The following is a 61784-nucleotide window of genomic DNA, read 5'->3' as shown; positions in this document are numbered from 1 at the left end:
GAGAGAGGGGGGAAAAGTTTTGGTTAAGGGGGAAAAACTGAAAATAAAATTTTTGGTTAAGGGGGAAAAACTGAAAATAAAATTTTCGACTTAAAGCATCGGCTACTTTATTTAGAACACCAGCTTTGTGCTTAATAGAAAAGATAAATGATTGAAGAAATTCAACCCATTTGGCATGTCGAGCACTTAGCTTCTATTGGAAGTTGATATACTTCAGCGCCTCATGATCAGAAAAGAGAACGAACTCTTTATGCAAGAGATAATGTTGCCAATAATCCAATGCTCTAACAATAGCATAAAATTCTTTGTCATAAGTTGAATAATTTTTACGACCATTATTCAGTTTTTCGCTGAAGTAAGCAGTAGGTTGTCCTTCTTGGCTAAGAGCATCACCAATTCCCACATTCGAGGCATCACAATCAACTTCAAAAATTTTATTAAAATCTGGTAAGGTAAGAATAGGAGCTTCAGATACCTTTTTCTTTAGGAGTTCAAAGCTATTTTGTGCATCTTCGGTCCAATGAAAGCTCGCTCCTTTCAGACATTCGGTGATTGGTGCAATAATAGTGCTGAAATTTTTTATGAATCTTCGATAAAATTATGCTAGGCCGTGAAAACTTCTTATCTTGAGGAGAGGCTGGTTTAGGCCAACTAGTTATTGCTTCGACCTTATTGTTATCCATCTTCAAACCATCAGCTGATACGACAAATCCAAGGAAAACAAGACTATTTGCAAACAAGTGGCACTTCTTCAGATTTGCATACAATTTTTGCTCTCTTAACACCTGAAAAATGGTACGAAGATGTTCTAAATGTTGTTTTTCATCACGACTATAGATGAGAATGTCGTCAAAATAAACAACCACAAATTTTCCAATGAATGGTTTAAATATGTCATTCATAAGCCTCATGAATGTTGATGGAGCATTAGACATTCCAAAAGGCATAACCATTCATTCGTACAATCCATCTCTTGTCTTGAAAGCAGTCCTCCATTCATCTCCTGGCCTTATACGAATCTGGTGGTATCCGCTGCGTAAATCAATTTTTCTATGCACTTTAGACCCAGAAAGTTGGTCAATTAGGTCATCAAAACGCGGAATAGGAAAACGTTACTTGATAGTAATTTTATTAACTGCTCTACTATCAACACACATTCTCCACGAACCGTCTTTCTTGGGTACAAGGAGTGCAGGGACTGCACAGGGGCTCTTACTCTCTTTCACCACTCCTTTATTCAAAAGATCATCAACTTACCGCTGCAATTCTTCATATTGTTGTGGACTCATTCTATAAGCTGCTTTGTTAGGCAATGAAGTTCCAGGAATAAGATCAATGCAATGTTGTATATCTCTCATTGGAGGCAGCCCAGGAGGTATTTCTTCAGGTACTACATATGAAAATTCCTGAAGTAGAGGCTGCACAAGTGCTGGAATATCAAATACTTCTTCATTTTCTTCTAAGACAACCAAAGCATAAGTTTCCTCGGACTCATGAACAGCCTTGCATATTTCTGCTCGTGATAGAAGATTGTTTCCTTTCTCTTTACTAGGTTCAGGAATGTTGCTTATTTTTGAAGGGCCTAAAATAACCTTAACGCCATCTTTAACAAAGTGTAAGTATTTTTAAAACCATCGTGTTGAGTCCTTCTATCATATTGCCAAGGTCTTCCAAGAAGTAAATGACATGCATCCATAGGAACAACATCACATAATACTTCATCTTTATACTTACTACCAATAGAGAATTGCACCAAATATTGTTTATCAACTTTTACCTCATTGCCTTTGCGATGAGAGCTTATAAGGACATGGATGCTTCTCCGTCTTCAAATTTAATTTTTGAACCATTTCATTAGACACTACATTCTCACAGCTTCCTCCATCTATAATGACGTTACACACCTTTCCTTGTGAAGTACATCTTGTGTGGAAGATGTTACTACGAAGCCAAGAATCTTCTTGAGCTTGCATACTATTTAAACTTCTTCGAATGACCAAAGATTCCCCCTGATCTTCATACGTAATCTCTTCATCCTCCTGTCCACTTCCTTCAGCATCCCATTGAGTCTTTTCTTCTATTTCTTCCTCAAAAATTGTGACGACTTTACGGTTCTTGATATGTCCAGAAAGGTTGCAGATTAACGACGTCACTGATGTCTTCCTTAAGTCCACCAATGAATCGAGCAATGGTTTGTTCCTCTGGTTATATCACCTCGCAGCGCATCATGAGGTTTTCAAATTCTGCCATGTAATCTTCCACGGACATATTTCCTTGTTTGAAATTATGAAATTTAAGAAAAGTATCTTGCCTATAATTGTCTGTCTGGCAAAAATTTTCTTCGAAGCTCTTTCTTCATTTTTTTCCCAAATGCGAATCTTAGCCTTTCCATCACGAACTCGCTGCTTCTTAAGGTGTTCCCACCATAAGGATGCATACTTTGTTAATTTTACAGCCACAAGTTTAACCTTTTGTCGATCCTGAACATCATTTTATTCAAAAACTCTCTCCACTGTATTAAGCCAATCAATAAATTGATCGGGATGGTTTCTTCCTTCAAAATCTGGAATGGTGATTTTAGAATTGTAAGAACCTTGAAAATTGTTGTTTCCGCGATAAGGTCGTCTAGGAGCAGATGCACGACTGGAGTTACCATCTGATTCTTCATGGAACGGATTTTAGTCCTCATCATCTTCGGTTGAAGAGTTATTTTCTGAGTTATGGTTGTCTGCGTTTTGTCTTCTGCCTTCTCCTTGATTGAGTTGTTCCTGCAGTTGCTTTACTTGTCTTCTCAACTCCTCTAACTCAATATCACGCACACTTTTCCGACATGGAGGCATAGCTCTGATACCAACTTGAAACCAGAAGCAATGGATAAAGATAGACTTGGGTTAAACACTCGCCACTCTAAGGAATTCACCCTAAAGATGAGAGCAATCTCGCCGCCCAAAGGAACCCAACCTAAGGGATAAGAGTATAAAGATTAATATTCTTTTTAACACAAAGAAATATTTGATTGTGTATTATATCATCAGAATGATCTTTACATATTTGGGGAAAGTCTTTATATAGACTTGGCCAGAAACATCCTTCTGCCATAGGTAGATGAAAAGTAATTGAAATAAATGAAGATCTTTGACCTTCTAGACTTGGGAAACTGAAAGATTAAAATTAATATCATTCTTAGGGACTTGATAATACATGAACTAGTCCAGGACTGCTAAGAAGGAAATATCCCAAATGCAAGAATTTAGATCAGACATGTACCATTCTGGACAGCTTGACCACCTCTGACTAAAAATGGGATAACTTTATGTAGGAAATATATTATTTTAATCCGTAAAATTTGCTGAGAACTAGATTCCGATACCTTCCCAATGATATATAATGCTGCACCGACAACCTTCCACATCAAAGCAGTTTATTCAGCCAAGTTAACTGAAAAAAAAAACATTCTCAGAGTTCTGATTTTTTTGCATCATAAAGCCAAGTCCATGGAGCTGCAGACTGCAGTGCTGCACTTTTAAGCAGCTGCAGCAATTAACGTATAGAATCTGCATTCTGAATATGACAAACTTGTGCTTGATTATGTGGATTACCAAGTCCAAATGAAGTTGTAGCTGCTATTTTATTTTCGTTTCTTTTTATATCACGCTTTTAATGTTATTTATTTTGTTTTTCTGTTGTAACTTTCATTAGACCTGGCCTGGACTCTTATGTTGTGTTTGATTATAGTTAATGGAATGGAAGGGAAATGAATGAGATTTGAAGTATGAAATGTAGTTCAACAAAATTATGAGTATGTAAATTGCAATTAATTTATCTGTTCATTTTCAACTTCAAAAAAGAAACTGCAGTAGAAGAACTTTATATACATCACTGAATTAGATGATGAGGAACAGTTATCTTAATGGCCCTTCACAATATATTGAATGTTAAATTTTGTATATATTGTTGAATCAAGATGGCATGTTTTCCCACTCTATGAGAAAAGACTTGTCTTCCAATGGCCTCCATTCTCAAAAATATCGAAACAAACCTCTCCATTTTCGTTATCTACTGCACATACATTTCCCAGATTCAGCTCAAACCATTCTCCTTTGGGCTTTTTCAAGAGACTAACACATCGTAGTTGCTCAGTCTTGCCCGGAACTGCAAGTTTTAATATCATCGGGAGCTCCCACCCTGATGAGCTTGTTGTCAACTTGACAACATAAGAGATGTTGTAGGTGATTCCAGGAGTCAGATCAGACATTTTGAACTTCCCCCTCACATCCAACCAGCAAACAGTTATCAGCTTGACAACTTCAAGGTCATCATCACTGCATCTCGAGTGAAAAAATCAACAATTTGTGGTTTGCAGGCTAAATTAGATTGTATCGGAAAGAACACGCACGCATACCTTGTTTCCTTGAAGCATTTCCAGTCCCAGTACCTGTCATCCATGTTGGTTATAAAGGAGTGATCTCGGAAACAACATGAAGCAATATTCACCGGAAAATTTGTCCAGCCATTTTTTCTACAATGAGAGAACAAACATAATGTAGTTGCCTATATCCATTTTTACTAGCAACATAAGATTTGCTGCGATAAATCAGAAATTGCGCGAAATAGAAAGAGAATCCTGTAAAACCTTCCAGGAAAACTTCAGTACTCCTGCCTTTTTCTGCCTTCTTGTTTTTCATTTCAGAAGATGCTTTGGGAGTTTCTTGTTAAAAAACTGTTATCTTGATGATTTAGTTTTAATTTGCAAGCAAATTATGCTATGTATTGAAACTTGAAAGATCATATTAACCTTCTGATATGGACTTGGCTTGGGTGCCTGCATGCATGTACTTGTGGATTTACTTTGAAAGTGTCATTGCGTGTGGTGTGGGTTCCGCTCAAAATTTGAGCCTACACTACACGGTTTTAAGTTTTAAGTTACATCACCATGATTATATTTTACATAGGCTAATTTTAGATATATGCGACTATTTTTATAGTTTTACTTATATAAGTTACGATAAGCATGTATTATTATTCAATTCTTCATACTTTATTTAAAAAACAAATAAGTTAAATGTATTTTCGAAATTGTCTACAAGGCAGTTATTAACTCAATTTTCTACAAAATGAAACTAACTAGTTGTCAACAGGTGCAACATCTAACAACCGAAAAGAATTTTTTTAACAGAAAGTGCCTGATCTCAATATATTAGCGCGCACCTGTCACAGGTAGATATTTGGAAATGTTCTAATTCAAAACTTCTTCGTTTCTATACAAGATTCTATAATTCTGACCAAAAGGAAGATGTAAAACAAAAGGCTGAAGAAAGAAACGAATTACATCCACTGTGCCTCAAGAATTAGGGGTTGGTGGATCTAACTGCGCATATATTTTTTGATTTACATTAGGAAGTCACCCAATAATATACTGCTGCAAATTTTTTGTTCTCCTCTTGTTCTTCAACTTTCTAAACGCGCACAATTCAATCTGTCGTATTCTCTCTCTGCTTACCCCCATGAGCTCCCCAATCTCTTGCAATGTCTTCATCCTCCCATCATCCAGTCCAAATCGCCATCTAACCACCTGTTTCTCTCTCGGCTTCAATGTATCCAGTACCTTGTTCAGGTCCTGTCTCATCAATTCTTTAATAAGTAACTCTTCTGAAGTTTCTGCGTCAGGGTCTGCAGTTACTTCCTGCCAAATGAGACAGGAAAACAGGTTAGCCTTAAATATTGGAATAAGAATATTGTTCAAGTCTTAGAGAAAATGGACCACACCGAAGGTTTATAATTCAGGTCGAATCCGGTCTTCTGGTCAAGAGATCGTGGAGCTTTAGGAGCTAGTAAGACATTAGACAGTCTAACCATAGTGAGCCCTGTTGCCTCTGCAAGTTCTTCATTAGTAGCTTGTCTTCCATTTTCGTTGTACAGATTTCTTCTTGCTTCCTTCACCCTGTAGGATGCCTCAACCATGTATAACTATTGATCCAAGAAAAAGAAATTAATTGGTCAAAAGCATGTTAATTACAGCAGAAAATTGACGAGTTACATCTGTCGTTTTTAAAATGTTAATCAAATTTCCAAAAGTAACTGCAATATAGAAACACACATTTTCTGAGAACTAGTATTGTCTTGTGGCATCTTGGAAAGTGGCCATCTAAACCATAAATGTTTATAGCAACCATGACCAAGGACAAAGTCATAAAGCACACACATTCACACATATGCGGCGCTTGTATTCAAATATTTCAGGATATCTATCTTATCTGTAAAAGGCTTACGGGTAAACGTATGGTTCTAGACTGATCAGAGAGAAACTTTCGAACTGCTTGTTTTATCCACCAGTGAGCATAGGTTGAAAATTTGAATCCCTTCGAAGCATCAAACTTCTCAGCTCCTCTAACGAGCCCTCGACACCCTTCCTGAGAGTTCAAAAGTATAAACCATCAGAGGCATAAATGTCAAGAAAAGGAAATTTAAAAAGCAATAAAACTACTCAGTTCATATCATTTCTTTAGACAAAAAGCGTAGAAGGTACAAACTGTATGATATGAAATGAAAACAATAACTGTGTAATTAATATTGGGTTGGCACCTGAACAAGATCTTGAAGATTCATGCCAGCTTTTAGATAATTTTTGGCAATTGAAATAACAAGCCGCACATTACTCTTAATCATTTTGTCTTTGCAGAAGGTCCCATAATTAATTTGTCTCCTCAAAGTAGTTTGATCAACACCAGCTGCAGCAGCCCACTGGATAAAACTAGGCTCACCTCCATAACGTTGACTAAGTTCCTTGTAAATTGTTTCCAATCTTACTAGAACCTGCATTGCATGGACAAGATCTTTGTCATATATATCAGAAAGATGAGATAAATTCTTCTTTCTACAAAAATTTAGAGCACTTTTAGTACATAAATTACTTCGGTAAATATGATGCAAGTAGGCATGCTGAATAGAAAAGATTTGCACTTACACAAGTTAGTTTTCCGGTCAGTTCATTCTGATAAGTTTACAGAATTAAGGAAATAATGCAAATCAGCCTATGTAAAACATACATGTACTTGGACAGTAATTTGCTCAAGTACTAGCAGTTTATCATATTAATCTTGATATAGAAGACAAGGCAGTACATTGACTCCGCACCAAGGTGTATTAGTAATCGCATAAAATATGAGGTGATACTAAATTCTTACCAAAGCTGGCATAGAAGTTCCTTTTCATATTTAAACGCATATAAAATAATATCTATTATATTTATATTACTTTTATGAGTTTCTCTTTATACAGATCGGAAATATATCAATTAAAAAAAAACAAAAACAATTACAAAGTAAAACAATCTTTTAATGTACAAAAGGCTAAAAACTACATATTTTTTTTATCATAACTAAGATATTTGAGGAGCCCATTAAGAGGTCTATATTTGAATTAAATATGATAAAAATAACAAGAAATCAGGTAATAAAAAAATCAAACAACTTGGCAACATTTTGGACCTATACTCTAGTTCCATAAAGAACAAGTGTGCCATTCACTGCCATATTGTAACATTCATAGTCACATTGTAATAAGGACAGGTTAATATTCCGAAGATGTACAGTTGTAAGTTTTAAAAAGTTAAAGAACCTGTATCCCTTCTGACAACTCTTGTTCTTCAGCTGCAGTAAGAAGTCTGGAAGAACTTGTGGTTTGCCTCAAGTACCGCAGTGGGTCAGAGTGGTCTATTTCTTGTGAACCGCGCTTTTTCTTGCTCGTAGAACCAGATTTAACAGAAACTACAGTGGCTGAAGCCTTCTCAGCTGCTCTTGCTCGTCTGGCTTTTCGCTCTGGTTGACGACACGATCTCACAGCAATACTTTTTGAAAGTTCTTCCTGCAGAAGTTGAAGTTCTTCAACTGTTGGCTCATCAACATCAGATCTCCACTCGGATTGATCTACTTGGGACCCTCCTAATACACCCATTTGTACTGTTTCTCGCTGTTGAGTCAGCTGAGTCCTCTCGGATAAAGAATCTTCAGCTTCATATGTGAGTGCTGTAGGTTTTATATCTGATTTTGTTGAGTTCTTATTGCTAATCATCATTGCAGCATCCTTTGCAGATTTTGCAGCTGCCCTCGCTAGAGCAATTGCTTCCGAAGCTGCAGCAGCTATTACAGCCTCTTCACTTGTAAGAAGATTTTCCATAGGCAAAGTTGCCTGGTAATAAATAGCAGCAACTCCAGTAAGTATTTGGAGAACTAATTAAATACTAAACCAAAATTGACCAAGTGACCAAATTATCTGTTTCTTTCTCAAGTGTTCGATCAAGTAAGACCACGTAGTTGATTAGCTATAGACCTTAAGTGCTTCATCTAAGGAGTGATCTTATATATAAAGGCAGCTTGCCATGATTAAGACCTGTCAATACAGTATGAGGATCAAATTGTGTCATGAAACCTTTTGTATGTTCGATTGAAAGACACTCACAAGTCCAGATTCAAGATAAATCCTTCTTCCTAAATGCATCTGAACCAATTAGAATATGCATCAAGATCTCAACAAATGACTTATATCCCGTCCTAATAGGAAAGGAAAGTGGTGTGACAGCATATTCTACAATTAGTGGAACAATCAATATGTTTACAGACAGAAAAACTGTGGCCTAAAACTATTCATGATACTTCTCTGCTCCGACCCTTAGACCTGCTTCAGACAAACTATATTCACCTTGTCACAAAAGGAGAAATAATCGAAAAGGGGAGCTGAATGTCGGAAAAAATTACATCTGTACACTGTGAAGCCTAAGCTAACTTTAAAGGATATACCAAACTTCTTTGTGTACATTAAAACAGAAGTTACATGCTCACAAACAATACACGTGTATGTTTATTAATTATTTACAGACTAATTTTTTGCCAGAATACAATATTTAAAATGTCAAAAACATACCACTGGTCAAGCAAACTTTATATTTTCAGGAATACGGATGTAACAAAATTTTCTTACTTAACAAGACTACTTTTATTTATTTGCATGGTATTGACTATTGACTAGAATGTAAACTTTAAAGTGATTAAAAATGTTTATGACGTCGAATAAATCAAAATTTTGATGTAGTCAAAAAAGGCAGAATTATTTACCAACATATTCTTTAATATAACCCATAAAGTAATATGTCTATAACAGCCTTCTGGCTATTGGGATGAACTAATAGATTGAGTAATTGACGATGATGATGAAAGAGAGAGGTTTATTCAATAATCAAGTTCTAGAATTAGCATTCAAAATACATGAAACTATAGTTTTAATGACCAAAGTTAGTTGAAAGCCTATCTATTTTTTATTGAAAGTAATAGTCATAAGACAATAATTCACAATACAGTTAAATATCTATATTACAGAGTAATGGAATCCAACACATGGATTTTATGAACTCCCAGTACAGTATAAGAACAACACAAATTTCACGACAAATTTTGGGCAAAGAACCCAGGGTCCCTCAGAACCTTTTCTTCTCCGCCCCGCCTGAATCTAATTATATAATGTTTTTGTAAATTAAGCCTACAAGATGACTGACCTCAGATGGAGGGTCCATGTCACTGATATATGTCCATGGTCTGTCTGTAGCAGCAGAATTAGAATGAACTTCTAAAGATGCTAAATGTAGCTTCTCCAGATCGAGCACTGCATTTGATGTTGATTCTGACCATGATCTGTTGGCAGCAACTGAATTTGAATGAGCTTCCAAAGATGGTGTATCAAGCACGGTTGTCACTGTTGCCGAGCATTGCACTCGAGAGTAGATAGGCTCTCTATATTTTACTGTAATTTAACCAGTCATCAAATAAGATCTCTGTAGACCATGGATAAAATTGACAAACACAAACTTCAATATAGATCTTAACTAAGACGTATGTGGCAAGGGATTAGGTCATTTTTATATGAACTTAAGCACAAAAAATTTTAAAATGTACACTAAAGCAGAGGTCCACACTAGTTTCTCTTTTTTTTAGAAAGACAGGTCCCGATAAATAAATTATTTGAACAAGCTTTCAAGATTATAGCTCAATCGAACTTGTTATGATGAATTATACGCAACTTACTATCTGGAAAAATATTAATCCTTATCGACTATCTGGGCCCCTGAGAAAAGAAAAACTTCTATGTTCCTCAGCAAATTTTCTTATAATCCCCTCTAACTTGGATGACAAGTAGAAATTGATCTGAGGTTCGTTATATTCTCTTCCAAAGTTTTCTATCCCATTCCTCTCCATTGAAGTTTCTTCAATGTGGGTTATGCCTAAATATCTTCTTTCTTCAAATTTAGATACACTACAAATACATACTTAAAGATGTTGCATCCTCAAGCTTAAAAAAGAGAGATCAAATGTAATAATATTATTTTAAATTATGTACCAGCTAAAAGGTACAATCTCTAGTCTCTAGCATATACTAATTTATCCAACCAGATAACTCAATCCAATATCATCTGCTCATTCCATGGAAAAATGGTCGCAGTAGCGCAAAATAGCGGAAAAGTGCCCTAAATACTGCATCTGGAAGATTTGACCAGTTTAGCAGCAGAAGTTTAAATGTTCATTTTAACCTCGTCATTTAATAGGCTAAAAACATTTTTACGTGTTCTAGGCGCAACCAAATGTTGTATTCCATTTATCAGATTAAAGAAACTTTCCTATTTCACTTGTCCCGAAATGTTTGACCCTTTTTTTACGAAAAAATGAATATTTTGAATCCTTCCTTACCCTTAAAGTTTCAAATTGATAAACTGCACTCCTACTAAATTTGCTTTTGATTAAGGGTAAGCAAGAAAACAAACGCATACTTTAGTAACTACTAACATAATCAATGTAACTGAATAAGTCGTAAATTTGTGTCTGCATCCCGAATAAATAATGGAAGGAGTACATGATTAGCACGTGTCAGGATCCCTTATGCCTTAGTCAATATACACCAACTTTCTAAACATGCCATTTTCTCATTACAATCTATATTTTCATTCCATCAAAAAATATATAGAGCAATCAAATATAAACACAATAAAATTCAATTGTATGGTTCTATAATTCTATCAACTTTCATCACATATCACCAATGCAACATAATTCTATATCCAAATTCTCAAACATCGAATAAACCCGTAAATCATTTCAATCCAAAATTCAAACATTACAGTGCCAATAGCCACACACACATAAAAAAAGCAAAAAAAAAGCATAAGTTAAATGCAAATAAAATAAAGATAGAGATACTTACAAGGCTGGGAAGGGAAAGAGTGGAGATGGGTTTTGAAATGAATAGAGAAAGAATCAGGCAAACACTTGAACTGTGGCAGCAGACAAGACATATCTATCTATTTATTGTTTCTTACATACATATACATACATAAGTCTTTGTGTCTGTTTCAGACAACAACTAAATAAACATACCTATGTGTATGTATACGTGGTAATAAAAAAAAGAGTGAATCTTTGAATAAGAGAAAGAATCTAGATAGGGAGGATGGAGGAGGATTGAACAGTGAGAGATGGATAAGAGAGGGAGAGAGGTTTGCTCGAGGTTGAGAGGTTCACAGTCAGGCCTTTCCTTGTCCTCCTTTGGATTATGGGCCATATTACGCTACTTGGGCCTTCTTATGCTCTCTATTGGGCTACCTTGCCCCATTTAAGATATGTTTATTCCAATCACCGTAATAAAACATTCACACATATTATATTTTAATAATTCAAATTAGTTGGTGATAAAATAGATTGATAATAAACTCTAAATTACTAAATTTCTATTTCATGTGTTAAAAAATTAATATATATATATACATTAAAAAAATATTAATAAAATATGTACTTAATTTAAATTTGTATTGACGTACAAATTAATTAAAAAGAATGTATATAAACTTGAAATAAAAATCAAAATTAAATTATATAAAATCAAAATTTTATAAGCATTAATTAAAATCTGTCCAAACGGCTCTGGTTCAGGTCCCAATACCAAATAAAGTCCATCCCAAACTGAGTTCTTAATTTTAATAAACTTTAATTTTTGCGACTTTTGAACTTGAAAATCCGATCTACCTAAAATATTTTAAAGCAACATGTTATTACAATTTTGATGTCCACGTGGGGAAGAAACAGGGCATTTTATATACAGTCAACAGGTTTATCAATAATTTAAGACCCTTGCGGAGAACATGGGGAAAAATGAAATACTCTATACTTAACTTGTTAGAGTTTAAATTCATTTTGTCAACTTTGCATCAAGTTGAATTACCTCTTTCTATGCTTATGGAGTCATATGCATCTGGAGTAAACAAAGTTTAAACACATTTGCATTCTCAGATAATATTTAGAGCTTTTATTCATGGGTTTTTTTAGATCTGCAGAGGAAACAAAGTGTAATTCATACAAAAACAGGCTCATTCTTCAAAGGCTGGCTGTCTTCTGGTCTGTTAACACTGGTTCTTGTGTCTCTTCTTACAGCTTTGGCTCTTTGGCAAGTCTTCTCTACAAACTTCTCTCGAGGATCACTTTCCAGGCGACATACTAGTTTGGTGGTCATGAATTCAACGATAAAATGCATCGAGGATGTGCAGGGTTATGCTAACTGGCGCCATGACTCGCTTAATGACACGTTTTACGATGATCCGAAACTCAACTTTTCTATTAGAAGTCCTGTACAAAATTGGGATGAGAAGAGAATGACTTGGAATAAGCTTCATCCTTCGTATGCCATCGGAGCAGTGGATCGAGTACTTATGTTGACGGGATCACAGCAATCTCCATGTCACAATCCTATCGGTGATTTCTTCCTCTTGCGGTTTTTTAAAAACAAGGTTGACTACTGCAGAATTCATGGATATGATATCTTTTACAACAATGCATTCTTACATCCTAAGATGGATTCTTATTGGGCTAAAACACCTATAATACGAGCTGCCATGCTGGCTCATCCAGAAGTAGAATGGATTTGGTGGGTTGATTCGGATGCTGTGATCACAGACATGGACTTCAAGCTTCCCTTGGATAAGTACAAGAACTACAACCTTATTTTGGATGGATGGCCAGAAATGATGTACGAGTTTCGGAGTTGGTACGGGCTTAATGCTGGAGTCTTGCTATTTCGAAACTGTCAATGGTCAATGGACTTCATCGATGAATGGGCGAGTATGGGCCCTGCATATCCAGATTATGAAAAATGGGGTCACATCTTACAAACAACATTCAAAGATAAAGAGGTTCCAATATCAGATGATCAATCAGCATTAGCTTATATGCTACTCCAACACAAAGAAAAATGGGCTAACAAAGTTTATATCGAGAATGAGTATTGTTTCCAATGTTATTGGGATTACATGGTACGAAGCTTTGAAAACGTGACGGAAAAGTACATAGACTTGGAGAAAGGCGCAAGCATCTTAAGGAGGAGACATGCAGAGGTAGTAAGTGAAAGTCATGGTGAGGTGTGGGAGCAGTACCTGAAAGATGCTGGATACGGTAAAAATACAGGAAGAAGGCCATTCATAACGCATTTTACAGGGTGTTCACCGTGCAGTGGGAATCACAACACAATGTATGCCGGTGATTCTTGCAAGGAAGGAATGGAAAAGGCTCTGAACTTTGCTGATAATCAGGTTCTTCGCAATTTTGGATATACGCGTCCTAACTTAATGGATTCCTCCTATGTATTGCCTTGGTAGTTCGATGTGGCAGCCGGCAGGAACTTGAGATTAGAGTCATTGTCCAATTGTACATTTAACAGTTATGATCACTGTACACATGTAATCGTTATTCATGGAAAATTAACATTTGAAACCTTTTCCAGCCTTGATGTTCATAAACTAAACAAGGCAGGTTGCAAACATAAAATTAAGCCTATCATTTTTAGTTGATCTGACACTTCACACATCCATAAAAAAGAATGTGAACTCTTCTTAAATCATCCATTTCAGCAAAACTTTCCCTTGTGCTTGAGGGGAGCAAACCTTTTATTCAATCATAAAGATATGTTAAAAGGGAAAAATGTTTTGAGATTAGTGAAACTTAATATACGTGGATTTTAGTATAAAATATTAGTGAGATTTTTGTAAATGTAAGTAATTTTCTGTGATAACAATAAACCCTTATGTATATGGGGTGTAGGCCCAATATGTCATTTTGCACCAAAAAAATCGTCTAAAATGTCACTTCTGAAAAAAATGATCTAAAATGTCATCTCATCACGACACTTCGCTCATCATTTTAATTTAACGCTACTTTGTCCACCGTTTGAATGTTTTTTATTTTTATTTTATTATTTTACATGCAAAACGCTAGACTGTAAACCGTTTATAGTGTAAACGCAACATAGTACCACGTTCTATTTACTTTTTTCAATATTTAAAAAAACACTAGACGAAGATACGCATGGGTCTGAAACGTGACATAAAAAAATATTTTACCTAATTTTCTAAAAATTTAAAAAACGATAAAATACTAGACGAAGGTACGTCGTGGTCTAAACACGACATAAAAATGTTTTACTTCAGTTTTTAAAATTTTAAAAAAGATAAAATGCTAGATAAAGACTGGTTATCACTCAAAACACTGATGCATGTAGCGTTTTTCCACTTGAATTACACTGGCTGGCTACTGTTCTTTTCTCAGCTACTGTAAAATTTTAAATTTTTTCTAAAATACAAAAAGACTCTACGAAATTTTGATAATTACCAAAATTAAACATTATAATGAAATTAACAATAGTAAAACACACATATACATAAAAATGATTAATAAAAATATCCACTTTCAAAAACGTTTCTAGCCAACATTAATACTAAACAAGTCTCAGTAGTAAATGTCTACGAATACAATATAACGTTAATTAAACAACTCATGTTTCCCCTTCGCTGCTTGGAAATCCAACACATTCTTGTACATCGTGGACTTTCTTCTTCCATTATTTTTCTCAACGTCTTTATCATGGGGGAAAGTTAATTACTCGTCGGCCAACGCGCATCTCCTTTGCTCGGAATGGGTTCGAACACACCATTGTAAACCATCGATATATTTTCTGATTTATAGATTTCACTAACCAACGGCTTGTGGCTTACTTCAAATGTGTGCAACAAGCAATCACATGAGAACAAGTGATACGATAAGTTTGTCATTTCTCACAAAGAACACAAATACTCGTGAATCCTAATGGTATGCCTATTACCTCCTTTTTCGTCAACCTTCCATGTGACTACTTTAAACAACAACAAAATTCGATCAAAGACTTTAACACAATGTCCCCTAGCTTGCATAATCGACCGACTTAACATCTTGCTTGCATGATTAGTAAGCACTCGACCTTTAGATAATTCGGTAGCAATTTCCAACCACCATTCATCAAAATATTCAACGGTCTTCAAGAATAATGCTCTAACCAAGGAATTAATCAGCAGCTTTCTACCTTCAAGAAGCGCGTTGTTCCAACTGTTCGCATGATTGGTGATCATTATGCCAAAATGTTTTCCCCCATCATATGTTAAAGACCACTTACTAGTTTATCCTCAAATCATTCCGTCGCCCGGGGCTCCTCAATCAATAATTGATTCCATATAAAATCAAACTTCTTCGTTTGCACATGAGAAGCCAACTTAACTACCCTTTTCTTCAATCCCTTTCTCCTACGTGCACTAGCAAAATTTACAGCCAAGTGTCTAATGCAAAATCTATGGCGGTCAAGGGGCTCACACCATCTTGTCTGTTGTATAGCTGCCATAATCCCAACATGTCTGTCAGAGATGACACAAATCTCATGCCTCATATCTGCCATAAACCTCCTCAATCTATCCATAAATCACTCCCAACTAGACACGTTCTTGGCTTCGATAATAGCAAATGCCAATGGAAAAATATGACTGAAACCATCCACTGTCGTGGCACTCAATAGTACACCGGGATATGGATCATAAAGGTGATCCCCATCTATAAGCATGACAGGGATATAATGCTCAAATTCATCAATGCATAGCCTGGAAGCCCAGAAAAACCTCTTGAATGTTTCTTGATGTTACAAATATAGACACAAATTACTCATTACCTACAAAATATTACAAAAATATGAAAAATTATATAAACATGAATACAATACTTGTACCAAAAAAGTAATACCTCCAAGCTCCCATGATCTTTCATCACATCTTCCTTAAAAAAAGTGAACCAACCTTGGTTCACACATTAAAACATTGCAACATTTCCATCAAAAAGAGGGGTCTTCATATAAGCTTTCCCAAGATCCATGTTTTTGATCCATTGCTAGCTTTTTGGCATCTCTAAACTTATTTCTTCCGGTTGGTAACCAATAACACTTTTCATCATCGTCATCAATACTTTTTCCTTAATTATGGGATCGACTACAATTTGATCCTTAACTAGTTCAAATATATCATGAGATGTCAAATTAGGACGGTCTTGGGTAACAGTGGTGCGCAAACATGTGTATGGTTCCGAAGTTTTCATAATTTGGAATTTCCCAAGTGATTTTTGTAACCTAGCATTTAACTTCCACTCACAACCACTATCCTTATTCTTACAAACCATATTTTAATACACTGAACTTGATCCAATCATCAAAATCTCCAAATGATTTCGAACATGAAACTCTCTAGCCGTATGCATCAACACATCTTTTGAATCAAATATCATCCCATCCCTCAACTCAACTGGCTCCGATGTCTCCTCATGTGTAATCAAGCCGACTCAACGACATCATAAGCATCGAAACCTCTACTATTACTGGTGTCACTACCAATATACATACTACTAGTAGCTTTCCAATCAAAACCCCTACTACTACTGCTGTCGAAAACTCTCAAACTACCTTCCACAAATCTCGAACTAGTTTCAATCAATGGACAAGTTGAAATTTTTCTAAACAAATTTCAACAAAGAAAGGAGGTCCATTTGAAATAATAAGTCCAAACATATCTCAACATCATCATCATTAATACCAAATTTCATATCATTGAAAATTTTCCATCGATGACACAACTTAAAATTATATAAACTCCTATCAATTTTCAATTTAAAAAATAATGCATCACGCAAATTATTAAATTTTATACCAGAATCAAATTTTACTTGCTTAGAAACGAGTTTATCATATACGTAACCCTCTAACTGATTTTGTCGAAAATTACCATCTGTGTAAATCCACGCTATCACCATAACAGATTGTGCCCCCGAACCCAAAGTCATTCCGATTGTTAAAGCTTAAATCAACACCAACAATACGTATTTGAGCTGGTAATTAGGTTTTTAGGTTTAATATTTTCTTCAGCAATTGAGTTTGTATAGAGAAGCAATGTGCATGGTCTGTATATTTCATAGAAAGGTAAAAAATGGTGGTTAATGTAGTGTGATAACCATAATGTTATACGTATGACATTAACTGTATTAATTTAAAAATATAAACAAATACTAAAAAAATAAAAACGTTACTCTTTACATCATTTTGTTCAGTTTTTCTGAAAAATAAAAATGGAGTAAAACTGTAGATTTTTTTCCAACTCACAAATTAAGATCAATTTGCATTATTATAAGACTAGATTTATCAATTCCAACAAGTTCAAACCAAAATATCTTTTCCCATTCCACAAAATCTCTTTCAGGTCTTTAGCAAAACACATAATTATAAACCTAACAAGAAATGAAAATGACATGACATGATAAACCGATTGGTCACGATCATGCGAAATACTGAGCCACTTGCCAAAGTTATCAAATTTGGTGTCATATCAAATATCATAGTCTTGTACCAACCTATGCTAGCAGCCTTAATATTTGAAGCTTCCTCATGTAAAGGAGTAAGTAAACATAAAAACCAATAATCACTATAAAATTCATTCTTTATTTAACTTCCACAATACGAACTGTCGCTTTATTTACAAATTAGTATTCTTCAAAAAAATTGAGTACCCAAGTATGTCATTGTAAAAAGAAATAACACCTAAAAAGATTACTCTACAAAGATTAAATCACAGCTTTTATAATACGACTAATTGGATTGAATGGATGTAATATGTATTGTTAATTTTATTATGTATGTTTACAATTTAGTGTGTATGATTAATGGTTGTTGTGGTTTAAGGTGTTTATTAGAAACGAACTTAATTGCGAGATTGTAGAGGTAGTACATTACAACTGCTTTACTAGGAATCGACAGCAGAAAAGAGAATTACCGCGTATTCTAATTAGTTAAATTTTCACATAATAACATTTTTAAAGATTCCAAAATCTTATAAACATCTAAATGTTAGCATGTTCTATCTTTGCTTAATTTTTAAATCAATTATATTAGTTCATTATATGTAAACATCTTAATGTTAATTTAATTCTATATAACGTGCATATCTAACAGTAAAATAGCAAGGGACAATCAATTAGATAATCAATAGCAGAAATATACAAATCACACATAATTAAACACTTTAAGCTACACATATCTTCATTTCTTCGCGCACTTCTACCCATCAATCCCACGGTTAGGAGGATTACAAGTTCTCTTTTAACGTCGTTTACCTTGGGAAGGGTAGAAAGCTCCATATTTTCCCAGGACGGTCCTGGGAACTCTGAGAAGACACAACATTCATACCACCATCAGAATCACTGGGAGGTGTAGGTGTAACATGTAGATCAAATAATGCAATAAAAGGATTCCTAGCTAGGCGCTCAGTAGGCCAGTGAGAACGATACAGAGAAGGAGGTTGCTCACTAGAAGGCTGATTGGGAAGAGGTAGCATAATGGAAGGCACCTCGATATGAGGCTGCTCCATATGAGGCTCGGGAGTAGGTGTCAAACCAAGATCAAATGAGGGACCAAATGAATACCTATACACAATAACAGGAGCGTGCCAGACATGACTAGATGACCATGACACATGAATATAAACTGTATCAACGGGTCGTTCAACAGAAGCACGTGTAGGAGGATCTTGGTCCACTCCAAGATCTGTAGCCATAAGATCAGGATGAGCATAAGTAGATGACTTAGACACATCAGAAGGATCAGTATACAATGGTAGACGATCATCTTAAAGGTCTGTAGATATAGGATCATCCTCAACCTGATAACTAACTCGTCTAGCACCACCAGCTAGTGCACCGGCACGTCTACCACGATAGACCAGTTATTGCCTATCCTTCAACTGTTTAGCTCGATGAACATCCACTGGTAACTCATCAAAACCATGTAAGGTGTAATCTCTAACAAAATCACAACACTGGTCAGCAAACTGAGACACATCAGGAAGAACATCCTTTGTCCGTTTAGACATCTGCCTAAACATAAGCGCCTGAAAAATAAAAATAAAAGAAGGGAACACGTGTTACAAGGTTCATGTATGAAATAAATCTACTAAATATATATATATATAATTTATAATAAAATTATGCAAGCATGACAATCTATGCAGTAAACTGAATTAAAAAAAAAAACTTATAATCCGATGATTGAATGCACCCATACGAGATACGAATCTGACGGTCCTCTCAAGATACCAAGGATGGTACTCGGGCGCTGCACTCTCAGCAACAATTGACTCCATCACAAAGCTACGATCCAAACGAAATGCCCACATAGTTGTACTCGCTGCATGTTTTTGAATCCATCTGATCTTGTTATTGCCCCTCAAGTTTGTATTATACTCTATATCCGAGTACACAACATCGGCAGGAATAGTCTACACAAGACCAAACTTTCTAGCGAATCTATCAGGGCAATGAAGCTCCATAATAAAGATATATATCGAAGGCACGCAGTATCACCAAATACACTCACCCGAAAGCAGTAAGCTGGAAGATCGGCAATGACATCAACATAGTAAAGCTTCTATATGAACTGGGATGGTCCAAGCCCATCCAGGAGCGTCCGAGTAACAAGGAGGGTATGACCACTTGTAGTAGTGACCATAAAGCCACCTAGAATCACATCTATCTCATCAACGTCCTTCTTGCTTGCTTTACATAGCTCCCTATACAAATATGCAAGAACTGCAGCCCCCAAGCATAATCTCCACATATGTCTAGGTCACGAAGAAAATACAGAATTATTGGATGGAAGAGACCTCCAAAATGATCGGTAAACAATACACCAATCCTAATATCATTTGCTGATGTATCATGTGGTAGAGTATGTGAACCACATGAAGAAATAAAGGTCAAACACACTCTTGCTCCATTTACGTGGTCTTTCGGATGAGGAGTGCTGCTAAATATATCACCAACATAACTAGACCAACTCATACCAAGGCCTGGGGTGACATCACAAATAACAGCATCACCGTCCACATGAAACCCCAAAAGAACTGGTACATCCTGCAGAGTAATAGTGACCTCTCCCATAGGCAAGTGAAAGGTATGAGTCTTTGGCCACCATCTGCGAAAGCTGATATAAGACTCCAATCAAGCTATAAATATGCCGCCCGAGCTACACCATATAAACCAGTAGCCTGAAGTAAAGGAACCATACTAACATCCAACAAAGGAGGATCATATTGATTATTAGGATTTTTACACCGACAATGCAACATATCACCACCCCCTAACCTCCAAATATTTGAAGATCTATGTGAGTCCTCAAGATGAAGAAGGGTAGTGTTAACAGGTGCCGGATGCACGTCCTGCAAACATATAAATGTACAAGTTAAAATTAATGAATAATATGAAAATGCATTTGAATATTGGTGCATAAAATACGAAACAAGTTAAAAAAACCAAGTAAATAGTCAATGAATGTGCTATAATCTAGAAATTAAATGTTTGATTTTGTATACTATTAAGACATAATCTACATTCTAGTGCTTGTAATCATTTATCTATGGCTTACATTTTTGTGGGTTAGTTATTTTACTTTGCATAATTTAGTTCAGAAGCAATGATTTTGAATATTAAGTTCTGATATGTAATTAAATTAACTAAATCCAGATTTAAGTTTGGCACTCAATGGTCTAGGCTTTGTCTTGAAGTAGCGCATCAGTATCAGTTTATGGCGGTGGACAAATACTGTTATTCACTAACAATCAACTAGGTTAATTTGTAGAAAGGGGTTGAATATAAATTCAAATTTTCAAGTTAATTTGTGCATGGAAAAGAAAATATGAACACAGATGTTTATAAATTCAGGTGGGTTATTTTTTGACTTGCCACCTGAGATTTATTTCAAAGAAATAATATCTTATAATTACAAATGTAATCTCACGGCTTTAGTTTTCAGTGTTTCACTCAGAGGAGGATATCTCTATAAAGCTCTGAAAATGAAGAACCTATTTCTTAAGTGAAACACTACTACTACTTGGTTTATATATCACCAAATTATAAAGCTTGCTAGACTAAACATATTGTAGTCTTCGAGGTCCATTAAGGTTGCTTCTTCATTCTATTTCCCGTGATGCTTGACAAATGAATATAGATATTATCTTGATATACAGCATTGAATATCTCTCCAAATTGCCATGCACAGAAATGAAATGTTTCTTCTTCTTTAGAATCCAAGATCACATGCAAAGTTTGTATTGGCTACTCATCTTATTTTCTGAGATACCTATCGGCCCATATGTTGTGACAGTCCTAGGTTTTGACCACTGTCATGTCACTATCAGTAGCTATAATTTGCATTAGCCATTGATAGCTGTTAGCCGTAGAACTCCTTAGCCATTGGAGGTCATTCCGCTACAGCTTCCCCTAACCATTAATAGTCACTTGATTAGCAGTTGATATGCTGATGTATATAGTGGTTGATGCTTCTCTTCATTTAGCAGTCAAAGATTCACATCACTTAATCTGAATTACATGGCATTGAATATTTACACTTAGCCTTCCTATTTTAGATTATCCATTGAGTGCATGAAGTCTGAATGAATAATTGCATTACCACATGTTTATTGAAATCTGAGACAAGATGTTACAATGACCACATCATTTGATGGGCTACTCCTCCAATTGATATCCCTTAGGAAGGTTAGCAGTTGGAGGTTACATTTCGTCTTAACATAATTATGCAAATGTAGTTTTATTTATCATCAAAATTTAGGCTTAATTCTTAACAATCTCCCCCAATTTATTACTGATAGAATAACAACCATAAATTGTACCCTTTATGATAACAAAACACATCATGATAAATTAAGAATTAGGTGTGCATAATTGTGCTATGTTAAGCTGCTAAAAATGAAATGTACAAGGAAATAGTTTTGAGGAAAAATGTTATTCTTAAATTTGCTCCTTATATATGAGCATGTATGAACATGTTATCTTTCAAATTTATTTGCAATTTAATATTCCAAAATGTCCTTTTAAGAAAGATCCCTTCATCATTTACTTTGACACGTTAGCTTTCCAGTTAAAACTCTAAAGATCTAGACTTCTGGAAATGGAAGTACAATTTCCAATTTTTGTTAAGTCTAGGCATAGCTCCATGTCAAAGATTGCATATCCTTTATTGATGAACTGAGATGGATGTTGTAAGCTACTACTTTTTTTCTTGTGTTCATGCACTCTATAGAATCATTTCAGAGGTGAAATGTAACTTTCTCAACTTCCTAGATCTTGTTTGGATGAAGCTTGTCTTGGAAAATCAGTCATCTGTATTGGAAAAATATATGATTGAGTTATTTTCCTCAGTCTCCTTCTGTGAAATACAAGATTTGTAATTTTGAAGACTGATTTGTGTAGAGCTTTCTTGTTTCTGATGACCTTCATATCCCTTTTAGAAGATAAGCTTGAAGTACCTTTATTCTCAGGATTGATAGGCCATACATTGGACATAATTGGATCCTCATTGAGTTCAGTGGTAAATGAAACCTACATACTAAACTTTATTTCTTCCTTGCAGTTGTGCTTGTTCTTTTCCTTGGATTTTGTGACTACTTATTGGCTTGCAGTTGCTCTACTGACTTTGTGGCCAGTTTTAACTAGACACTGAATTGTTGATAATTCAATGTTTTTACATTTCTTCAACCTAAGCCGGTTCTTAGCTTTCAAGTGATGGAAAGATCTTCTCTTGATCCAATACTCCCCCTTTGTTGATACACTGTTATCCTTTTAGTGAATTCTCGATGTCCCTTATTTCTTCTTTTCAGAAGAGATTTTCATAAAAGACTTATATAGTTGTTTTTAGCTCCCCTCAGCTAGAGAATTCTTGCTCTCCCTTAGTTGAAAAAGTCACTACTAGAAATAGTGCCTACGACATCACCCCTTTAACATCGGTTAGAAATGTCACCGATGGTAAAAGCAGTTTTAACACCGGTCGCTTCAAAACTGATATTTAAGGTGTTGTAAGACATTAGTATCTTAACCAACCGACGTCTATAATCATTTTTTTAAAAAAATGCCCGCTTCCCCCCGTTAATACACCAAAAAATTCCCCCCTTTACCCAAAATTTTATTCTCAGTTTTCCCCCCTTAACCAAAACCATTCCCCCCCTCTCTCTCATTCTTTCTTCTCTCTCTATCATTCTCTCTTCTCTCTCATTGTCTCGTCTCTCTTCTCTATCACTGTCTCTCTTCTCACTCACTCTCTCTAACCTAAAACCCTATTTTGTACAAACCTATTTATATGAATTAAACTCGATTAATTCATAAATCAAGCTCGATTGGTGCTGAAGAGCCTTGAAAGAAGTCTAGACTACTCGATTAGTGTGAGAAAAGTATGTTTCTTTCGAATTTATTTTCAAATTTTATGTTTTGATTTTAATCGAGTTTGTTTACAGGTCAGTCTCTGGAGCTTTGTTAATCTTGAAGTTGGGTTTGCTCGATTAGGTAAGATTTTACTAAAATTGTACATGCATGTGTATGTTTTGTTACTTTAATAGATGCATGTGTATATATAAGTTGGGTTTGCTCTGTTTAATTATGAAACAAATTGTATATATTGCTTCTGCCTCTCTGTTTATTCCTCCCTGTTCTTGTTTAATTTTAGGAACCTTTTTTGTTTTTGAAGTATAATTGTAACAAATGTTTAATCATGTAAACTTGTGTATATATTAAACGAAACGTTTAATATATACATGTGCAAACTCATCTATTAAAATTTTAATCGTTTAATGTATATGTGTAAACATGTGTATATATACGAATGCCTCCGCTTCTCCATGGAATGTATGTGATGCATACGTTATGAGTATTGTATAAAAGTTGCAATGATATGTTAATTATAATCCTATATAAGTAAACAACTATGTGTTACTTCTTAATGTTTGAAATAACAAATAGTAGGTTGCTAGGTTTCTGTTTGTCTTACAAATATATGGATAAATCGTGGATTTTCAAAGACATGGATCCTTTAGGATATGAGATAGGGGTTGAAAGTTTCTTAATATTTGCAGAAGAAAACTCAAAGGAATCTAAGAACAACCTTTGTCCTTGTGGGCGTTGCATTAATATTAACGTAAAAGTAATACGGGGTCATTTACATGAAAAAGGTTTTAGTTTGGGGTATACTGATTGGGTTTGGCATGGAGAAAGTAGTTCTAAGAGTGTTAGGTCATCTGCCGGTAGTACATTTCTACCTAAGGAGCAAAATGCTCAATTCGAAATTGTTGATGTTTGTGAAGTTGCTTATAATTCGGATGATCATGATTCGTATGGCTTTAATTGGTTTGTAGCCGATGTTGAACAACCTTTGTATAAGGGTAGTGAATGTACAAAGTTAGAGTCAATGTTAAAGCTACATAATTGAAAAGTTAGGATTGGTATTAGCGATAGCTGTGACGGCCTCAACCCCGGGTCAGGAGTTGACGTCACCAAACACAACAAAGCAGAAATATAAACTACAAGATTATTATTATTATATTCTAACACGACCCCAAAGCCAAGATCCGCTCTAAGTTCAAGTATGACTAAAGTTACTCATTATTACAAACCCTTTTATTAAAAGTCTGACACACTAAACTTATTCAGCAACTCATCAGATCGCACATGGTCTGATACAAACCACCTCAGAGCCAGGTACAGAAGGGGTTGAGACTCGATTCTGCCAAGGTCTGAGAGGTCTTCTAGGAAAATGTGATATATATATATATATATATATGTGACAGGTTGCAAGGGTGAGCATATAATCGCTCAACAGTACCAACATATGAATATCAAGGTAAAAATAGTAAAGTAAACAGTTATAGGAACAGAACTATAAATCAACATGAAATCCGTAATCTACAAATCAACTTGAAAAATAGTAAATAAAAGAAACTGGATCTCACTGACTAGCATGCTCTTAATAAAACAACGTAGTTGTGTGCTGTGTAAATACCAGAGTCCAATTTTAGCATGTTATTCACATTTGTTATTCAACTGTATAAATCACTTATTTCCTTACGGAAATCACAAAGCCAAATCAGATACGTAATGGATATGTGAAGACAGCTGATCAGGCTATCAACACCAGACGGCTCCAACTGTCATCCCATACACATGTTCCGGAACTCAGAGACTAGCTAGGTCTCTGACCTGCTGGACTAATCGGTTATGTAATGCGCGCAACCGAGTTAGCCTCTTACGCAACCTCACTAGGCCACCCTGGCCCTATGTATCCCATATCTGATCGTTTTATCCAGTTTTCAAAATATTTGTACCTATCTCATTTTAAAACCATTCATTTAACAGCACACGTAAAACTGGTTCACAAATCATTTTTCATTCGAGATAGGTACCTTTTGAAATTACTTTTCCCCAAAACCGGTTGAAAATAATTATTTATAACTACAGGGGATATGTAACTTAAAACATTCTATTCCACTACGAGAATAAAACAACAGTATATTCATATATGCTGAACCATAAAAGAATGGTCAGGGGTACTTGCCTTGTAATGCTTTACGGTAACCCTAAGTAGTTTTTATGCTGACTTCAGTCCTCGCGAGACTCGACTGGGATCTACAGTAATAGAATACCCTAATTAGTTATTTGGACATGCTTGATATCCTCGAACCTAACAACCCAATCCGATACCCCGACTCGTATACTGTATATACACATAATCACGTAATCAATACTCATAGTAAGGGTAAAACGTTTTATATCTTAAAGTACGCTTCTCATATTTTAAAATAAATTTTAGAAAAAATTTACAGCGACTCATCTATTTATAAGCCTACCCGTCGAAACATAATCGACGTCCAAATTCACATCAATCACAATTCGCAATACAAATCCCAGTACGACTTTCAAAACGACAAATCATTTTCATTTCGAAAAATAGTTTTACGAATTGTTTTATTTATTTAATTAATTTGGGACTCAGGACGTATTATCACGGTCCACCGTTGACTCACCGAAGTTCATCATCAACGGCGTTAAAATTTACGGGTACCCGATAAATTTTGGGTTTCCAACATAAATTCTACCGATTTAATCTCATTATTTCCCACACGAAAAATATGTTTAATTCAAGAAATCAATCAATAAAAGTCCTGCATAAATAAAAAGAATCAGGAAAAATTCAACCACGGCCCAACAGGCCCAACAACAGGAACAGAACAAGCCCAACAGAGAACACAGGAACCACAACCAAACCAACACACGGCCACGTGCCGATGCACACCACACATACTTCACACACACAACATACACAGAGCACACACATACACATGTATATATACATGTATATAATAAGCAAAAACAGAACCCACCGGAATCAAGGCGGCACCACCAGAAAACGCAGCACCCGGCCAAGAAACAAGAAAGGGAAAAATATCGGGGAAGAAGGGAGAAGAACAGAGAGATGGTGAGGGAGAGAGAGAAGAGAGGATTGAGAGAAATCGAGAGAAAGAGAGCGAGAGAGAAGACATAGATCGAGGGAGAGAGACAGTGAACAGAGGTGGGGGTGTATTGTTTTTTTTTCTTTTAACTCTCCTGCAAACACGTGTTAAATAACCTGGATACGTGTCAAATTCTTTTATAAGAATTTGGCACGTGTCCCTGTAATCTCCGGGAGCCGAATTTTATCCCGCAATATGCATTTTATCGAGTAAAGTTGCGGTTAAAAATGAGCCGTAACATTATAAATAAAATGCCAAAATTATTGGAATGTTCAAAAGTTAATAAAATAAAAGTTTTGGAATTAAATACGAATTATTCAAACGCGCTCTATATCCGGATTTTTCAAATTAACGAATAAACGTGCGGGTGAAATTAATCCCAAAAATTTTCTAAATAATTTTAAAATTCTCATAATATTATAAACTTCATAAAATATGAGTTTCATAATTTTTGAAGAATTCTGGAATTAAAATAGATTTTACAATTAACTGCAAACATAAAATTATTTAAAGATAAATAATTAATGAAATATTGATTTCTAAATTTTATAAAATCCCAAAAATAATTATTAAAATTATAAAATCATAAAAACAATTTAAAAGACAATCCAAATATTTATGAAAATAAATCTGCAAGTGAAAACAAATCAATACAACTCAATAATTAATTACGCAAATATCCCATGCACACCAATAAATCACACATAAATAATAACTCCGCTTTACTCATAGTTGTGGGAGACCACGAGCCCCAGGATTCTCAAACAACACCCAGCTGCCAAAACCAATACACATACTTTATATATAATTATTCAACAATTACACTTTTAAATAATACAGAAATATATGAGTCGTTATTATAGCACCTTCACTGATCTTCTCACTTCTGTTGGTTCTTTTCTTCCTCAAGATCATGTGTTACCGGTTAATGCGTATGAAGCAAAGAAAACCTTATCTGACTTGGGCCTCGAGTACATTAAATTTCATGCATGTCCAAACAATTGTATACTCTACAGGGGTATAAATCTTAATGCATCTGAATGCCCTAAATGTCGTTTATCTCGCTGGAAGGTTGTGAAAGATGGTACACTTAAGGTAAATAGTCCATCCAAGGTTATATGGTATTTTCTTATCATTCATAGGTTTAAAAGAATGTTTAAATCTCCTGATACCGCTGTACAGTTGATTTGGCATTCCAACGGCGGTCAAATGATGGTCAGATGTGGCATCCGCGGACTCTCTTTTATGGAGGAATATTGATTATCGGTGGCCTTTATTTGCTAGTGATCTAAGAAACCTTTGATTAGCTTTAGGAGCAGATGGTATAAGCCCGTTTAATAATGGTCTAAGCAATGGGTACAGTTGCTGGCCGGTAGTATTCGTAGCTTATAATCTTCCTCCATGATTATGCATGAAGAGGAAGATTATAATGTTATCAATATTAATTCCTGGTCCACACGAGCCGGGAAATGATATTGACGTATACTTAGAGCCGTTGATTGATGATTTGAAGAAGCTTTGGGTAGAAGGTGAACCAAATGTCTATGACGCTTATAGTAAATCCTATTTTACTTTAAAAGCGGTTTTGATGTGGACCATAAATGACTTTCCAGGATATGCAAATTTGTTCGATTGTGTTAATAAGTGTAATATCCGGGACATAGCGTGTAATTATTTTATCGATAAATGATTATTATGTGATTATTATGTGATTTTTGGTGAATTAATTGACGATTGGTGTTTTTATGTGGATGTTGATATGTGGTAAAGTATAAGTATGTTAATTTTATTATGACCAGAATAAAATATAGATAATTAAGGTATTTTCTGGTAATTTTTGGACTGTTATATGATTTTATATTGATTTATGAATTGATTAATTATTTTCTGAATAATTACAAAATTATTTTATAAAGCCTGGAATTGTCCAACTTCAACCGTTTTTTGAGTTTTTACAACCGGAAACTCTTCCGAAAACTCCTTTCTAACCTAATCTGGTAATTCCGGACATTTTCCGTGTTTTGACTTTTTTGATCCGGATTAAGGTTTGACCCGTGCGCAGCCCGACGCAAGATTTTCGATACGATAATCATTTCGATAAAGCAACAAAACCCGTATTCTTAAAAGACGGGATAATATTACATTATTTTCGTATAAAGTGTTTTTTCAGAAGCCCGATTTGGATAATTATCCAATACGGGTATCAAGTCGGATCGTTTTCGCAGTTACTTAGCGGCTAAGTAACTAATTTATCGATCCAATACGATCCAACACGATCCAATATTCCATAAATATATATAACCCTTTTATTATTTCATTTTATTCGTATAATCATAATCAGTCAGTAAAATTTCGTAAAATACAGAGAAAACGTCGAATTCATGTCGCGTTCTTGATAATCAAACCTGCGAACGAGGGCGTTATCGAACTCCGATTCGGGCGTGCCATATATCTAATCGAAGCTCTCGAAAAGTACTTTCAAATTCAATCATCCGTTTTTATGCAGGAATCAAGGTATTTTGCTTATTTAATTAATTTATTTCGAATTAATTATAGATTAAATTATGAAAATTTGTTCTTGATGTTGTTGATATGATTTGATGTTTCCATCGTGTAGATAATATTTTTCTGGTCAACTTGGTATATTATATGTCAAAAACCGAGTTCAATAACATGTAGAAAAGGTGGTTTGATTCTTGAAAATAAAAATTAGGGTTCTTGATATGAATGTTCTAAATTGAAAATTGGGTATTTCTGGGTTAAGGGTTATTGTTTAAAATTGATTGCACAGACTTGTAGATCGTCCAAAGACGATTCGATTGATATATAGATGGTTAACAGACGATAGTTGATAGGGAATAAATAAATCCAGATTGCGTGGTTAATATTGTATTAATTACACATGATTTGGGCTACATGGCCCAATAAGAAGATGTATGATATTCAGACCAAAAAGGTTAACACATTGATCAGGCCTGATGGACCAGATCAGGCCTGATGGAACAAAGAAGGCCCAAAACCTTGATTATTAATTAATTTCGTAATTAATTAATAAGGGGAAAATCAGCTATTGAGAAGAGTCCCAATAAGGACATAAATCCTTGTAGATTGGCCTCCAAGGAACCTCATAAGATAAGGAATCAGCTTCCTACTTCCTAGAACTCCAAAGTCCATTCTAATTCTGAGACTTGACCACCAAGTCTCCTACACCAAGTCCAATTCAAGGACTCCAAACTTCTATATAAGGGGTCTCACCCCACAAATCAGAACTACGTTTTTTGGCTTGATTCTCTAATTCACAGAGATACGTAGGCATCTTGTAAAGGCAGAGTTAAGCTACGAAACACGGGAGCAGCCATTAAAGGCCTTGAGCTCCCGAAACTTAGTAATCAATACAGCAAATAATAATCTTAGTTTTATATCCATAACATTTGGCGCCATATGTGGGAAATACAATGACAACCATGGCAAAAACACGGAGAACAATTAGAGCTCTTGAGGAAGGAACACCATCGGGGACAACCCAAGTAATTTCGTCAACCGTGGAGATACCTCCTCATTCTACTTATGCAGCTACCCAAGGAGAAGCCCAGATAGGGGCAACTCAACCTCAGCCACAAGGGATGATTCCCTCGGCTATTCAAGGTACGAATCCCCAAGTTCAACAACTACATGCACCTGTGAATTCTCGACCCATCGGGTACGAATATTCAACTGTTGTAACTACTAACCCCCCTTATAGGATGCCCCTTTACCCCGAGGTTGGAGGAAGTGGACATGCTGGACGGAGTGAAGCGTGAGGGCGATCGCCCCCATACATACGAGGTTTGGCTCCTATCCCTGAGGATCAAGAATTTTCTGGTCCTTACACTGAGAGAGACTCCGAATCTTCGGATGATGAAGTAGCCCCGAGAAGGAGACGTGCTGGCAAAGAGCCGATGGCTGATGGTAGCTAACGTCCTCAAAGCACCCAATGGACGAATCCCCGAGAAGTGCAGGAAAGGATCAGGGCTCATGAGGCTGAGATTCAAAGGCTGAGGCGCGACTTGGAGGCGCACCAGACCACCAGACCCCCAGTACCTCCTAGGGGGAGGAATCCTCCTCCTATCATAGACCTGGATGGTTCAATACAAAGAAGGGTTGTTGTCCCAAGGGCTGATCCAAGCAATCTTCTTCCCCTTGGAGATCCTGATGATCCAACTCCACCATTCACTGAGGAGATAATGAATGTCCATATCTCAAGGAAGTTTAAGATGCCCTCTATCAAAGCTTATGATGGCACGGGAGATCCCGCTAATCATGTCAGGACATTCTCTAATGCACTGTTGTTGCAACCCGTGAATGACGCTATTAAGTGTCGGGCCTTTCCTCAAACCCTGTCGGGTATGGCTCAAAGATGGTATAGTCGTTTGCCCCCGAACTCTATCGGGTCATTCAGAGAGTTAAGTCAGGCTTTTATTAAGCAATTTATCAGCGGAAGAGTGCATGAGAAAAGTTCAGCATCTCTCATGAGCATTGTACAAGGAGCAAAGGAATCCTTGAGAGAATACCTGAATCGTTTCACAAAGGAGGCTTTGAAAGTCCCGGACCTTGATGACAAGGTAGCCATGATAGCACTGCAACAAGGAACTAGGGATGAATTCTTCAAGATGTCTTTAGCGAAGCGGCCCCCTGAAAGCATGTTGCAGCTCCAAGATAGAGCCGAGAAGTACATCAAGGTGGAAGAGAGCATAAGGAAGACTGTAGTGAGTAATGAGCCCAGTGGAGGCAAAAAGCGGAAAACTGACCTGGAATATATCGCTAAGGATAAGTATCCTAGAACCGAGTAAAACTCTGATTCAACCCCCAAGAAGGGAGGACCAGGGCAAAAGTTCACTGAATACGCTAAGCTGAATGCCCCTAGGAGCCAGATCTTGATGGAAATCGAGAAAGATCGAGATATACGTTGGCCTAAGCCTTTGAAGGCTGATCCTGCCAAACTAGATAAGAGCAAGTATTGAAGATTTCACAAAGATGTTGGCCATGACACCGATGAGTGTAGACAACTAAAAGATGAAATTGAGTTCCTCATTCGAAAAGGAAGATTGAACAAATACACTAGAGAAGGAGGGGATAGAGGCAATAACGTAAGAAGAAACTTTGATGACCGAAGGAGAGATCAAGAAGATCAGGGGCGAAATCCCCAACCCAGGGGACCGGTGATAAATATAATCTTCAAAGGATCATGCCCCCGAGGGCCTGTGATCAACACAATTTTTGGAGGACCAACTGTTGCTGGGTTATCCAAGAACTCCAGGAAAGCGTATGTTCGAGAAGTTATGCATATTGTTGGGGAAGCCCCGAAGAGGGCCAGGACAAGAGTAACAATGTCTTTTGACGATTCTGATCTGGAGGGTGTGGAATTTCCCCATGACGACCCGTTGGTCATAACCCCGATAATAGGGAACAGCCCGGTAAGAAGGATCCTTGTGGATAATGGTGCTTCAGTGGATATTTTGCTCCATGACACCTTTTTAAGGATGGGATATAATGACTCCCAATTGACCCCAACCGACATGCCGATATATGGATTTGCAGGAGTGGAATGCCCCGTAGAAGGAATAATCAAGTTGCCAACAACCATAGGACAAGAACCAAGGAAAGCAACTCAGATGTTGGACTTTGTGGTGGTAAGGCTAGTTCGACTTACAACACTATCATGGGAAGAACAGGGATACATGCCTTCAAGGCAGTCCCTTCTTCCTATCAGTCAGTTATGAAGTTTCCAACCCGAGATGGGATTGGAAAAGAGAGAGGAGATCAAAAAATGGCTAGAAGTTGTTATGTGGCCTCTTTAAGGGCATACGGAGTTGGGGGGCAGGTTCTCCCTATTGAAGACCTGGATATCCGTGAGAATGAAGAGAAAAGAGGAAAGCCAGCAGAAGACTTGGTTTCAATTCCTTTAGCCCCCGAAGATCCTGAGAAGGTGACTTTTATTGGAGCCAAGCTCGAGGAGCCCCTTAGAGGGAAGTTGGTGAAATTTTTGCAAGAAAATAGCGATGTGTTCGCTTGGACGGTAGCTGATATGCCAGGAATAGATCCGGAACTGATCACTCACAAGCTGAATGTGGATCCAAGTCGGAAGATGGTGAAGCAAAAGAAAAGAAGTTTCACCCCAGAAAGACAAGAAGCTATAAAACAGGAAGTGGAGAAGCTCTTAGAGGCTGGTTTCATAGAGGAGATTTAATTTCCAGAGTGGTTAGCAAACCCTGTAATAGTGAAGAAGGCCAATGGAAAATGGAGGATGTGTGTGGATTTCACTTATCTAAATGATTCCTGTCCTAAGGACTGTTTCCCATTACCAAGGATCGATACTTTGATAGATGCCACTGCTGGGCACGAGATGCTGAGTTTTATGGATGGATTTAGTGGATACAATCAGATCAAGATGCACACGGATGACATTCCGAAGGTATCATTCATCACTGACTTTGGTGTTTATTGTTATCTTGTTATGGCATTTGGTCTCAAGAATGCAGGAGCCACCTATCAAAGGTTGGTAAATAAAATTTTTAAGGATCTTATTGGAAAGACTATGGAAGTCTATGTTGATGACATGTTAGGCAAGAGTCTAGTAAAGACTGATCATATAACCCATTTGAGGGAAGCTTTTGAGGTCCTGAGGTACCACAAGATGATGTTAAATCCTACCAAATGTGCTTTCGGAGTAGGATCTGGAAAATTTTTGGGATTGATGGTCTCCAAGAGAGGAATCGAGGACAACCCCGATAAAATAAAAGCAATCCTGGATATGGAACCACCAAAAACTGTCAAAGATGTTCAGAAATTCACGTGAAGGGTTGCTGCCCTGGGACGATTCATCTCCAAGTCAGGGGACAAGTGCTTGTCATTTTTCAAGTCATTAAAGAAGGTCAAAGATTTTGAATGGAGTGAGGAAAGCCAGAAGGCATTTGAGGAATTAAAGAAATATATGGCTCAGGCCCCGTTGTTGGCCAAGCCAACTTTGAACGAGGTTCTATACTTGTATTTGGCCATTTCAGAAAATGCCTTGAGCGGTTGGTTAAGGAGGAACTGAGAATCCATAAACCCGTATACTATGTCAGCAAAATTCTGCACGGAGTTGAGTTGGGTTATTCAACCATTGAGAAGTTTGCTTTAGCTCTGGTAATGGCTTCAAGAAAGTTACGTCCTTACTTTCAGGCTCATCAAATTGAGGTTCTAACAAATCAACCCTTGAGAAATATAATCCACAGTCCTAAGGCTAGTGGGAGATTGATCAAATGGGCAATAGAGCTGGGAGAATTCGACATTAAGTATAAGCCACGAACGGCAATAAAAGCCCAGGCATTAGCTGACTTCGTGGTGGAATGTACCATACCCAACCAAGAAGTCGGGGGGCAGGAAGATACCATACCTGTAATACCCCCAAATCCGGGGTCGGGGATCGGGGTTGTCACGAGTTCCATTTCCCTTAATAACACTTAATCTTAATAAATAATCAACTACTGCGTACTGTGACCCCACAATATACACACACACACCACAAGTTATAGTCTCAGAGATGAATACCAAAATAACACAAGTCATTTTATTCCACAATTATAAACCATTTCACCTTAAAAAGGGTTTCTGAATAATTTACATATTCTTTGCCATTAATACAATTCATAAATATACATAAGTCTGGCACAACAAAAGTTGAAAGCCTAGCCTACTGGTAGCTCCTACCTCAGCTACAACGGCATCAACGCCTACAGGAAACTGCGGAACGTTTCCTATCCGCTCGCAAATTGGGAGCTTGATCATGTTCATCTTGTCTATCTGTTGTTGTGTGATGAAAGAAGAAATCAAGGGTGAGCAACAAACAAGCCCACCGAAATAATATGTATAATAATTAACAATATATGAGCATTCTCATAGTACTCATGAAAGTCTTGGTCAAAAAGAAATGAACCAAGTTTGTTATCTTAACGCGACCAAGTCACAAAATATTCAGTATATATATACATATATACTTTTCACAATCTTTGAAATCCTCTGACATGTATAATATACACAGAGTTCCAGTTTATAACTGTATAAAAATATCGTTGCAAGGTGATCTCATATATCTAACCTTGTCTCAACGTTTTTCTGAAAATCTTTGACATGCATAAGATAATCATTTACTAGATATAAGTTTAAAAGATGAAGTTACAAGATACTTCAATATACTTATATCTTTTCCAAATACTACTTGAACTACCACCGTTCAAGTTATAATCAGTTTCAAAAGTTCATCACACTGATGATACTACAAGATAAGACTTGAATAGATTCAATCTTTGAAATATCATTTGAAAGAAATGAAGTTACGAGATACTTCATTAAGTCCCGATATATATATACACCTATATATATATACATTTCATACACTCCTTGAAAACCTCTGTTATGAAAATTATAAACAGAGGTGCAATATCCAATGAATTTGGAAAGGAGAAAACCTTGGCATAAACCAGATATCTTGCTGATCAGGCAAAGATACCAATAAGTAACCTTTTCTACTAGTAGATGGACGAATTCCCCACTGGTCATCACCCTGGCCGCAATAGGACCTTATGCTGGACTGCCACTCAGCCACTTACGCATTTGATGGACTCCCACTGAGCCACTTACACTTTCATGGACGCCCACTGAGCCCATGTTGCTTATGCCAACTCAATAGATGGACTTACTTCCCGAACGTTGGGTAAGTAATCAATTCATTTATCAAAACAGCAACCTTATTGCGAATATAAATACACCACAGAGCCGGATCCCTCAGGTTTTGAGCGATTATTTAAATCCCCTTTGAAAGGAAGATCTTAAATATAAAAATGAGTTTTGAGATCCGCTCTAACTTTTAAAATCATTTTGAAGACTCGAAAACACTTTTAAGAATGTTTGGAGTAATGCTGATTTAATAAAATAAATCAGTCCCAATATATTAGAAAATATCTGAATATTATTATTTAAATAATATTCCCATAAGGATAATCTCTATAAATAATTTGAAGTAGAAGCTTTAAAACTCATACTTGAAATGAATATTAAATAACCAAAGATATACTTATACGAAAGTACTATCTTTATTTGAATAATCGAAAATAAGTTTGATTATCGAAACATTATTCTTTAATAAAGTAAAGAATATTATTTAGTAAATAATCGGAGTCATAAGTCCTCGAATGAATATTCAAAATAATATTCATTAAATAGAATAAACAGAGTCATAAGTCCTCGAATGAATATTCCAAGTAATATTAATTAAATAAAATAAACGGAGTCATAAGTTCTCGAATGAATATTCAGAAATAATATTCATTAAATAAAGTAAGCGGATTCATAAGTCCTCGAATGAATATTCAAAATAATATTCATTAAATAAAGTAAGAGGATTCATAAGTCCTCGAATGAATATTCAAAATAATATTCATTAAATAAAGTAAGCGGAGTCATAAGTCCTCGAATGAATATTCAGAATAATATTCATTAAATAAAGTAAGCGGAGTCATAAGTACTCGAATGAATATTCAAAATAATATTCATTAAATAAAATAAAGTTATCGAATAAACCTTATTTGATTAATAGTTTTGAAAACTATATCAATATATATATATTATACTCGGGAACATTGACTCCCGGTTTAGAAAATGTTCACCTTTGGGTCCCCTATACTAAGGGTATTCGCAACTACTGCTTATCTCTAGCATAGGTATTATGCAACTTATAAGCAATTGAATCAACAATTAGATATCAAGATTACGAAACAGACATGCATATATATCATATCACATGCTCCAATATATCGCAAGATTTGCTAATAACAATCATGCACTTATCACAAGATAATGCATATACATATAATTACATCACAACAACAGTATAACGGGTAGAAAACTTGCCTGAGCGACTGGGGTGGTAAAAGTCCTGGAATGAGTCTTGTAACCTATAAACATCATATAAGTTGGAATTAAACCAAAAGTCGCTTAAGAATCTAGACTTTAAGCAATTGAACCCTAACGCTCGCTTATGGTCACTTAATGATTCACTTAAGTCGCTCGAGTACCCTCGGCTCCACCATTTTTAATACATTAACCATTAAGAATTTTAAGGCAATTCTTTCGCGAGTACTCTATCAACTACCTAATCCACTTTACATAATTGTTTTATAATCCAATTATTCATTTAAGGGCCTTAACCGAGGTTTCAAAGTAAGGCGAGGGGTAATGGTCTGTTCGCGAAACGCCGTTACTTAAAATGGTCGTTTCTCCTAAACCGTACATCGGATTCAAGCGTACCATATATCAAAACGAAGCTCGTAACATGAACTATCTAATCATGGCAATGGTCAAAACCTAACAGTGAGTTCACGGGTCCTGATGTTAAGAACAAAAACAGTCTAAGGTAAATCGGGCATTACGACGGCTATGTTTACGCGATTACCAAATTTTATACCACTCCAATCAATCCACAATTCAACCCACAATCAACATTACAACCAAAATCCCTCCAAACCTCACCACATCAGTCCATTACTTCATGTTTTATCCAACTCATTCAATCACAACAAAAGCTACTAACCATACTAAGGTTCATTAACTAATAACCAAGATTCAACCATCAAAATCTCTACAAACTCAACCAAACTTGAAACACACAAGCAACATGCTTTTTATATACTATAACAATCAAAACCACTCCTAAACATTCAAAGTAAATCTTAGGGTATGAGGTTTTACCTTCCTTGGTGAATGATAAGTTGCTAGGAAGCCTTAGGGAGCCTTGATCTATCCTCCTACTAGCTTGATCTTTCCAAAGAAATCAAGAACACAAAATTAATTTCAAGAAAGTACTATTCACCATCTTCTTGAATGATTTATAGGAAATGCTAGGAAAGGATTTTGAAGCTAAGATTCCTAGGAAGTATGTAACTTAACTAGGAGAAGCTAGGATAATTACCTTGTAAATTAGCAAGTGGAGGAGTTTGGACTTCCCTTTTTCTAAGAAAGAAGCCGAGAGCTTCATGTTCTTGAACAAGAAGTCTATTTGCTATTTTGTGAAATGAATTAGTTGGTTTATTTTCTTTATGGCTTGGCTACTTTTAGGTTTTTACCATGGTAATTTTTGCTTGGCCAAGAATCATCCAACAAAACAATTTCACTTGTCATGCTTATGTCACCATGGTTGTGTCATCTATTTAACACTTCTCTTCCCCTTGTAGTGTGATGACATCATCATCCACTAACCTTTTTGATTAACCCTTAATTACTTGGCTAATGACGGCTTATCTGTTATACTGTTCGCTTAACTTTCGTTCTCGTTTGTCGTTTGAGGGATCATATCCGGGATCTTATTACTTGGGTTCCCCTAAACCTTTCTCAATATTTTATATTCCTCTCTTATGATCCTTGAATTTAAATCCTTTTAATCCTGTTACCTTATACTCAATTCTTTCGGTATCTGGTGGATTTTCGGGGAAAAATCAAGGTGTCCGGATTCGAATTCTAACGACCTTTACATACACTCATTTACTTTATGAAATACTAATACGATCTTAGAATTTCCATAACAGTACTCTTATATAGTGTGATCTGATAATTTTCCTTAATCAACATCATCAGCAAAAGTTACTATTCATCCGTGTTTCAAAAATTCCAAAAATTGGGGTTATGACAATACCTCAAGACAAGGAAGTTGATAAGGGGGGTAAAGAAAAGAATGATAAGGAGAAAGAATATTGGGTTCTCTATTTTGATGGAGCATCAAAAACAAATTCAAGTGGAGCAGGTTTGGTGTTACAAAGCCCCGATGGGTTCTTGATTGAGTATGCCATGAAGTTAGACTTCCCGACCACAAATAATGAGGTAGAATATGAAGCTCTGATAGTTGGCCTCGGCTTAACAGGGACACTTAGAGTCAAGAATTTAAAAGTCTGTGGAGACTCGAAGCTAGTCATATCCCAGGTAAAGGGAGAGTTCGAAGCAAATGATGATACGATGGCTAAGTATGTCCGCCTAGTAAGGGCTGTGATGACCCAATTCGATGAATGCCATATTGAACACATTCCGAGGGAGGAAAATGCTAAGGCGGATGAGTTATCAAAGTTTGCTTCATCCGAGATAGAGGAAAGTTCGGGAAGTGTATACTTTCGCGTTCTGAAGATACTGAGCATTGATGTTAAGCTTGTAGCTCTTATAGGTCTGGGGACTTCATGGATTGATCCCATTAAGACTCATATTCAAACCGGATGGTTGCCAAATGATGCTACTGAGGCACAGAAGTTGGCTGTTCGAGCACTAAGATACTCTTTAATAGATGGGATTTTATATAAAAGATCTTTTGTGGTTCCTTACATAAGGTGTCTCAGGCCTGATGAGGCACGTTTGGCTCTTGAAGAAGTACATGAAGGCATATGTGGAGAACACTTGGGGGGCAGAGCGTTAGCTCATAAGATAACCCGTTTAGGCTTTTATTGGCTGGAAATGATGGCTGATGCCAAAGAATATGTGAAGAAGTATGACCGCTGTCAGAAGCATGCACCTGTTGTTAGACAACCCCCTGAGATGCTGACCTCCATCAACTCACTTATCCCATTTGCTATGTGGGGAATGGATATACTTGGGCCTTTCCCCATGGCCACGGCACAAAGGAATTTTTTGATTGTAGCCATTGATTATTTTACTAAGTGGATTGAAGCCAAGCCCCTGGCCAAAATCACAACTAAGCAGGTTGCACAATTCCTGTGGGAAAATATCATGTGCCGGTATGGAATTCCCCGCATCCTAGTTACTGACAATGGAACACAGTTCAACAACGAGGAATTCAAGAAATATTGTGAAGAAAATGAAATTGAGTTACGGTTCACCTCTGTGGCTCACCCGCAAGCCAATGGGCAAACAGAAGTGGAAAATCGAATAATCCTGGATGGACTAAAGAAGAGGATCGAGAAATCGAGGAATAATTGGGTGGATGAGATACTCCCAATACTATGGGCCTATAGGACTACCTGTAGAGTCACGACCAGAGCAACTCCCTTCATGTTAGCATATGGGGCAGAAGCAGTTGTTCCCACGGTGGGCGCCACCTAATATTATATATAATATGTTTAAGGTACCTATATTATTTCAATAAACAAACTCTCCTCAGAAATGGTATCAGAGCGAATAATAGGAAAATAGGCCGAGAAGATGAATAGTAATTTACTGTAGCAAATAATAGAAAAGTTAAAAAAAATTCAGAAAGTGAATAGTAAGAAACGAAATATAAAAATTAAATGAGACCTCCAGCAAAATTACTAAGAGATAATAATAAAAGTTATAAATCTAAAATAATAGCAACTCTATTAATTTATTTTATAGTAGAGAATAAAGAAACAAAACAAATGTGTAAGAAAAATCTATATAGACAGTTAATATATTTATATAAATAAATAAATAAATATTTGATTTATGGAAGATTAAAAGTTAGAAAGTATTAAAATGATAGCAGATAAAAACCTTACTTTTAATAAAGATATAAATCAACATATTGAAATTTGTAAAATAAGTATGCAAATAATAAATGAAAAATTAGATATTATAGCTACGATACGAACAATGTTGGAAGAAAGTGATGAAAAAAATTGAAGACTGGAAGAAGAAAATCTTTTAATAAAACGAGAAAATTTTATTAAAGAAACTAATTTAGAAATTCAAATAAAAGACTTAAAAGAAGTATTAATTGAACAATATAAATTAATAAATAATTTAAGACAAAAAATTAAAAAATGAATTGGATAGATCCAAAATGCAATAACTAGAAATAATAGAAAAATGAAAGAATTAATAAAAAACCAAGAAAAAATAGAAATAGAACTAGAAAAATTGCAAGAAAGAAAAAATAAAATTGAATGGACAAGAGAAAATAGGGATGAAATAATAAGATTTTATCAACAACTTGGAAATATGATAATAACATTTAGAAATAATAAACTAAGAATACAAGGACTTAAAAGAATAATTTTATCAAGTAACATAACTGGATAATAATACAGTTTGAAAAAATGTCATTAGAAAAATCAAGTGAAAAACAAGATGTATATTATCAAATGGATGAATACGAAGAAGGAACATCACAAACTTTAAGTTTTAAACTGGATATATATAATAAAATCCAAAGTGAAACAGAAGAACTAACAATAAAAAAAGATATTCAAAACATCATATTTTGAAAGAAATAAAGAAGTTAGATATATAGCTCAGAAACATGAAAATATAATAGATATAGATACGATAAATGGAAAAGCAAAAATAAATTTAATAACAGATGGTTTGATAAAAAGAGAACTATCCAAATTAAAACAAAAGGAAGCAAATAAACTAAAAAATATTTATTTTGGAGCAATATAATTTACAATAAAAGCATATTGTCAGAAAAATATCGATACTCCTATACAGATATATGTACTAGACGATAGAATATTAGGAAATATACAAGATTCATTAATAGCAGTAGTAAAAGGAAATTTGATATATCAGAAATTAAAATTTATAATACAACCTGATTTTAGCATATCATTAAGAGATGAAAATAAAGAAAGATCTTTAACATTATATTATAAATTAGATGGAATAAAAATGCAAAAGGGAAGTAAAGTAATTAGTATAGAAACTAAAATAGTTTATGCTATGACTGGAAACCATCATGTAAAGAAACAAACGGAATTAGGAATAATAGTACCAAAATTATACAATGATATATTAGAAAAAATTGAACATAAAGAAGAATCTCAAATAACAATCCCAGAAGAATTTACAATAGACTTTAGTAATAGACAAATAATTCCAACACAAAGAATTAAACCAATATTAGAAGGATCTAGATTAAGTTTTAGAAAAGAATTTAGACATTTAAGTTTTAGAGAACAACCAATTATGTCAAGACAATATAGTTTACCTAAAACTATAAATTTAATAGATGTGAAAACTGATAGATTAAAAATTAAAGTAATAATATTCGAAGGAATTATAACAAAAGATTGTATAGCTGAAATAAATACAGGCGCTGTTAAAAGTTTTATACACATAAGTAAAATTGATGAAAATAACTGCTCCATAATAGAACCACAAACTTATAATTATCCTGAAAATGAGAGAGAAATTATAATTACTAAAAGTGTAAATTTAAGATTTAAACTACAAGATTTAGAGTAAAATATAAACATAGGAGTTATAGTCTTATAGAATATGATAGTTCTAATGAATTATTATTAGGAAGTGACTTTTTAAGAATGATAAATTATAAAATTAATAATAAAGGCATTGAAATAAATGACCAAGGAAAAATTCGATTTATTAATAAAATATGAATACACATGAAAAAATAGAAAACAAAAAACATAAATTACAAAAAATAAAAGACGCTCTAAAAAAAGGTGCATATTCACAAATAAAATATTTAGAATATAGTGAAAAAGAAATAAAATTAGAAAAAGACATAAAAGAATTAGAAAAAGAAAGTTCAAAAACTGAAAAAATATGGATAGATATGGGAAATGGATGGAAAAAATGAATAAATCTAACTAATGAAAAGAGAAATGGATGGAAGGAATGAGCTAATAAAAATGGCTAATGAAAAAATAGAAGCTTTATGGGAAGAAATCATAATAAAAGAAAAAATTCAAAATATGACATTAGTAATGAATGAGATTAAAAAGGATCAAACTCAAACAAGACAAATAATAAGAGAAGAATTAACTAATCTATGGAATGCTCTGAAATACCAACATTTAAAATAATATTAGAAAAATTAACTAATCTAGAAGACGAAAAACCAAAAAATAAACAAATGCTAAAAGAAGATATCACAGAAACACCAGAAATTGTGGCTATAAATGCTTGGAGGAGAACTAAAGAACCTGTTATGATAGATATTAGTAAAATAAAACCCGTTATACCAGAATCTGTAGATAAAACATTAGATGGATTATCTTCGTTACATAAAAAAGGAAAATTCTAATGGACAAACAAGAGCATAATGTAATAACATTTCTTAAAAATCATGGGAAAGAACTACTAGAAAAAGAAAGATATAAATATGAACCAATGAAAAAGGAATCAAAAAATTTAGATATAGAACAGGAAAAAATAGAATACATACAATTAAAGTTTGAAAAACAGGAACAAGAATTAAAAAGATTAAAAGCAGAAAATAGCAAACTCAAATTAAACACTAATGAAGAATGGTTTGACAAGTATAAAAAATCTAAGAACAAATATGAGAATATTAAAAAAGATTTGAAAGAAACTAAAAGAGAACTAAAACAAACGAAAAAAGAGTTACATAAGGAAATAGAAGAAACCAAAAGAAATTTAGAAATGTTAAGAGAAGAAATCAAAAAAATTAAAGAAAAAGAAAAAATTACTGAAAGCACAAGTAACTCAGATACTTCAAGTAATAGTGTCAGTTCTAATGAAAAATTAATAAATTTTATAGAAGAATATGAGAATGAAGATAAATCAGAAATAGAAAAGGAGAACAATCAAATAATGCAAGCCTTAAGAAAAATGAAAAATGTGAATGCTATCATAAAAGAAGAACCACAAAGTGACAATCAAGATGAATATAACGAATCTATAGATACTGAAATGGAAACTGTAAATGAAAACGTTGATAACTATCCAGAAGAAGAATTAACGGATGTTAATTTAGAAGTAATAACAAGAAGTAGTAATAAAATACCTAAACATATACCAATCGGACATCATGCATAATTTAAAGAATTTGTAGGATCTATGTCACAAGGTGTTAACCTTAATGGATATTTCTTCGATTTAGATAATGTCTACGAAGAACAAGAAATTAGTAGAAGGATTACAGATTGGAATCTAGGAACTTATATAGCACTAATGAGTTCCACACATACTGATAATTTAGATTATACTTATGATTTAATATCCAAAACATTAATAGGAAAAGTAGCATTTTGGATAGAATCTATAGCATACCAATTAAAAACAGAAGTAATGCGTAATGTAGGAGATTGGAAATCTATGCTACAAATCTTTGATATGATACTGAAAAGAGAATTTTTAGGAGAACCATGGATAGTAGCTAGAGATCAAGTATTGGTAGAAAGAAAAATAGAAATAATAATGAATTTAAATAATATGAAATGTTGTAAAATAAATAAACTACCTGAATATACTATAAGCTTTACTAAATTCTTTTATGAAGCTAGGTTTCAACCCGAAGAAAGCCTAATCTACCAACAACTATATTATGATCATCTTTCAAAGCCATATAATAATGAAATAACAAAAGAATATAATAATTTAGAACCAAGAGAAAACACTTTAGGAGAAAGAATAAGAGTATTAAGAGGATATCTTATGAGAAAATGCGAAGAATACCGAGTTCAACAAACAGTTAAAAAGGATAAAAAAACTGGGATTAAGAGAAATATGTGGTTTTACTAAAAGAAGATTAGTATTTGGATGTGATGATGAAAGAACAAAAAACCCAAGTAAGAGATATAAGAAAAAATACATAAAAAGATTTGATAAAAGACAAAACTACAATCGGAACAACAATCCATATTATAACAAATACAAAAGAAGAAAGTTCAGAAAATTCAGAAATAATTCTGGCACAAGGAAAAGATTTAGGAATAGAAGAAAATTTAGAAGAAAACCATTCAATAAAGGAAAAGAAAAATTGAGTGAATGCAAATGTTGGAATTGTAATGAAAAGGGACATTATGCAAATAAATGCCCTAAATTAAAAGAAAAAGGGGTAAAATATATAAATACATAACAGTTTATAATGAATCTGGAATAAATAAAAGAAGATAATAATAACTGGTATGAATACGAAGAGTTTTATGTTAGTGAAACTGATAAAGATAGTGGATCAGAATCTTTCATTTATAACTCTTCAAGTGAAAGTTATTCAGATTAATGGTAGCTATTTACATAGAAGCTTATGTAGAACATAAGCCCGGGAAATTAATAAAATAAAAAATATTTATAGATAGCGGAGCAGACTTATGTTTGGCAAAAGAGAAAGTATTAATCTCGCATAAATGGAAAAAATCTAAAATACATAGAACTAAAGTAACATGATTTAATGAACAACGAAAAGAATTAGATACAATAGCTGAAAACATGAGGATAATATTAAATAAAACAATATTTAAATTACCTTTAATATATCAAGAAAATAAAATGAAGCAACCAATATTATTAGGAAATAATTTTTTAGATCATTTTAAAACACAAGTTGTTACTTCTAATACTTTAAGTTTGCAAACACCTTGCAATAAATGGATAATATTAAAAAGGATAATGCCTATAAACACATTAAGTATAAACAACTTGATAATAAGTAGAAACAATAATCTACAAGAATTATCGAAAAAATATCATAGTCTACTAAAATCAAATTTTGGAGAAAATCCAGTACAATTATGGGATAAAGAAAAAATATATGCTGAGGTGAAATTAATAAACCCAAATGATATAATCAGATCAAAACCTATTAGATATAGCCCAACGGACCAAAAAGAATTTGAAATCCAGATAAATGAATTACTAAAACTAAAAATAATACAAGAAAGTAAAAGTCCACATAATAGTCCAGCTTTTTTAGTAAGAAAACACAGTGAACAAAAAAAAGGCAAGGCTAGAATGGTAATAGATTATAGAGAATTAAATAAAAAGACTATATTTGATGGATATTTCTTACCATATAAAAGAAATCTTATTAATAGACTTGAAAATAAAAAATGGTTTAGTAAATTTGACTGTAAAAGTGGATTTTGGCAAATTAAGCTGACCGAAGAATCCAGACCTTTAACAGCTTTAAGTGCACCGCAAGGACATTATGAATGGATAGTATTACCCTTTGGATTAAAAAATGCTCCACAAATATTTCAGAGAAGAATGGACCAAGTTTTTAGAAAATTAATAGATTTTTGCATCGTATATGTAGACGATATATTGGTATATAGTGACACTTTAGAATGCCATATAAAACACCTAGAACAATTTATAACAACCGTAAAACAGCATGGGATACTACTTTCTGAAACGAAATCAGAAGTCTTTAAAAATAAAATAGAATATCTAGGATATATAATAGATAAAGATGGATTAAAATTACAAAACCAAATAGTTTCGAAAATACAAAATTTTAAAGATAAACTAGAAAATAAGAAAGAAGTCCAACAATTTTTAGGAATAATTAATTATGCAGCAGATCATATAAAAAATTTACCACAATTATGAAAACCCTTACAAGAATTAACAAAAAATAAACTTTTTGAGTGGAAAGAAGAACATGATAAAGCTGTTAAAACTCTTAAAGAAAAAGTCAGTAATTTACCAAAACATAGGATACCAATAGAAACAGATAAATTAGAACTTTATACTGATGCTAGTGATATAGGATGGGGAGCTGTTCTTATTGCTTACGAAAATAATGATATTGACAATGAAAAACCCCTTATATGTGGTTATGCAGGAGGAACGTGGAAACCAAATGAACTAAACTACCATATAAATGAAAAAGAATTATTGGCAGTAAAATTTGGAATCAAAAAATTTCATTATCATTTATTACCAGTAAAGTTTATAGTTAGAACAGACAATACTCAAGTAAAGGCTTTTATTACAAATAAAATAGATTTGTTACCAGAACTAAATAGAAGAAGAAAATGGCAGTCATTTTTCTGTTGTTATGATTTTATTGTTAAAAACATATCTGGTACTAAAAATGTTCTAGCTGATTTTCTTAGCAGGTACAAGTATGACGACTAACAACTTTGATGTGTATATCAGTGATGTTACAAAAATTATTACAAAAAATCATGAAGATATAGCCCAAAAATATGAAACGATCACCCAGTTAGACAAAGACATCAAGATTTTAGTCCAAGAAAATACACATCTTCTGAAACAATTATCAGATGCTATAAAAGACAAACAAACAGTGAAAATTCTACAAAACCCACTTGCACCCTCTGCCAAACCACAAACTTTTACATCTAAACTTGCAACTATGCCTTCTTCTTCAAACTCACATGAAATATCTCCACCTATTTCCATGAGTTCCAGGGTTAAATTCTCATCTGAGATCATAATAGCATACGGAAAAATTATGAAATATTATGACTATAAGTCAAATGATCAGATAGTACGAGGCATTAAAACAAGTAAATATCCAAATATTTGTGCCAAATAAATACAAACCCAAATATGGTAGAAAAACTATTTACCTATGGATTTATTGATAAAATATTAGTTGATGACACATTATATAGCATTTCAAAATTACCTACAGTAATTGTGGAATCTACAAAAGCCTACATGGAATCCATGGGAAATGGGATTTATGGAATCCAGATATTTGATGCTTCAACAGATTTGGTGGGAAAACCTATAGTCATATGTCAAATATTCAAGACTGGAAAGATACCAGTAAGTGGAGACAATGCAAATTTGAAACTACCTATCCCGTGTAATATAGAAAATTTCCAAGAATGGATTTCTACAAAAAGAGCAATTGGTCTCATAACCTTAAAGATCAAGATACAAGACATGTTGAGAACAAGAAAAGCTAATATTATTGGATCAAGTCGAGGAGGACAAGCTGAAGAAATTATTACTCTATATTATGACAATGAAGCTTTGTCCCAAGATACTATCGAGCTAGAAAGGCTGTATGACAAAGTTATCAACCTAAAACACACACATGCAAAAGAAACCATAGAACAATATCACATTTTAACAAGTCCAAGAAAGAGACCAGTGATCAGTGTTAGTACAAATAATACAAATAATACCCCTATTAAGATAAAAGGAGAAAAAGGTACTGATCCATTCCAATAGTAAAAACATTACAAGCCCAATGTAGTTTTACTACAAAAGGCCCATCAATAATACCATATTACAGCCCAATGTAGTTTAACTACAAAAGGCCCAACATATTACTACTTTACAAGCCCAAAAGAATTTCAAAGAAAGAAGGAAAATGCAAGTTGGAAATGCTGAAATGATAGAAGACAAAAAAGAAAAAGGCAAATGACAATGGAAATGATGAAATGATAGAAGACAAAAAAGAAAAAGACAATGGCCGACAGATATAAAGACATAAAGGAAGAAATCATGCTGGAAGACCACAAGAAAAAAGTAATGAAATAGTGTACTACTGTATCAATAATGAAGTCTACTGTATCAATAATGAAGAAACTGTATCAATAATGAAGAGGTTTTCTATATAAGGAGCCTCATTGTAACAAAGAAAGACATCTGCTACTTGCTATAAAAAATCTCCAGTTTCATATATCTCTCTCATGCGTAACTAAACACTTTTCTTTTCCATAATTTCAGCCAAGCACAATATCATAAAATCAGAAAGGTTACATTATGAAATTATATTTAGTATTTATTAGGTTAGAAATATTATCTTAAAACAACATTTTGGAGAAGTTTGTTGAGTACTCCTAGTGCCGAGGCCAATATCTCACAGCTGATGCAAGAAAAGGGAACAAGGAGCCACGGTGAGTTGAGAGCTCCGGTGATCTAAAATTCTGTTACAAGGTAAATATTCTAAACTAATAAATTACTATGTATAATTTTGATAAAGTGATTATTTTTATGATTATAATATTAGAATTGGTTAGAAATTATGGAAAATTTAATTAAAAAATGAATTTAATTTTATTTAATATTTTGTGCAATTATAAAATACCATCTATATTCCTTCCCTCCTTAGGGTTAATAGATGATGAGATCCTAATATTATATATAATATGTTTAAGGTACCTATATTATTTCAATAAATAAACTCTCCTCAGAAATGGGCAGTTGTTCCCGTGGAGATATCACATTCCTCTCCCAGGATTCAAGATTTCAATGCTGAGGAGAATGAGGAAGGGCAAAGATTAGCCCTGGATCTAATCGACGAAGTGCGAGATGAGACACATGCGAAGATAGTATAATATCAAAAAAACGCTTTGTTCTACTATAATCTAAGGGTTAAGGAAAGGTTCTTCAAGCAAGGAGACTTAGTCTTGAGGAAGGTGGAAGCCTCTGGTGTTGGGCAGAAAGGAAAGCTTGCCCCGAATTGGGAAGGGTCGTACAAGGTTAAGAGCGTTCAAGGAAGGGGAACCTACAAGTTAGAAACTATGGATGGTTTTGAAGTGCCGAGAACTTGGCATGCACAAAACCTGAAGGTTTACTATGTGTAAGTCAGTTGAGTACGATTCTCACTTGTCAAAATGATAAGTAGGTTTAAAAGCACCTTGAAGCTTTGCTTGCGTAGGATTTTATATTCCAGTAGAATTTACATTGTTGAATCATTATTGTTAAGGGTCGAACCCATACTATGTAAGGTTTTGGAAAACTAGACTTCATATTAATGAGTTTGAAATTATTTTAACCTTTGGATGTTTAAGTTGTGATAATACCTTGTGTGATTTTAACAAAAATCATGCTTTGATCGTTGAAAGAAGAAGACTTCAAGGATTCTTTTATTATAAAGAGTGCATGTTGCACAACTCAAAGGGCCAAGTAGTTCAAGTTTAAAAGCATATTAAGTGCTGGAAAGATAAAGAAGAAAGATGCGAATAAGAAAAGCAGCATAAAATAACCCGAAGGGTAATAAGTTCTGATACTAACAAAGTTCAAATATAAGTTAAGAATAAAATTACAAACTAGAAAAACTACTCCTCCATGCGGGAGCCTTCATTCCTTTGCTCCTTATCGACACCTTCTTTCTCAGCATCCTTCGCAGGAAAAGCGGGAGGAGAAGTAGTGTTAGGATCCAAGATGTGATCATCTGGTTGAGGGGAGTTGAAGAGGGCATCTATGCTGTCCTCCGTCTCATCCTGTTCAGGACTTATAAAGTCCTTAGGGTCGACTAAGCCTGGATGCCTCTCAGAAATCGCCTTCACGGCCGCATCCCATCCCTGGGTAAACTATAGGGAATAAAGACCCTCATCATGAATCTCCATGAGATTCTTAAACTTATCAAAATCCATGTAATCATCGATGAGTTTTTCCTTATCACTCCTAAGTTTCATCAGCTCGGAATGAGCCTTAGCCAGCTCCTCCTTCTTCGTGTCCAGCTTCTTCTCCAGGGCTTTAGCTCTCTCCTCCCATTTCTTCATCTCCTTCTCAAACTCATCAGAGTTACCCTTCCAAGACCTAGCCTGATGGAGGGCCGCCTGGAAGTAGGTGTTACTCTGCACAAAGAAACATGAGTTAACACAAGTTCATTGAAAAACAAAAAAGTTGGGATTTAAAAAAAAAGAGTAGAATGTTACCGCAGCTTGGGCCTGAGAACCCAGAAGCTCAATAGTCTCAATGTCACTCCTCGTAACGATGTCAGTGAAGTCATGGGGAGTGATGGAATGGTACGACCAATCCTTAGCATGTTTGGTGGATCCAACCACCGTGTCACTTCTCCTAAAGCCCCAGTTAGGCCTGAAGGAGTGTGCCTTAAGTAGAGGATCCAAGTCATCCCCCAGCTCCACAACAGGGACGTGGGTCCTAAGGAAGGTGGGAGCATCAGGCTTGCCCCTGGGGTCCCTGTTTAGCTTGGCCCTCTTCTGGCGGCCAGATTCCCCCTCCTTGGGCCTGTTAACATTATTAATAGCCTCACAAGCTGAAAGAAAAAGTAGAAGGAATATTAAACTTCAGAAGATAATAAAGTTGCAATTAAAGGGAAGGAAAAATAGCTACGTAGGTATATATTTACCCTTATCACTGGCCTAAAAGAGACCAACTTTCTTCAAAGAAAACTCCTCTAAAAGGGTCCAAGTGTCTGTTTTCCCATCATCTGAAATTAAGGCTTCATAGGCCACCTCCTCCTCATCAGTTAACCTGATGCTACCAATACTACCATCTGATACTTTGCAAAAGGGCCTACGGAAGAGTGTGGCCCAATCACCCCCGGCCCAGGTCAGCCTAACAAACTCATCCCTCCATTTAGGGTTGTTCTCGACTATGGAGTTGCTATCAAAAATATGTGGAATTTTGGGTCGTTGACGAATTAAAACCCAGCCCGGTTGACCCATGGAACTATTATAAAATTGAAAAACTTTCCTAAAGACAGCTACAGAAAGAGGAAAATTGTTTCTAAGACAAAGAATCATAAAACAGAGAATATTCCTCCATGCGTTAGGGGGAAGTTGACAAGGGTTAATTTTTACATCTGCAAGCAGACGAGAAATAAATTCGTGAAATGGAAACCTAAGACCCGTGTTCAGGGCTCCTCGATAAATAAACAAGGTATCCCCCTCCCAGTTACATGTCCTATCCCCGGGGGCAGCTGGGGTAATCCTAAGATAGGGTGGAAGTTTATACAGGGTATTTATGGACTCAATTCTAGCCTCTAACTCATGAAAAGTGTTACCATGGTTATACGAATCTAATTCAGATAGAGAGGGATATTCATCACCTCTAGAGTTTATCATATCGATTAAGGAAGTATACGGAGATTGAATTTGAATGTTTGTACCTCTCTTGGAAGTGTTCATCTTTCCCAAACGAGCCAAGTCACGATCCGCCATTGATATGCTTCAGATGAATGCTTGAAACCCAGAAAAAACTTGAAGGTGGTGGAGCTGCGGTGGCTGAAGTCACCGGAAATCGCCTTCTTAAGAGAGAAATCTAAGAGAATTTTGAGAGGAAGTTTGAGAAATGAGGAGTGAAGTGAGGATTCTCACTTCTCACTTCTCTTATATAAGCGAAAAGCTCGGAATACGAGGCGTTTTTAGGCCCATGTAGCCAGGCCCAACTTGAAAAAAGCCCATTGTCGAGAAGTATCAGGAATAATCTAGAAGCACCAATGGAAACTGAAGGGTCAAAAATCGACCAGAATTTTAAAGAAATGATTCGATCAGAGTCCTGATCGACAAAAGCCAGGAATCCTGGTCGATATTTCATTCGATTAAAAGGGTAAAAAGCCACTTAATTCGATCAGAGTCCTGATCGACAAAAGGCAGGAATCCTGGTCGATATTTCATTCGATTAAAAGGGTAAAAAGCCACTTAGTTCGATCAGAGTCCTGATCGACAGAGAAAAGAATCCTGATCGATATTTCATTCGATCAAAAGGGTAAAAATTCACCTATTCGATCAGAGTCCTGATCGACAAAGAAAAAAGTCCTGATCGATATTTCATTCGATCAAAAGGGTAGAAATTCACTTAGTTCGATCAGAGTCCTGATCGACAAAAAGAAGAATCCTGATCGAAGATACCATCGATTAGAGTGGTGTATTGTGAGCTAGTTCGATCAGAATCCTGATCGAAATCGATCAGGAATCCTGATCGATTCTGCATGAATCCTGATCGAAAATACCATCGATTAGAATGGTGTATTGAGAGCTAGTTCGATCAGGATCAGGAATCCTGATCGAAGATTCAATCGACCAGAATGACAATATCACAGTAAGATCGATCAGGATCCTGGTCGATTTCGACCAGGCTTTCTGATCGATTTGGTATGAATCCTGATCGATTTGGTATGAATCCTGATCGATTTGGTATGAATCCTGATCGATTTTAAGCCAGAAAATTAAGGAAAAATCCCAGAATTAAGGGAAAAATCCCATAATAAAGGGAAAAATTCCAGAAAATTAAGGAAAAATCCCAGAATTAAGGGAAAAATTCCTGGAAATTAAGATAATTTCTAAATAAAAAGGGATGAAAGTAAATCGTTGTAAATGTGTAGGTCGCTCCACACTTTACGCAAAAACGATACCCTGTAAGGGAACAAATGAACTTAACTTCTGCGAAACCTAGTCACTGTTTCCCAAAAGTTGGGGGGCAAATGATAGGGAATAAATAAATCCTGATTGCGTGGTTAATATTGTATTAATTACACATGATTTGGGCTGCATGGCCCAATAAGAAGATGTATGATATTCAGACCAAAAAGGTTAACACATTGATCAAGCCTGATGGACCAGATCATGCCTGATGGAACAAAGAAGGCCCAAAATCCTGATTATTAATTAATTTTGTAATTAATTAATAAGGGGAAAATCAGCTATTGAGAAGAGTCCCAATAAGGACATAAATCCTTGTAGATTGGCCTCCAAGGAATCTCATATGATAAGGAATCAGCTTCCTACTTCTTAGGACTCTAAAGTCCATTCTAATTATGAGACTTGACCACCAAGTCTCCTACACCAAGTCCAATTCAAGGACTCCCAACATCTATATAAGGGGTCTCACCCCACAAATCAGAACTACGTTTTTTGGCTTGATTCTCTAATTCACAGAGATACGTAGGCATCTCGTAAAGGCAGAGTTAAGCTACGAAACACGAGAGCAGCCATTAAAGGCCTTGAGCTCCCGAACCTTAGTAATCAAAACAGCAAATAATAATCTTAGTTTTGTATCCATAACAATACTCGTAAGGGCTTCGTCAGAAAATCGAGCCCAGCGGCGGTGTAATTTTCAGACGGTTATTTCATCCAATTCGTTCGTTATTTGACTATTTTGTTGCTGCAGATGTGTTCCTGAAGAAAAGAGCTATATCCCCTATTAATTTGATACGGTGCTGGACTGTTTTTCAGTTGGCCGGAAAGCTTGGGGTCGTCGTTAATGGTGACCGCCGACGATTGAAAAACGGGAAAGACGGTAATTTGCCGTTTAGCCCCCTGAGTTTGCAGATTTTTCAATTCAGTCCCTCTAATTTTAAAATTTTTAAAAAATAAGATTTATGTTTAATAATTTTCAAAAAGTGAATTTCAGTTTAATTATTTTCAGAAATTGTGTTTTCTTCTATAATATTTCAGATATTGTTTTTAATTCTAAAATTTACTATTTAATTATTCTGAAAATTATTTTTAATTCCAAAATAGATCTAAATTATTTAATAATTAATTTTAGTTAATAATTAATTATTTAATTAGTCAATTAATTTAAATCTTTGTTGATTAATTAATTTAATTAGTTATTAATTAATTTTAATTGATTATTTAATTAGATTTAATTATTTCTTTGGATTTAAAAATTCTGAAAAATAGTTTCGAGCTTTAAAATATTATTTTAAATTATTTTCAAGACTCGATAATTATTATAAAATTATTTAAAAGTCAGAGTCGGATGTTCGAACCGTGTTATTTAATTATAAAATGATTTAGAGACCCGTTTTAATTCCGAAAAATGTTCAAAAAATCATATTAAATACCTGAAAATTATTTTTGACCCTGAATCTTCTTTGAAAAATTATTTTGATCGGATATCTTGCTTGCTATGTGCTATGTGCTACGTGCTTTTTGGTTGATGTTTTAGATGCCTATGTGGATCCTGTTTGACGGTTTTTGCTATAACTTTTAATTTTAGTAAATCGGATTTGGGTAAAACGAAGGGTAGATAAAAGCTTATGACATCTATGTGACGATTAGAATAGTATGAGATTGAATGTTGAAAGATAATTGTAATGCCTAGCAGAGTAAGCGGGGAATAGAAAAGGAAACCAGTGATCCATAAATGGAATCGAAGTGTAAAAAGAGAAGGCAAGTGATTGATGAATAAAAGCAAGGCATAGAAAAAGGAGTGTGTTTGAAAAGTAATATTGTTAGATGAGTACAAGTAAAGTTGGAAATCATCTGTGATAAGGCAAGTACTTTTGATCCTTCTTCAAGATGTATTGCAAATATTTTCAAACTTTCTTATAACATGTTGCTAGTATTCAAAATAAATCCTGTTTAATATTGCAAGCGCTTTAAACTATTCAACCTTGAACCCTGATTCTTAATGATCTTGAGCCATAAGCCTTATTTTTCATAAAATATTGATTGTTGAATTCTCAGATATGAGCTAGAAACATACGATACTACTTTATAAATACATATCTACCACATACTGATTTCTGATATTGAATTTCTTGACATACCAACCCTTATTCCTTGTTTAACAGAAGACCAATCTTTGTAACCCTTGGTCTTCTACTTCCTGATTCTTTCCTTGATTGAAAGCCAATCTTTTTGAATTCCTTGTTATACCTTCAGGGTATTGTGAATCACCCTATGCTTAAAGATAAATGTTGTTTATAATACAGCTTATTGAATTACATTGTTTATCATATTGTTATTCTGGAATTGGATTGTTTTTAAATATGGACCAGATTCGTGGTCGGACCAGATTCATGGTCATAATAGGCCAATGTGTGCCTTGGATCCAGTATATAGAGCAAAGCTGGGAGCCTTACTCGGGGTTAGTGCGTGACTGATCAGCAGCCTAATCTTGGTTTTTAAAATAAAAAGTGAATATCCAATTCTAATTATTGCTTATTCAAAAACTTGATTCTTCTGAACCATTTCAATTGATTATTGTTTAACCTCAGTTATTGCTATTATGACTTGTTGAGCTAGTTAGCTCACTCTTGCAAACCTTTTTATATTTTCAACAGTTTAAAAGGAAAATTATTGGTAACGAGAATTCCCAGTCCAGTGTGCGAGCTAGGATTCCAGGTTAAGTTGGATCAAGCTAGCAGGAGCTTTATATTGTAGATAAGTTATGCAAGATTGTAAGAACGATATCATTAGCAATTGTAAGTTGAATTAGTTGGGATTTGGTACGATGTAATAAAAGTTAAGGTTTTGGCTTGTTTTTATACTTTAACTTGTTGCGATCCATGGTTGTGTAAAGAAGGGTCAATGCATATAATATTTTATATACAGGTTTTTATATTGTGGTGTGTGTGTTGTGAGCCCCAAACTTCTAACCCAGGTTTGGAGGGTGTCACAATAAGGGTTACAAAGCTATCCCATATGTGGTGACGACACCGTTGCCAAATATTTAAGTCATAGTAAAAAATGTGTTATCAAGGGTATCGTCGTTATTTGGCTAACCATCACCCCTATAGGAGACAAAAGTTGGCTTTTAATGGAGAACAAGAGCTTCGGTGACCACGTCCACCCCTTTCTAGTGAAGAAGTGTTAGCACAACAGGAACAAATTAAATTTTATTATGGCAAGGAAGTAAAGAAGTCCTAAAAGGTTGATTGTCCGTGGAAGAAAAATTCTATTTTTTCGAGTAAGAATATTGGAAGTTTCACCACGTTCGTCACTATCTCGATGTTATGATACATCTCATAGTCCACTTGGTTTGGAAATTGCGTTTGTGTGGACCAGTGTGCTATAGGTGGATGTATGCGTTTGAACGGTTTAATAAAGTGATGAAAAGTTATGTTAGAAATCGTTAGCATCCGGAAGGTTGTATTGCCGAAAGTTATCTTGGTGAGGAATCGGTAGAATTATGCACCGAGTTTATTAAAGAGAGTTGCAAAACAACTGGTGTTCCCAAAGACCAAGTCAGGCTTTCTGGTCCCTTATCCGTTGTGAAAATGAAGGAAATCGATGAGAAATAGAGAGATGAGGCACATTTAACTATCCTGGTAAAGAATTCTGAAGTATCTCCTTATATAATATAAGTTCGGTTTTCTTTCTTGTAAAACCCTATCTTTTCGGTAAGTATTCTTGTGAGTGAATATAATAGATGTTTTTTCTCAGAAAGCATAAGGAGTATCTTGAAGAAATTCATCGAGGAAAGAAAAAGAGTGTTCATTGGCTCATGGGAGAACATAATCGGCTTTTTGCTGATTAGTTTGAAAGAAAAGTTGGTTTCTCTTTTATTGTGAGTTTTATTTCATATAATTAATAAGTGGCTTATATGTAGCTAATGACAATGTGTGTAGGTTAGGAGTGAACTTAAGGAAAACCGCGTCGTTGTTTCAGAAACGATAAGACGGTTGGCTGCCAAACCATCTTATTCTATTTTGACTTACAAAGGATATCTAGTTGACGGAGTTCGGTACTTCACAAAAGATCATGATAAATCAAGGGTTGTTCAGAACAGTGGTGTTTTTTTAGTTGCTAAGACGGTTCAAGTTTGTAGTGCTAGGGATTTAAATCCGATCGAGAGTGATATGACTCTCTATGGCATCATTCGAGAAATACGGGAGTTGGACTACCATGCTTTCAAAGCCCCTTTATTCTTGTGTAAATGGGCATCGAATAATAGAGGTATCAAAGTGGATGATCTTGGTTTCACGCTTGTGGACTTTAGTCGACAAGGCCACAAGAAGGATAAATATGTTTCCGTTGATCAAGTGAAGCAAGTGTTTTATGTTGAAGATCTGGTTGATGCTATCTGGTCCATTGTATTAAAATCCACGACTCGAGACTATCACGATATCTACAATGAAGATGACCTAGGAGACACGACAATGGAGCATCATCCATTATGCTCTAATATCCCGGTATGTAATATTGCTGATGATATAGATCATAGGGTTAGAGAAAATGTTGAGGGAATTTGGGTAAAAAACTGAAATATATATTTATATATTGTAAAACTATGTACTATGTTGTCTGTATTTTCTTTCTTGTCTAAAGTTAACACTCTCTTCATGGAATGTATTACATGTGAACATTTTATTTAATGTTACCATTTTATATGAATGCAATTCTACTTTACACATTTCGCTTAATGCACATATATATATATATCAGTTGCTTTTGGATGTATATCATTTTATTTAATTATTCATGTTCTATATGTATGTTCTATCAGTTGCATATATTTCTGCTAATATTTTGTTGCACTTTATAGAATAAAGGATTGAAATGGCAGCTAAGAAGCAGAAAAAGTCCAAAAAAAGTAGTGAATCTAAAACAGCCGAGGAAGCCAATGAGTTGCCTCTACAGATCAAAGCAGTAGAACAATGTGATCGGTCTGAAGGACCAAAGAAACACCAAATGAAGCAGCCGACTCTATACCAACAGCTAAGAAGCAGAAAAAGCCGAAGAAAAGTAGGGAATATAGAACAGTAGAAGATGCTAGTGGTTAGTCTGAAGGATTAAAAGAAATACCAAATGAAACAGAAACTCAACCAGCAACCAGTACTGAAACTTCAAAACAGAGGTATGGATCTGTGTGAGGTATTTCAAGAATGTACAAAGTGGTGATTAAGAAAGCTCAGGGAAAGAAAATTAAAGTCAGATGCAATATGTATGGAGAGCTCGAAGGAGATACTAGACACAACTTTCAGTCCTACATTGGGATGCTAGCTAGAACTATGATTTCAATCGATATTGCAAGCTGGCCTAAGGAGGATCGGAAATTAAATCCAACTTAGGGTCTGATGTTGAGGTAAAAATTGTACATGTTCTTAGGACAATGTGCAATTGTTGTTACATCTGTTTTTAATTTTTGTTACATCTATTTTTAATTATTTTCAGAGTTCATTCAAAATTCCTCCCGAATGTGAGGCTTTGGTGTTAAAGTCGGCAGGAGTGAAGTGGAGGCAATTCAAAATTATGTTGACTTCCGACTATGTCATGCCGTTTGTTTGACAAAAGAAAAAGTTTAGAAAACCTCCAAAGAAATATTCCTATGTGAGCAAGGATGCTTGGAAAAAATTTATTACATATAGGACTTCGAAGAAGTGGGAGGTATAAAAAAATTTATAAATATTGTTTTTAATAGGACTTCAAAAAATATTTTGTTTAGTAGATAACTTAAATATTGTTTTAAATATTGTGTTTAGTAAATTTATAAACATACACTTCGAAGAAGATATGATATAAAAATGCCACTAGTTTTTATTTAATTATCTTGAGGTGCAAGTGAAAATATTATTTTGCTACAACCATCGCGTAAGGATCAGAGCGAGTGGGTGAAAAACGGAAATATCCACACTGCATGTCGAGGAAATGGTATATCGATTTACAAGAAGAGGAAGTAAGAAACTATCAATACTGTTGCATTTTTGTTTATTTTTCATGTATTTTAAATTTTTTTATATTTTAAGCAGATAAAAGCAGGGAGGTTACAACTTGGGGAGAAAAAAGATATGGCAATTTTTTAGCAGAAGGGACGTAAGAAGAAAGATGGGACATATGACGAAGAAGTGAAAGAAATAAATGCCAAAATTGTAAGAAAAATATTTTAGTAGAATTTATAATAAGGGAAGCAAGTAATTTTACCTTTTGTTTTCTTATTTTGTGTTGACAGGATGCCTTACTGGAGAAGAAGGAAAATGGAGAATTTCAACCACTGGGTGTTGTAGATGTGTTGAGCACGACCCTGGAAACTCCTGAGCATTCAGGACGGGTTCGAGGTGTTGGAAGATTCGTCACCCCAACATTGTTTTTCAATTTGCCTAAGGAGAAACGAACAAGAATTACAAAGGCTGAGTTGATGGACCGTGATCGACAGAGGGATGATGAGATGGAGAGATTAAAGAAGGAATTCACGGAACAGATTGAAGCTCCAAAGGCTCAATTTTCTCCAAATATATCTGAGAAAGCAGCATCATGTCATGGAATCCTTGATGAATGTGTAAAACCAACTGTTGCGAAGGAATTGTTGGTGGCTGAAGATGACAATGAATGCATTGCTTTTGACAAAGATCCATCTGACCCAAAGGTAAGAAGTATGTAGTATCAATATATGATAGTGCACACAATACATGCTTGCAGAAATTATTTATTTTATGTCTTCCCTTATAAATGTAGGATGCAAAAAAATGTGAGCTGGCTGTGGACAATATTGAGAACAAGGTTGTATTTGGCATGGTTTTGGAAGACTCAGATATGAACAAATCAATACATGAAGTGCATATGCCAGCTGGATGTGTTCGTATTTTGGTGGACGGTAGCATCCAAGATGAAGCCTTGGTTCCCGTACCCGTACATGGTGAAATAGAGACGGTCCGCCAAGCTGTTGGCTTACATTTAGCATGGCCTCGGGACATGGTAATCTTCCTGACTGTAATTAAAAAGGTATGTTGACGCCAATAATTTCTCACATTATGTTCAGAAAAAGGGTTTGTAAATTTAATAAATGATTGATTAAATAATTTCAGAAAAAGGTTAAGGAAATGCCTTTGTCAAAAGCAAAAAGTAAGTTGTTATGCCTGCAGGAAGAATTTGACAAGGCAAAGACACATAAGAACGTGCCGGGTTGCTTTAGTTTGTTATACCAACATGCAAAAATATTCATGAAAGCAATTGGGGCCTTTTTACCAATTTCATGCAATGTAAATGTCTTTGGAGTAAAGAAAACAATATTTGTTCTCCATGAAAATATAATTTCCTTGTTAGAGTATGACATGATCGGACATCTACAATAACGGCATACATGGCGTAAGCATAGTTTTATTTTGATTCTTTTTATTCTGCACAAATGCATAAGCTGATGAGCCCATTTTTTTAGCTACTTGCATACTGTGGTCACTGAGAATGATGATTTAGATCTATTTGCCTTCTGCGATCCTGGAGTTACATTTTCCCTCAACAAAGGTTTTGAATCTTACATTGTCAATCGTTTGAAAGAGGGGAATGTTGATCATGTATTCTTCTTGCCACATAACGAGAGGTAATTTTTTGTTTTTCTAAGTATAGCACATAATTTATGAGAGGTAAATTTTTACTTTGTTACAATTAATTTTTAGGTAATTTTTTTTGCACATTCTAACTTTATTATATTTGTTTTAAAAATCAGTCAACATTGGATTTTAGTCATAATATGGGATGGTGACATCTATATTTGCAATCCTTTGTCTCAGCCGCATCATTTTCCCAAGTTGAAAAAAGCACTGTCAAGGTAATCTCTATGTGTACATGTTTCAGTTTTGATATATATGCTTCTAGATTATTTTTAGGTAATTTTTTGACATTGTGTCATTTTATCATGTAGCGCAATAAAATCTTTTAATGCCGAAAATGGAAGGGGAAATAAGCCTGCAAAAATAAAGAATCTTGTTATAAGTTTTGCATTTAGTTTGTTTCTCCATATTGGTGAAGTACCTTTTTTTTTACTTCTGACTTTGATTTTTGTTGTTTTGTAAATGGATCGCCCAAACAGCCTGGTTGTCATGAATGCGGCTACGTCGTCATGCGCTATATGAAAGAAATCATTTTAGACAAAGAAATGACATTTAGAACCCAAGGTATATCTAATTCATGTGTTAACTATTATAATAAACAGTTCTACATAATTCACGTGCTAATTCCTTGTCACGTTTATTAAAAATTAGTGGGCGACCAAGACCCGTTTTTCTTATACGACGGACGAGCTTGACGAGGTGCGAGTGGAGGCTGCAGAATATATCCAGGAGTTGATATGACATTTTTAAAGTCTGACTTGATTTTTGCAAACTAGTAAAAGGGAACAATATGCTTTTGCAAACTTTATTGGTCGCTTATTTGATATGTCTAAATATGCAGCAAGAAGTGCTACTTGTTTTGGTTCCTCTTATGTTGATAAATTTTAGACATATATATTAAGTTGTATAAATTTTAGTTGGAATATGGAGATGCATATGGATGGGTGGATTGGATTTTGTTTGTAGATATATGGATGTTGGTTGTTTGTTGGACGTCGGAAAGGTTAGATGTTGTTTGTCGGAGAATGTGGTTGGATTTTTGTTGTAGACACGGAAGTTGATTTAGTATATTTATGGTTGTTTGTTGGATGTTCATTTAGTATATTTTTTTGCTTTTGTCTAGGTTTATGCACAAATGCACAAGCTTATTTTTTTTAATAAAAGAACTCAAACATCGGTTCTTTTTATAAAACTGATGTGAAGCAACTAAAAATACATCACCTGCTTAAACTAAAAATGATGTCTAAACTAACAAAACAAATTGAATTATAGGAATGAAAACGATGTCTAAAATGTTAAAACACATCGCTTTGTGCAAGTATATAAAAGTAAATCAAAAGAAAACTGATGTCTTCCACAACAATGTACATCGATTTAACTTACACAACCGATGTTAAAGTAGAAGTTTCACATCACTTTCTCCAGTAAAATTGATGTTATAAGTTATGTTTAACGTCGGTTGAGTAAATAAACCTATGTAAAATATAGAGTAAGACATCAGTTTTTTAAGAATCTGATGTCTATCAGTTAAAAGTTCTTCCATGTTATATGTTTATAGTGCTTTTTAACCTCCTAAATACCATTTTTCACAATCTAGTTTTAACA

At 34.8% G+C, this 61784-nt stretch overlaps 2 protein-coding genes across 2 annotated transcripts; one reads left to right on the top strand and one right to left on the bottom strand.

Annotated features, from left to right (window-relative positions):
• Positions 1–5222: 5222 nt before the first annotated feature.
• LOC141690139 (RNA polymerase sigma factor sigB-like) lies at positions 5223–11569 on the bottom strand. The gene is made up of 7 exons (XM_074494796.1): positions 11245–11569; positions 9548–9792; positions 7618–8187; positions 6583–6813; positions 6270–6410; positions 5767–5967; positions 5223–5683 (listed from the first exon to the last, which is right to left on the bottom strand). The coding sequence occupies exons 1-7, from the start codon at positions 11333–11335 to the stop codon at positions 5402–5404; spliced, it is 1761 nt and encodes a 586-aa protein (XP_074350897.1). The 5' UTR covers positions 11336–11569; the 3' UTR covers positions 5223–5401.
• LOC141690747 (galactomannan galactosyltransferase 1-like) lies at positions 11516–13684 on the top strand. Its single transcript, XM_074495522.1, has 2 exons — positions 11516–11536; positions 12371–13684. Exons 1-2 carry the CDS (start codon positions 11516–11518, stop codon positions 13682–13684), a joined length of 1335 nt encoding a protein of 444 aa, XP_074351623.1.
• Positions 13685–61784: the final 48100 nt, after the last annotated feature.

The sequence above is a fragment of the Apium graveolens genome, chromosome 10 (assembly GCF_009905375.1).
Source record: "Apium graveolens cultivar Ventura chromosome 10, ASM990537v1, whole genome shotgun sequence".
Classification (NCBI taxonomy): Eukaryota; Viridiplantae; Streptophyta; class Magnoliopsida; order Apiales; family Apiaceae; genus Apium; species Apium graveolens.
The sequence above is the reverse complement of the archived record's forward strand: the minus strand, read 5'-3'. Positions and strand labels throughout refer to the sequence as shown.

Coding starts and splice junctions, on each gene's coding strand:
- LOC141690139 (XM_074494796.1), bottom strand. CDS start 11,335: ATGTCTTGTCTGCTGCCACAGTTCAAGTGTTTGCCTGATTCTTTCTCT. Junction 9,793..11,244: donor CTCTTTCCCTTCCCAGCCTT/GTAAGTATCTCT, acceptor GTTAAATTACAG/TAAAATATAGAGAGCCTATC. Junction 5,684..5,766: donor ACCTGAATTATAAACCTTCG/GTGTGGTCCATT, acceptor CTCATTTGGCAG/GAAGTAACTGCAGACCCTGA.
- LOC141690747 (XM_074495522.1), top strand. CDS start 11,516: ATGGATAAGAGAGGGAGAGAG. Junction 11,537..12,370: donor TGGATAAGAGAGGGAGAGAG/GTTTGCTCGAGG, acceptor TTAGATCTGCAG/AGGAAACAAAGTGTAATTCA.